The 72,089-nt window shown below is 41.8% G+C and overlaps 1 protein-coding gene across 1 annotated transcript; it reads right to left on the bottom strand.

The window, feature by feature from the left end:
• Window positions 1–31,790: 31,790 nt before the first annotated feature.
• On the bottom strand, window positions 31,791–71,083 carry GPATCH2L (G-patch domain containing 2 like). The gene is made up of 11 exons (XM_059473952.1): window positions 71,021–71,083; window positions 70,258–70,402; window positions 69,482–70,152; window positions 63,189–63,253; window positions 59,680–59,856; window positions 59,224–59,303; window positions 57,069–57,136; window positions 56,211–56,250; window positions 53,984–54,069; window positions 44,483–44,574; window positions 31,791–39,520 (listed from the first exon to the last, which is right to left on the bottom strand). Exons 3-11 carry the CDS (start codon window positions 70,138–70,140, stop codon window positions 39,348–39,350), a joined length of 1,440 nt encoding a protein of 479 aa, XP_059329935.1. The 5' UTR covers window positions 70,141–70,152; window positions 70,258–70,402; window positions 71,021–71,083; the 3' UTR covers window positions 31,791–39,347.
• Between the last annotated feature and the right edge of the window lie 1,006 nt (window positions 71,084–72,089).

The following is a 72,089-nucleotide window of genomic DNA, read 5'->3' as shown; positions in this document are numbered from 1 at the left end:
AATCAAACCTTCCAATGAATGTTTTTATGATTATTCATCAAAGCTGATAAAGATCCCATTCCAAAGGAAGGGAGGTAAAAGAGCCAGCCAGCAAAGGAAGGTAATCTACAACCAAAGAAGTTTCTCATCTAAATTCTCTCCTGTTTCATAGTGACAGTTGGCATAAAATATCACTGCTGTGACATGCAGAAGCCTTGGTGCCAAGTTTGTGGAATCATGAACAACAAAACCAGAAACAAGGCAGGAGAGGATCAGTCAGTCCTTTTGTGGCTGTGTCCAACCCATGCTGCTGTGGTTTCAAAGGAGTTCCCCCTTTGATTCTAACCATATCCTGGTTTTTCATTTTTTCTCATCTTCTGCTTTGGGAATCTTGGGAATGTCTTTTTACACACACCTCCTTCAGCCTGTGTGCTTTGTCCTACCCATCTCCTTTTTTCCTCATGCTTTCCATGCTTGATCCCAGTCTTTCAGTTTCTCTTTTTATTTTGGCCCACAAACAGCCCCCTTCCCCTGCATATCAACAGCAGTGGGAAGTAACCTAATTAATAGTTTCTTGATAGGCTACCCCACACATGCACACACCCATCCCCCCAGTATCCCGCTGGCAATTCAACAGCCCTCTCTCAAGAAAGGAAAATATTTCCATACTAATTAATAACAACATCGGGTAGTTCTGGGCGGAAGGATCTGGGATTCCCATCTGGGCCTGGATCTCTCGAGCTGAAGGAGCAACTGTACCTCAGAGCACATTTCCTTTTCCAAATCCTTGTGTTATTAACTGTTTACACTGTTCTCGGTATCAAACATCATTGCAACCTGGCTCCTGTGTATCGCTGCAACTGAGTTCAGGCTGAATTCCTTCAGCACTCAGGCTGTGCCTCTCATTTAGCACATGGCACTTGTTCAGAAACCTACAGCGCTTCCCTTCTCTCTTCTCCATCAGGATTCACACGAGCCAAGGACCTTTGCATGCTGTGCTTCTCACATGCATGCTGTGCATGCTGTGCATGCTACGGTAGTGTCTGTGGTAGTGGACACAGACACTACCGTATCCATTTAAAATGTCTTTGCTGCTTGACTTCCCCTGACACGCACTGCCCTGTCTCTGTTTCTGCCACAACCAATTGCAAAACAACAACAACAACAAAAATTCAAGCTCTGTTATTGAAGTATTCTGCAGAGGAGTAGTTGTCAGTGTTGACTGAGCTAGAGCACAGATGCTTTTCTCCATATGTAGTAGGACAGTCCCACTCCTGTCTTCACCCAGGAGAGGGGAAAGGTACTAAATGCTTCGCTAAGGACCATGCTCAGAGATGGGCTTCCAGAGAAGAGGTGAAGCATATGAGAATTTTGCTGTCCTGTCCCAGAATCACCAACAAGGAAGAGTTGTGCGTTCTGCCTCTAGAGGGGACCTGACACAACATGACTACTTGCTTCTTCTGCATCACAGACCAGAAAAAAAAAAAAAAGAAAGAAAATCAAAGTGTGAGAAACACTTGTGCTTCTGAAAAAAATGCAAAAGACAGATCTCTTCCCAGTAAGAAAAACAATACAGGTCCTTCACCATCTATCAGCTCCTTAAAGCTATGACAATCAGGCAAGAGTATTTCCTAGAAGCCCTGTATAGGCAGCTTTGTGTATTGAAGCACACAGTATTGAAGCAAGACTGCCATTCCCCATCACTTACACTGAAGGACAACAGGCTGTCTTCAGGGACTGCTGAAGAAGCAGAAACACCAGCAGCAGCTACAGAAAGGCTCACACTATGCAGGAAGATACCCACGAGAACAGGTCCTTCTCCTGTACAGAGTGACCTGGAAAAATACTTGGATAAAAGAAATGTACAAGGAGCACTTTTAAGAAACAGTAGGCCAATGAAAGGCATCTTCAAAACAGAGTAATAAGGAAGGAAGACTAAAACAAAGAAAATGAAGGTAAGTGAGGTGCCCCCAGTTATTCTGTCACAGCAGTGCTGCCTGCTCAGCCCTCACAGCATCACATCCTCCATGCATTCACTTCTCATGCCAGCCTTCTTCTGAAGAGCCTTTCATCCCCCAGCTGCTGTCCAAGCCTCAGTGCAGTGTCACTGTCCCCAGTGCCTGCTTGGCCACAGCATGGCCCAGTCTCCCCCATCTCCAGAAACAGCCCTCCTTGAACAGCAAAGCACAGGTGTCCATCCACAAGGCTGAAAGAAGGAAGGAACGAAGGAAGAAAGGATCCCTCTTAAAGAAGGGGGAAGAAGGATGGAGACAGAGGCAAATAGGAGGGAGAGTGAGAGGGGCCATAAATTCCCTTCTAATTCCAAATAATTCCGATTACACGGATGAGTAGTTTTCAATCAGAAAGATAATCTCAAAGATAGATGGCAGGATAATTGCTCGTCGGCGCGACGTAAATATTGTGTCGTTTCTATTAATCTCAGCGAATCGGGTGTCAGGGTTGTCACTCATTCATCAAAACAAATTAAAAAAAAACATATTAAAAAAAGAGAGAGATGCTGGAGGGAGGGGGATGTGTATCCAATAAGCAGCTGAAGGCGTGCAAGGTAATGAATGCTGCTTACAAGCTGTTTGCATTTTTTGCTTTATAAAAGCTAAAGGTAACTCAGGCAGTAGATCTTTATTAAACTCTTGGTAGGCACTGCAAGAGGCACTGCTGCACACAGAACTGAGCAATAGGGCTGCAGAATGGGACTGTGGTTGTGAAACAAGGGAGGGAAGGAAGTGGACAATACACCCTAGATAAGGGGCTGAATAGTCTGGGCATTAACAACAGGCAGGAGGTACTGCAGGGTCACCATGGTACCTGGAAGAAAGGACACAGATCACAGCACAAAACAAAGGCAGTGCCTCCGTTGCCAAGTACAGGAGCGGGCAGGGAATGGAGAGTGATGTGGAGAGGCCAGCTAGCAGGGACACAGTGCCTTGGTGCAATTTTGCCACACTGGCTGCAGGATGATAGCACATCACTGCCCCACTGCTGTATCAACCTGTCTGCCAGGTATTACACCCCCAGGCATTGTGCACCTCCTCTCCCTGCCCTTGCAAACCACATGGCCTTTGGCATCTTCCTCACAGCCCTTTGGTCCCCTGACTCTACTGTATTGGCTTAGTTCATTACTGCTGACCCAGCAGGACAGATGCCCCCCTGCACCCCCAAGCACTCTCCCCCTCTCCTGAAACAGTCACTTGCCTGGACAGTACCCTGGGTCTGGGACCTACAGGTAGGAGCTTGAGTCATGCACTGGTCAGTCACCAATGTTTCCCCACTGACTACACAGAAAATTCCTTGGGAAGACCCTCATTCCATCCTGACATCCATTTGCTGACATCCTGTTTCCTGAGAACACCATCTTCCCCAGTTCAGGAGCCCTAGACTCAGCTTCTGTTCAAGAGATTTTCTGTAGTGGGTGCTGGACTGAAACTACCACTCACATGACACAGCTGGCCCAGCTTTATTGGTGGAGATCAGGTAGGAACAAACAACCTCAAAGAAAAGGCTGCCCATACAACTTTCACCTTACACAAGGATAGAGTGGAAGAGTGGAAAACTTCTGCTTGACAATAACCTCCAGGCATGCCATCCTGTGCAGCAATCCACCAGAGCTGGTGAACTGATCAAGGCTAGATTAGCATTTGAGCGAATAACTTCCCCGGAAAATTCAGCCATGGGCAGGAGCAGTTCAGAACTGTGCAGGAAGGTTCTCTGAGCCAGGACTGTTTGAACCTGCTGCTCACTGCTCTGATGCAACAGGGAGGCCTTTCAATACATCACAGTCATCTGTAGTCACTGAAGTGGTGCTCTTCAAACAAATCACCTCACTTTGCTCTTGAACAAAACTGTTTCCTTGCCTAAAGTCTGGAGCAGTCAAAACTCAGCCTGAAGCTTGTGCTCTTGACGGGCGTATCCTAAGTACCTTGAGATGAAAGAAATGCAAAGTTATTAAGTTTTTAGAGCAGACTTAGTTTGCCAATAAGTCAGACAAGTTTTGCCCTCCTGTGCTCCAGGAAGAAGCTGGAAGGTTTTGGCTGTAAGTTAGCTGAGTGCTTTGCAAACACCCCCCTTACACAAGGGCCTGAACCAGTGCCCAGGGGCTGTCTTCACTAAACGGATTTGAAAAATGCTAATCTTTCATCCCTGGCCACATCACTGTTTCTGTTCATTTACTGCTGCTGTTTGCTAAGTGAACTTTTTTATTTAAAAACCTGTTTTATTGGTAGCTCCTGTTGAAATTTGGAAACAAATTCTCCATGAACATCCTCCTGCCAGGCTATGACAGAACTGGTCCCAGTGTAGGACAAATTCATTAGGATTGAGTGCTGTTCTCAGGGCACAGTCCTCTGGACAGAGGGAGCAGGGATACTTGTCCCAGCAGCACATTTAACCTGTCACTCCAGGCAGCAGTGCAATATCCGCTGGGGATTTCAGCTGCTTCTTGATCCTGCCTTATCTCCCCACATCCCCCGGCGTGCCCACCGCTTGGTGAAATGTCACTTCTCTCTCCCCTTCTTCCAAGATGGAAGTGAACTCGTGTGCCTGGCAGGGGTCTGACAGACATGAGCTGAAAGGCTGTCAAGGACCCACTGAAAAGCAGGCAAGCCACACTGTGTCAGATTTCGGGGTGTAACACTGCAGCCTTCTGTCTGCTCTTGGGCTAACTCTAAATGGAACCTTTGATAGGCAGCCAGGCAGCTGTCAGCACAGGGTCAGCCTCAGAAGCAGGAGGGTATGAGCACCTGGGAAGCATATGCCAGTGAGCAGAGAATAGCAGCAGTGTTGTAAGGCTCAGTACTGCAGGGAACCAGGAGCACCAGAACGAAGGGAGAGTCAAGCATTGGACAGTGAAATAGAGCAAGGGCATCCATCCATAAGTCCTGAGAAAACCTCAGTTCCACAATGACTTCTCAGGAGTGGATGTCCCTCAAAACCAGCCTCCTACTTTCTCCTCAGTTCTCATTTCCTTCTCCTAGAAATTACCCAAAGGAGACTCTTTAAGGGGAAAGACTGCAAAGGTAACTCTCTTCAAAAACCACCCAGTGTCATTTTTCACATCCCATCAGCCTCTGACTTCACTATGACTGGTGTCAGAGCATCTGAACATGACTTAATGCTCAAGAAGAATTTGCCATTTCTCTGTATGTCACACCTTTCCCAGCGAGTCCCTGAATGACTCTCTACAACAAAGGACTGAGCTCACCCATGAAGGATGTGAGGGAAGAGTAAATCCACATTGGAAGGAAACTCCCCGATTCCCTGATTCAATGGTCTGATCCCTATGTCCACAGAAATTTGAGTTAGAATTATGAGCTTAAAGAATTAAAACTGCATAAACTATACACAACACTATATAAATAATTAACTTACAGTACTAATTTAGTCAGTGCTCTCACTCCTGAACTAGAGTTGGTCCTTTGTTTAGTGGACTTCTTTAAAAGTACCTCTGCAACATCTTTGAGAGGTAACCAGCTGACAAACTCGACCTTCAGGTATCACTTTTTCAGAGGCATTCTTGGAAAGCTAACATCTCACAAATGAGAAAATGGATTAAACTGAAAAAGTTAGTATAGAATGAAAATATACTCTTCAGAATGTGTACAGCTCAAAAACTTAGTCACACCAGTGTCTGTGCTAGAGCTACTGAGGTATATTGTGTGTGACCTGGAAACTGAGACAAACAGGTGGTAGAAAAATGCAGAGGACAGATCCATTTAAATTAATCAAAATAAAAGTGGACCAAGAAGAACCTCAGAGTGACAAAGCTGGATAGAAAAAGCAGAAAACTGTTGGTGAAATCCAGCATCTGCCAAAAACAGGCAATGCTGACTGCCCTCAGAGAGCACTTCAATATGCCTGGAAGCTCCAAAGGAACACAGGAAACATAGAGAGTTAGATGGAAATGGCCTTTCACTCCACATTGGTGGCAAGGGGAAAAAAAAGAGCAGGGAAAAAATCCACCACTTATTCAGATACACCAGGAAGGAAATACTGAGTGATAACAGACAGGAATTTTTGTCCCTGTGTTCTGTGCAGTACAGTAGCACTGTCCCCAGTAGTATGCATGGGGAATCTCTCAGGGGAAACATTGCTGTTCTCAGTCCTGTTGGAGAACAGCAAAGTTTCTTCTGTTCTCTCATCTCTTCTCTGGAAGAGAGCAGAAACAAGAATGCAAAGCTGAGAGAGAAAAGTTTCTGGAGAATATAGAACATATGAAACCACATTAACTCATGGGACTTACCCCACCCAGTAGCAGTGAGTTAAGCAGCACAGTTTAGGCAGGATTAAAAATTGTATCAGACAGATATTTGAATTATAGTGTGATATATACAGGTTCTTCAGTCCTCCTCACTGACAGCAGCCAAAACTTGCAGCAAGAACATCATAGTAGTTTAGAACAATCTGCCTCTTCACATAAAATTATCATCATGACAGTCAGAGATTCAGATAAAACTCATGAGCTGGTAAACCTCTGAACATCAGTAACACTGCACCCAAGCCCACATCAGGGACTGGATGCCACCTGAGGGAATATTCTATAAACTTTATCGATAAATTGGGGGGGCAGCTCTTTGACTCAAGTGGTGATTTGTGTACTGACATTAGCTGTTTCTATATCTAAGTTCTTACAAAAAGAGATGAGAACATACAAAGCTGTCCTCTGACCTTGCCAATGTGCCACCAGCTGGACCCACCTTCTTGGAAAAAAGCCAAAAAACAAATCCAAAATTGGAGACTGAAGTCAACCTGTGACCAGCAGACAGAGGAAAACACCTTTCCCCCAAAGTGGACTCTTCTGAAGCATCAGCCAGGCTGGGAAACAGGACTCAGGAGCAGGGAGATAATTGGTGCAAATTGGCATGATAACTTCCATACCTGTACATGTCACCCCACCTAGCTTTATGTCAAGTGCTGGATGGCTCTTTCTGTGAAACTGCTCTGCACCTTCTCATATCTAGACCTCCCTCCTTTGTCTCTCCAGAGGAGGAGAAAGGTGTGGCAGGGTAAGTCTGCCACGTTACCCAGAGGCAGAACCACTGTACTGGCCACCAGAACCACTTGCAGAGGTCAGGCTGGAAAGCACTGCAGGGAAGAAAGAGCCATCAAAGGCAAAATTTATAAACTCCCCTTGTTACATTTCCCATCTCTGCCTCACCCTTCCATGACGTTTACAGACTGGCAACCCAATGCTGAAATCCCCCTCCTGCAGAGAGCATTTCCCACATTCTGTAGGAGCCCAGGATCAGCCAGTTTCAGCATCTAAACTGAGCAGCAATACTTCATTCAAAGTTTTTTGTAAATGTGGTTTTTGAGTCTGTCAGGATCAATGCTACCCTACAAAACAGTTTTAATATATATTCTATTTAATCTTCTCACTTCTTCCTGCTCTACAGCAGAAGCTGTCAAGACTGGTAAGGGGCATGGTACAACTAATCCCAAGGAAAGTTCATTTGCTTCCACTCAGCCTCTGTCAGCCTCTCCTGAGCACTACAAAGGCTATATAGAGATTTTATCACTGCTGTGAGCACCTCTGGGAGCATCCATGACACTGCTCACAGGAAAGCCAACACACAGATATGCAGAGCACTCAAGGCACCCAGCCATCAGAGAGAGACATGCAGAATTGTTCTTCAAGGGGTGAATTTTCAGAGTCCTTTCACATCACCTACCTAACTGACCCAATCTGCCACCTGCAGCTGGTGGGAGATGTAGGAGCATGTTTACGATGTGTCCCTGCTGAACAGGAAAGTCAGGGACATAAGGGAGAACATCCTGCAGCAATGGCTCAAAGCAGTCTAGGCTGACAATGAGGCAGATTCTCCAACATAAAGGGTGAAAACTAACCTCCAAGATCTATACTGTTCTCTTTTCTCTCTCAAATGATAAATGGACAAAACACAGAGAATGATACTCTAATGCCACAACAAAATCCTGGGACTGCCAGGCCTGAGTTTGGCTCCACACAAATAGCTCCCTGCTATTTATCTCATTACTTCCCTGCTCCTCTGCTTCTCCACCAAAGGTTACCCTGGGTACAATATTGACTAGGAAGCCATGCTTGCACACCTCCCTGGAGATGCTGGGAGGGGAGCACTGGAGAAGGCCAGAACAAGTTGGTTAAAGTGCACTTGACCATTGATCTCACTCATTTTCTTCCTCATCATTCAGCTCCTGCATTGTAGCAAAATCCTTCTGCTCCTACTTCTGCCTCCCATTCAGATCCCTTCTGACTCTGTGATTAGGCACTTTCCCCTTGGACACCCTACAGGTGTGGCTGTTTTTATAAAGGACATGGGTCCCCTGATGCAGAGCAGACTCAGTTGGGTGCACACAGTGTTTCTGAGCACTCTCCCACTGGCTCAGTCATCAGCACTCAGACACAGTCTACAGGCCATAACCAAACTTCTGGGAGGTTTTCCATTGTCTTCCTCAAATAATGAGGCCTTTCTCTCTCCATGGAGCACAGACTCAGATTTCCTCCAATGGACAGCAACTTACCAGCTTCCAGACACCAAATAAATACTCTGACATAGCTGCATCATCTTCTGCTACCATGGTTTTTTTGGTTTCTCATGTCCACACACCATGTTCAATGTGGTTTTCTTTTAATTCCGTGTGTCCTGGCAGCAGGGACCTTTCTTTTCTTTTGCTTCTAATTTCAAATCCCTTAGCATCTCCACACTGTAGGCATTGGTTACAATGCTCCAAATGTAGTATCCTTTAATTTAGTATCCTGCACATTTAATTAATGGTCACCTTACCACCTCTCCTGTGTACCTAATCAAAAGGATTAATCATACCAGCTTGAATGGTGATTCCTGTCCCACCTCACTGACCAGCCAGCTTTGCAATGGCAAAGACCAGCTCTTTCTATCTCAAGCTTATATAATTCTATACAACCATCATCATACTTGGATCAGTTTTAAGTCCCTATTCCTCCTCCTATCTGGAGAACACCCACATATTGCTAATGAGGTTTCATATAGTTGAATCAAATGCTTCACCAGTGATCAGATTCCTGTAAAGTATTAGTAAATGAAAGCATGAATAAGCAACAACACCTGAAAGCCAAGAGCACTTTCCCAATGTAGTTTGCTCTCCATGCTATCTTTGCAGATGCTATTACCTCCCCCCAAGGTGTTCCACATTATTCCTATTTCTTTTACACTTCAGTTTACAAGGAGATACCTCCACTACAAGTCCTAAATCTTTCTACCACCTTATCAGTGATCCCTATACCCTATCTAACCTCTCTTGAACCCATTTGTCTTGTGGATGTTCTCTTACTGGGGGTGAAAATAAAAAGGTTTTCAAAGTATGTAAATTACAAAAGGCAGAGCACAAATAACACTGAATAATTACAGGATGAGGATGGTCACCCCACAAACAGGGACAGAGACAAGACAGAGGTGTTCAAGTCCTTTTTTGCTTGTCTTCAGCACTGATGATGGGCTAAGGGAGACACAGTGCCCTGAGTTGGAGAACCATGACTGTGAGAACAATCAACGTCCAGCTGACCTTGACCTTGTGTGGGATCTGCTGTTCTAGCTGTATCCCTGTAAGTCTATGGGGCCTGACAGGATTCATTGAGAATACTCAAACAGCAGCTTGATGCCATTGCAGAGCCTCTCTCAATGATTTTTGAATGATCTTGGGAATCTTCCAGTTGACTGGAAGCTGGCTAACATCATAGCAATTTTTAAGTAGGGCAAAGAGGATGATGGTGGAAACTACAGGTCTGACAGTCTCACTGCAGTGACTGGTAAAATTATGGAGAATATTATTCTGGAAAGTGCTGAAAACCACCTGAAATACAATGCAGTCATTGGTCACAGCCAGCATGGCTTCATGAGAGGAAAGTCCTGCTTGCCAGATCTGATTTCCTTTTATGAAGAGGCAACCTACCTAGTTGATCAAGGGAAGCCACTCCATGTAATGTTTTTGGATTTCAGTAAAGTTTTAGATACTGTCTCTCACAGTATCCTCCTGGACAAAATGTCTAGCACACAGCTGGATAAACAAGTGACAAGACGGGTAAACAACTGGTTCATGGGTGAACCATAAAGGGTTATGGCAAATGAGATGACATCAGACTGGTGACTGGTCACTAGTGGGGTTTCACAGGGCTTCATCCTTGGTCCAGTTCTTTGACATCTTCAGAATGCTGAAGGTACAGGACTGGGAGGAACTGTTGACTCCCTTGAAGGTAGAGGCTCTGCAAAGAGACCTTGAAATTGATGGAGATGGGCAATCATCAGCCACACAAAGTTTAACAGAGACAAATGCCAGGTTCTGCACCTGGGACAGGGCCACCCTGGATGTAAGTACAGACTGGAGAATGAGCTGCTGAAAAGCAGTGCTGCAGAAAGGGACCAGGGGCCCTGGTTGATGGCAAGTAGAACCTGAGCCAGCAGTGCCCTGGCAGCCAGGAGGGCCAGCCCTGCCCTGGGGTGCATCAGGCACAGCATCAGCAGCCAGGCAAGGGAGGAGATTGTCCTGCTCTGCTCTGCACTGGGGCAGCCTCACCTCCAGGGCTGGGGGCAGTTCTGGGTGCCACAATATAAGAAGGATACAAAGCTATTAGAGAGTGTCCAAAGGAGGGCCATGAAGATGGTGAATGGAAAATCTGTGCTGGCTGTGAGCTGACCAAGGAAAAAGCAGCTGGAAGTAGCTGACTTTACACACTATGGGTTTCTCTCTGACCTATAATTTCCTTCTGATCCATTTTCAAGAGGTCCAAAATTCAATAAATTAGGGTCAATCGCCCTCATGTGTGTCCTTGGGAAAATCATGTAGTTAGTCCCCTCAGAATGTATTTTGGGCACACAAAGGAGAAGAAGGTGATTAGGAACAGTCAGAGTAGATATTCCAAGCATAAATCATGCCTGACCAACCTGATTCTCTCCTATGATAAAATGATAGCACTTGTGGACAAGGGGAGAGGCATGGAAGGCATTTACCTTGACTTCAGCAAAACATTCAGCACTGTTTCCCAGAAGGCCTCAAGACTGACAGTAAACCATTATGAGTGGACTATCAGATGAATTAAAAACAGGTTGGATGATGCAGCTCAGAGGGCCATGTTTATACCCTACCTGTAGGCCAGTAACAAGATACATGCAGGAGACCTGTCCTGTTTAACATCTGTATCCATGACCTAGAGGACACAACAAAGCACACTCTTATCAAACTTGCACTTGACACCAAACTGGGGAGACCACCTGATATGCTTAAGGCAGGGTTGCCATCCAAAATGCCCTAGAGAGGCTGCAGGGCTAACATGAACCTTACAAAATTCAGCAAGGACAAATGCAAAAACCCTATAACTTGGAAGAAATAATCCACTGTGACAGTGCATACTAGGGTCTGCCTGCCTGGGTAGCAGCTCTGCTGAAGAGAACCTGGGGGCCTGATGGGTCTTAAACTGAATATGAGCCATCAGTGCACCCTGGCAGCAAAAACAGCCCTGCATGGTACTCACAGGACCATGGCCACACAGGTCCCAGGGATGTGGTTATTCCACTTCTCCTGGCACTTGCCAGACTCCATCTAGAATATGTTGTCTAGATTAGATACCCCATTACAAGAGAAAGATTGATAAAATGGTCCAAGAAATGGAGGGTGAGCGAGGGGATCAGCAGTTCAGAGCATTTGCCCTGTGATGAGAGACTGAGAGACCCAGGTTTGTTGAGCCTGGAGAAAGCTTTCAATAAGCACCTTATCAAGAACACAGGCTCTTTACAGTGGGTCCTGCACTGGCAGTACATAACAAATACAAATGGAAACAGGAGAGGTTTAAACTGAACAGAAGAAAAAGCTTTTCCAGCATGAGGTCAACCAAGCATTGAAATGAGCTGCACAGACAGGCTGTACAACATTAATTTTTGTAGGCTTTCATGATCTAACTCCATAAAGACCTGAGCAACCAAGTCTGAATTTCAGTGTTGATCCTGCCTTAAGCAAGGGACTGTATCAGAAATGTCCTGAAATCTCTTCTAATCTGAATTATTTTGTAATTCAATGATTCTACAAACAGATTGCAGAAGACATTAATTTGTTGCAGAGGTGTTTCTGGAGTAGGAGCAGGTAAGGAAGCAACATGACCTGCCTGCTACTTCCCACCACCTCTGCAATTACTGCCTCTGGACACCAGCTCTTCTCATGGCACCCATGAATAGATGGGCCAGGACCAGAGAGGAAAACAGCTGAGCTGCTCTGAGATGATGACCTGACCCTGGCCACTCCCAAACCCATCAAACTACAGCCAGCTTTTCTAGTTCCAGTGAGGGACTGGCCCATCTTCATCAGAGGCACCACTGACCACTCTGCCAGCAACAGCAGTGGTCTGAATGCAGCATGCTGTACAAGTATCAACTTCCCCATAAAATAAAAATCTTTCAGAAGAAAACTCCTAAAAGGCTATTTGTACCAAGAAATATGCGAAGCTATTTCCATGAGGGCAAAGTAAACTGGGCCTCGGCCAGAGCTGCATCAGAAAGAAGTTTGAACAGTTTATTTCTTACCTTCACATCTTTAAAAAAATGTTATTTCCCAGCAACACACACACAGACCTGTCTCCTTATAAAACCAGATATTGTGGTAGAAAGAATATCCTTGTCTAGGCCAAGATAGTTGGAGAGATGGCAGAAGCCTGTAACTACTAATTCTCTCTAAAACCCAAAGAACACAAGATGGCTCAAGCCATCTTTTTTTTATATATTCAAGACATGAGGAAATATCTTTTGAAAGTAAAACTTTCAATTGGAACAACTCAGAGAACTTCCAAGAACTCACCAGTGATGTCACTTAATGCCTTTGTAAAAACAAAACCAAAAAAAACACCCAAGATGAAACATGACTGAAGTAATGATGATAGGGAAAATCCTGTATTTTGAAAAGGATGAAGGGGATTGTGTCAGAGAATTCTAGATCAGTTAAACTTGATCTCAACCTGGACAAACAACGAAACAGTTAACCCAGAATTATACTGGGAAAAATAAAATCAGAGGCTAAAAATATAGTGAAAAGTAGGTCTTGCTAGGCTGTTAGAACTGGAGAGAGAGGCTTTCTTTTTTTTGTTGGTTGGGTTTTTCCCCACCTTTTTTTTTTTTTTTTTACCATTAATGCAGGCCTGGTAGGCAAAGACAGCTGTGCTAATGCAGAATACCTGGATATCTACAGCAAGGCTACAGCCATGGCCACTTCAGGTGTAACTTCAATGCATTATGCAGGTCCTAACATATTCCTGGCCCAAAAGCCACCCTGTTCAGTGCATGCACCAAGCTCAGCCCCAACTGTCCTCTGTACATAGGAAGGCAGTAGTGGCAGTGGCACTGCAGGGGAAAGCCCTGGACGTGCTGCTTTCACTCAGCCTGCTCAGTGCACTTTGCTCTGCACATCCTGGAGCCTGACAGGCTCTGGGCTGGGCTGCAGGAGACAGCAGCAGAGCACTCAGTCAAAGACTGACAGGCAAGAATGGCAGGGCAATCTATGTTCCCATGGAAGGAAAGGATTGAGCTGGAGGTTTCTGGTTATGGGCAGGCTGCAGCCCCTGTCTCGGAGAAACAAGTGTCATGACAGACTTGGAGCAATGTGACACAGAACAGGAACGTGGGCAGGATACAAAAATATGCCTTGGTCTGGGACAAGGAAGACACTCGGCTGAGTTTTCAGGAACCTCATGAGGAGAGGAACATGTAGGACCAGATTCTTTGTCTCAAACTTCCTTCTGTGACACCTCAAGTAATGAATGCAAGCAACCTATAGGGGTATGTAATCCATGGATTAAAAACAGGCTCCCCATTTGACATTCAAGAGCAGTTGCCAACAGTAGGATGACATTACACACAGGAGCAGAGGTCTGCACTGACCCATTGCAATTCCAGCTCATTGTTGGTATTGGTACTACTACAAATAGATGGGGTGGGTTAAAACATGGAAAAGAGGCTGCTCTCAATGACAAGACTCACATCATTCTCTATAACCCAGCAATGCACAATCCAGGGTAAAATACAAAGGTGGAGGGACAGATGCCACAGGGGGCTATCACAGAGATAAATTTGGGGCTCCCAAGCACAGCATGAGCTCTCATGTAACCCTAGGATCTACAACATGGGAAAGATTAAAAGCACTATGAAACATCTTGCTTACCTCAATGAGGCAGTTGCTAGAGCTCTTGTCCCCCATGGTGCAAGCTTTTTGTCCCCTTGACTAGTCAAGACTGAGAGAATGTGCTTGCCATGGTAAAGCACCTGAGAGCACAGTGCCAGTCTTGTAGAAAGAACTGTAAAGAGATAGAGAGCCAAAAGGCTGAAGCTGCTGGATTCGGTTCAGAATGAAATACTGCCATAGTGCCTCCTAATGGCAGGGGGAATTATGCATCAGCCAAAGGAGAAGAGAACTAACTCAACTTTTCTGTGGCTTCCACCTGTTTATATGAGATAAGTTACAACATAGAATAGTCTTCAGACACTGCTTACCAACCCTTGCAGATGTCCTGGAAGAAATTCTGTTGCAGGACTCTATTTTCACCTGATGAGAATACAATATCTTGGACTGCTGAAAGACAAACTGTGTGCATCTGAGAACATATTAAAAGCCAGCTATCAACAGAGGACCTGCAACAGGACTCTAGAGATATGGAACAGATCACACAAGATTAGTAGAGACATGACTGGATCACAACTGTATCTGAGGTTTCCAATACTTCAGGTCCCCAAAAGACCCCTCATCACTAGCCTTCAGTAATCAAAGGACATGCAGATCCTGTCTCAGAAAATTAAATGAAAGCTGTTTCATAAAACAAATTTAATTTTTACTTGAAGTCATCACAAATTGTCTGTGATGCAAGTCCTCTTTGAAAGGTAGGCAAGAGACAAAGTAGCTTTGAGTGCTCTAGTACCACTCCATAAAACACTGAAAGTCTTAGCCTGCAGTAACTGATCACTAGCTCTCTGTTGCAACAGTTCCCATCCTATTTCCCCATATTCCCTTTTGTCAGGAGGTATTGTCTATTCAGTCCTTGTTGGGATGTTTTCTGGAGCACTGTGATCAGCTCTGAACCAAAATTGCCAACCCTTGTGGACCATTTTTTCCTTCCTACTATCAGAATGAGATTTTATCTTGATGTTCAGAGCTTGGAGACCCAGAGGTCAGAGGCTACCACACGATCCACTGAGCCACCCAGTCCCTAGATCACAATGTTAACAAATCACCATTTATCTTTGTTACTGCAGCAAGTGTCCAAGGCAAAACGGTGCCAAAGATCATATCTGTTGGGATAACCTATTGATTTGTGTCATATTCTGCCCAATCCCTATTTTATTCTTGCTCAGGCAGAGGTCAAGACAGGTTAAAAATAACTCCTTCAGTCTGAAGCACAGGATTGAGGAATTTAAAGCCAGGCTGTTCTTCCCAAGGGTGGGGGTTCAAAAATCACCAAGACAAGCAACTGAATCAGAAATCTACAGCAGTTGTGAGCAAGACCTTGTAGTCAGGGAACACAAGCCATGGCAAAAAGTTTTGCAGCTTTAACTATGAGGGGTTTTTTCTGTGAGAGGGAATAAATCAATCATCTTAGTTCATTCAAGCAACTAAGCATTACAAAACTTTACGTGATGTACATACACAGTAAATGCTTTGAAATACCAGTGCAGATTAATGCAGATGCAGTTACAGCATCCACATCTCCTAGCCAAAGTATACTGACCAACATCAGCATAAATCACTGTCCTTATCTGACAGTATGTTAAAATTTTGACCTTTATTACAGGCGTAAAAAAAAAAATGAAAAATATCAGAGTTGAAGCAGTTACTGCTCTTCCTAGCACTAATGTTCATGTGCTGGTTTTGTCAGAGAACTCTCTAGGTAGATGCAAATTTTTATTTAGATTATTTTATCCCATTTCAAAACCTTAGAGTTAAATTGCCAACACTTCAGAGATATTTTCCCTTCCATTAACATTATGCCCTCCAGAAAATGAAATTTTAAACTAATACACATTTACCCTTCTCTTTCATTAAAGAAACATTATGTACATGCAAAGCAAAACAACATTTCTTTATCTAATCTACATGATCTCCTGAAAATTTTGCCCAGTAACACAAAAGAGGATCTTACCTTTACTCTGGCTTCATATTCCCACTTTCATATATAGATTAGATGATTAAGAAAGGAACAGAGTTTATTACTGCATGTTCTAAAAACAGAATTTCTGACACTTGTACTAAAGCTCAGCCAACTTTAAGGGGCCTAACAGGTGGAAAAGTATTTTTTCTTCTCTCCACAGAGAGACTTATATCTGAGTATCATTCACTTAATGGCCACAGTACTACAGGCCTCAGAAGTCCTTCCTCCACAAAAGAAAGGAAATTAAACCAATCTATGCTACCAGGTGATAAAAATATGGACTCTGAATGACAGAGACAGAAGATAAAACCTCCCACCAACGACCAGTACCTTGCCTGTAGAAGAAGATGGGGGTATCAACTCTGCAACAGGTGTCAGAAAATTCACTCACTTTCCCAATCAAATAAAAAAAAAAAAATTGCTTCCATTTCTATATCGTCCTTGGAATCTGAAGAGACAGTATATTTGAGGAATACACATTAGCCATAGCACTCTGGATAAGGATCAGTTAAGGACTTCATTGCCTTTGCACAAAAGTAACATGGAAAGTGTGCAGCACCTCCATGGGAAATAAACAAAACAGAAACTCCAGTTCTACCAGGACAGCTTCTCAGATGGGATGAGAAAAATCTCTGTATAAAGTAGTTTACTGAAATAGAGCAGTACAACCACCCTAATGTTGTAGCAAAAGCAAAGGAAAAATCAGGAGGGGCTGAAGTTTTCCTGGCCTTGCAGACTGGCACAGGGGAGGCAGGCTGGCTCACTGCACGCAGCATCCTGCAGCTTTGGCAGAGGAGAAGGGCACGTGAGAGCAAGCAGGGGGTACTGGGGCAAAATTTGACAGCACTGAAACAACTGAAAAACATGAATATGTTCATCTCTGCCTTGTCACAAAACTGACCTGCCCCATGGTTAGGCAGGCCCAGAGATGACTGACCTTGCTGAGTATCACAGATAGGTTTCCCTCTGTAACAACCAACAGCTTGGTGGAAGAGCCAAGAGGCAGTTTAAGCCTCAGCAATATCATTACTTGTATGATGCATGCTTCAAAGCCATCTCTTCCCTTTCTATATTCTTTCACCGGCCATTTCTGGAACAGCAGGGCAGAGCCCCACTCTGGACTGCAAGAGTCATCCAGCTGGGGCTGCTCATTTACAGGTTAAAGAGGAGACCACCAGCACAGGCAGGAGGAAGAGCAGACAGGGGCAGGAAGCAGCAGAGACTTAGCAAAGCCCTCTCCTCTCTGCTCGCTCTCTAGTGGTTCTGCAGGCGATTACTCCAGAGCATCCAGCCATACCAAAATCAATAAACAATTTATTCGCAGCCCAGGGAATTTTGCCACACTTAATAAAAGTCTCCAGTCACAGTTATGGCTTCATTTCACCTTAACGTCTTCTTTAACTGTCCCTTCTTTTCAAGATCAATTAGAGGCACGTGCAAAGAGAAAAACAAACAAAAACCAGAACCACACACACACAAACAAACCAAAAAACAGGGAAAAAACTAAAAAGCAAGGTCAAATTGAGCAGCCCTGCTTCTCTTCACCACTTTCCCGAGGCAAACATAGAAATTCAGGGACTGACATGTAACACATTGGGACACTTTGTTTACACATGCTCCTTGCAGCCTCTGGTCCTGGGCACAGATCAGCAAGACAGCAGTCTTATTTAGGAGAGCTAGAGTATTTGGTAAGACACTTGAGTCTACAAAAGACATCTGTGTTCCCTGCAATTTCAATGGAAATTTAGCACCTCTGAAAAATTCCAAATACAAAGGGTGAAACTCTACCTATCCTCAAAAGGGACACAGATCAGACACCTTTGAGTAGCTCTTCATCTTGTGCTAGGATGATCCAGTCTCACTGTCCCAGTCATGATTTGGCTTTTGATGAGACATCCAGAAGCCTGCCACTGAATCATCTTCTTTACTCCAGTGATTTGCAAGAGGAAAGGGGTAATGAACAAGGGTAACTTCCATTAATAGCAATTGGGGAAAAAATAGCTTTTGATCTCTCCTTGACTTTCTGAATTGAGGTGCTAACATTGCTTTGATGTTGTGTATTCACTTTCAAAGTATTAAAAAAGCTGTCTGTGTTTTCTTGGTAACTTGTTTGAAAAAAACCTATCTCTGCACCTGGGATATCTGCACTTGAATAAGACATAAAACAGTCTGGGAGGGCCTGGCCCATTTGCCAGACTTTCAGTCCTTATAAAGCTTCTTGAGTTCAAATGCTTCCTCAGATAGAACCCAAAGTCTCTGCCCTAGCTAAGCTGAGCCCATCACCCACCATAGCTGTTGCAGACAAGAACAGCTGAAACAGCCCTTTTCATTGTTTCACAACTTTTCAGACCCAGAGTGGGATTCAACAGCTTCATGCCCTTGATGCCAGCACTGCCTTTAGGTCCTTAACCAGAAATATACAGCAGAAACTGGCTGAAATCATTACAACTCATCAATTCTTCCCACTACTGCAGGAATCAGCAAGAGAAGATTTGCTTTGCCTTCACGCCATCAGACACAAGAAGGAATCACCTGAGAGCAGCCCTGGCAAAGCAACAGCTGGGGTGACCGACCTCTTCAGGGAAGACACTGCTGAGCTGCTGCCACTCAATAGCACAGGCCCAGAAAATACTATTCCCACAGCTAACAGTTTGGCCTCTAACACTGCACTTAGAAAGAGGCACCTTTTCATTGAAAGCAGTTGTGAAATGCAAATAATGGAGACTGCAGAAAACAGAAGGGCACTTATCACCATGGCACTGTCACCAGCAAAGCACCTTCCCAGCTCAGGCCTCAAACCTGAGAAGGATCTATACTGAGCCTGCGTCTCCTCTTGTGCCTCCTTCACCAGAAAGAAAGAACACAAAGAAGGAAGCCTGGGGACAGGCACACACCATTCTCTAGCTGGCTCCCACTGCATTGGTAGGGCATACACAGAATTAAATGCATGCACACAGTCAGCAGGGCAGTCTGGCTTTCAAAATTAAAAAATACAAAGAAGGTTGACAATAGGTTAAGATATAAGGTACAAAAAATTGCTCAGCTTTCAACCCAAACCATATTTCTCCATTAACATCTCCAAAATGTGAGTTCCAGCTAGATCTCTATTTAAAACACATCTACCTCTTATCTTGGTTCTTCTTCCTGCCTGCACATACCTTCATACATGTATCTTCCCTGATGACTTCCATTGTGCTTTAGCTAGCATCCTGAGATGCCCTGGCTCTAGTCCCGAAGGTTAAAGAAAACTAATTCAGCAATCAAGAGTTCAGCAGCATCTCTTTTTTGCCATTTCATTTCCCACCGATGTCATAACAGATCATGTATCATCCTGCCCTTCCTCACCTTTACCACTTGTGGCCTACACCCACATCCTTCTCTGCTTGGACAGTATGTTCTCTAAACAGTAAATGCTCCTATTCAAAGTCTGTAGAGCCTTGGAGGAAGACGGACTTCAATATTGACCAAAACCTTCTAGGGACTATAGGAGTACAGAAAGAAAGGAAAGACTGAGTTTACACAGATCCCACAGGTTACAGCAGTAGCTCAGGGCACGTTGGTCCTCAGATTCTTTGAAGTACTGCTTTTTCCAGAAGACTACCTGGTCAATTTTCTTTATACAACCCTTTTTGGAGGAGTTTAGAACTCTTTGTCCACCACTGACATGATACCGTGCAGATTTTTCAGCACCCTCACACTAAAATAACCTAAGTTTGGATCAGATGGAGTGAAGTATTTCAAAGAAGGTTATGCAAACCTGCACCTGTTATAGCCTCATAATTTGAAGCCTCTCAGGGAACATTGAGATCACCAATATATTAAAGCACACATCAGAAACTAATAGGGTGTTAAATATTTCCAATTGAGAAGAGCCTACATGTCTGGGAGGAGACATCTCCAGTAAAAAAACTGTGTGCTGCTGCACCACAAGCCTTTGGCAAGACAATTTTCTTACATGCATTATTTTACAGATTGTTCAAGGCTAAAGAAAATCTGTCTTTGTTACTTAAATGCAAAATAGTGACATAGAGCTCAGTGATACCCTGCAACAGAGAATTGGTCATCACCTTGTGCCGCGGTGCTGCTGTCTGTGTCAGTGGGTACACAGCAAGAAGCCCTGGAAACTGGGACCGTCAACAGAATGCAGTCACCAGCTACTTGTTTGTTGGTTTGGTTGGGAGTGTTCGGAGGAAGAGAAGGGGTCTAGACAGAATAGACATGGAGACCAAATAATGAATTCCCTAAGTTAGTCACTGCATGGAGTCACTAAAAACTTGAAACAAAAGAATTCAGTCAGAGTGTCACTGGGACAAAGGGACCAGAGGGATGAGATGCCATAAACAATCCACTGGTAGGAATCAGAAGAGAACCTTCTCCTCCACAAACATGTTACTACTCATTTATTGCACAGCAAGTTGATATCTACCTGGAAGTTTATACCTAACTGGAAAGCACCAGTTAGAAGCAAGGCAATCTCCCAGGCTGTGACAAAGCAAGCTTTCTAATATCCATAATGCCACCAAGAAAACAGAAGGAGCACAGCATTTCCAGAACTACTCAAGATTCTCACCTGCCCATGAAACCCAGTTTTTGCAAGCACAAGTAAGCTGATGAGTGTTTTTGTTTTCCCTTAATGTCCAAACACTTGGCTATATCCAGCCAAGGTCAGGAGGTGACCATGAGCAATAACAGCTTCTTAACTGCTTTCAGGGACCTGATCCTATGGGGATTAAAAAAAAAAAAAAACAAAAAAAAAACCAAACCAACAAACAAAAACAAACACCTCAAAAAAGAAAAAAAAAACCTCACAAAAAAAGCGCCTACTTCTGCAGCTGTACAACGAGACCTATCATGTGAGAAGCACTCTTTTCGCCTTTTTTTTTAAATAAGGAAACTGCCCATATAGAGGTTTTGTCCCCTTGTATAGCCTGAGAATTTCCATATTCAACAGAAAATCTTTCTCAATGCTGAGCCCTGATGCAACCAAGAGCCCTTATCTAGGGATGGAAATGGAGACCTAGTAGGATGTATAAATGGAGCTAGATCATGTAGCCAAAGTGAATGATATCCAGTTCATAATAACATGTCATAAAGCTGTCCCAGAATATGGGGAAGTGGACCAAATGGTTTCCCAAAGGGAGACGCATGTTAGAGCCAAAATGGTAAAACCTATAAACTGAGTCTAAGCACTGCATTGCATTCCCTGGGTACAAAAGGGAAATAAAGGGGCTACCTGACAAGTAGGTCAGTTTTCCCTGATCCCCCTACAGCAGGCAAAGCTATGATTTTATACAGGAAAAACTGAGCACTAGCAGGGTCTGGAATAGAATGGGTCACAACTCTTCTCCCTGCCAAGACGACAGTCCTAAGGGTCCACCAAAGCACCATATTTGCTTGTCTTACTCTTTCAAGGATCACTTCAGCTGTAGCATTTCATTGGACCCTCCCTTCTAACTGGGATTGCCTCCAATAGCTTTAATTAAGAAGAAATAGTATTTAATACAGGAATACCCTTATGTTAAAGCCTTTTCAGAGATGCATGAAGCGCTCCAGGATGCCAAGAGCCCTGACAAATATACAGTCCCTTGGGACAAGGTCTTTTGTGCTTTTTATGGGCTGAAGCAGTCTCCAAAGGTAGAACTGATGACCAGCAATACATGTTATTGCAGCATCTGAAAATAAGGCCATCCCGCTCTTTAAATCAACCTGCTTTATGCTTTCCTAGATGGAAAAATATAGTCACATGTTATGCTCTTTCCTTAAACTCAGACCCTCCAAGCCCCAAGAGCAGACAGTAATTGCACCTCTGCATCTGAGAATTAGTCAGCACAGCTCATTTCTGCCTCAGAATGGCAATTGCATTGCCTGGATTGCCTCACTACAAGCACAAGAGGGCTGGAGAGTCAGATGATCTCTTCAGCTGTGGAAGAATATAACCACTACACCTGTGTGCACCCAGGCACACAGAGTCAAACAGCGCTGAAGCAGTGACACTGCTGCCCCAGACCTGGGAGATGGAAGAAAACAGAGACCTTTCTGGATTTGAGTGCACACCCCAATCAATCAGACATATTTCAGGCATTTGTTGTTTGTGGGGTAGTTTTTTGGGCTTGGATGTTTGGTTGTTATTGGGTTTTTTCACCATTTATTAAATGGCAGTTCTTTCCCCTCTGGCTTCACAGAGTACTTCCAGACCCCAGAATTCTTCAACACTCCCATCTGACAAATTTTCATCTACCTAACCTGCTAAGAAGAACAAAACATTTGTGTTCAACAGGACAGATGGATTTGTAAAGTTGGTACAGGGCAAGCTGAGAGATGTTTGCTGATATGACAGAGAACTTGACGGTGGGCTCAAGTGACAAAAACATGAGAGACTCCTGCATTGCCCAGTATGTCTCTCATTCGGTCTCAGACAATGTTGTCATCTTCTTTCAAGAGTTCCATACCTTCTTGGTGATTTCTCATGGACATCTCCTCACAGCACTAACTCCTTCTTCCTCACAGCACAGCCAACAAACTGCCGCTCTCTCCTCACCCAGCTAACCCACCCTTTTGTAGCACTCTTCTTCTTATTGAACTCAGCTGTGGCCTATTAAGGGCAGGCCTGTTCCTAATCTTTGGTGATTAGTACAGCTGCAACTCCTCGGGTGTGAGACTACCTTTTGCACTATCTTTATTTTCTTACATTCTATCCCTCCACAAGACAAGTGTGTTACTCCTGTGAAATCCTCACTTGGACATTGTGTCCTTCCTTGGTGACTCGAACACTTAGCAAGCATCCCCTTTAGCAAAGCCTAAGCCTCCCTTTCACGAGTGGCAGGCTGCTGTAGAAGGCCACTTTACCAAGCAGTAACACCTGCTGGAAAAAAAATTCCTGTAAGCAGATTCCTTGTGACTGAAGCAGCAACCTTGACCAGTCACTTCAGAGCCCTGTTACATCCATAATGATACTGTCTCCACCTTTCCCTTCCCCCCAGCATGAAAGATGAGTGGTTGTGTGGAACGAGTCCCCGAGCTGTGATGGGAATCCGTCTCGCTTGGCTGCAAAAAATATATATATCCTGGTATGGCTGTGATGAATCCTTTCATTATTCATCTGCAATTGCCCTGCTACTGCTGCTGTTCTGTTCTCACTCTCTCTCTTTCTTTTATAAATAAAAATGGAAACAGATTAATGACAAATATTGACAGAGATTGCTTTTAAAGAGCCACACCTGAATGTGGGCTATGGGGGAGAAGCAGTGGCAGAGCAGCATCAGAGGGATGGGAAAACCAGGAAAGACTAAGTAAGAGATAGGAAAAGGTAAAGATGCTCACTCCAATTGGGCTAGGTGAGTACTGATTGGAGCAAGGTATCCTTCTGGTGATGTGGACCTCAATTTGCTCCAACAAATGAGCTCTGGATTAAACAGAGCTGTGCATCCAAAATATCTGAAGTAACTAGAAGCAGTCAGTTGTGCTGTCCAAGATACTCTGGAGCAAAGTTTGCAGAGACTAGAGCAAAATATTCAGAGGACAAAACCACAAAACATAGAGGGGCAGTTACACACAGATCACCTGGTGATCAATAAACCAGTGTTTGTCCCACTCCACTCCAGGTGACCAGTGACCATCAAGGCTCTAGTTGGCACAACTGCCAAAGCTACCTGGATTTTAGGAATGTGACTCAGATGGACCAAACAAATCTGTAACCAGTCAGGTCACAGGCTGACAGTGAGTGAATGCATCCAATGGAGGCAAACCTGGCCTCATGCTACCTCCCCTGTCTATTCCCACTGTGCAAAGAAACATGGTATGTGTTATAATCAAGTAGCACTCCAACAATAAAAATTGTTTATTCCTATTTAACATTTCATCCCCCTATTGAAGAAAGCAGGAGAGGAGTGGCAGAGATGGTATCTAATCCTAGAGCCAGAAAAATCATCTCACTTTGGCTTTACCTCTCATCTTAAAATAACCTGTTGTAGCCACTCTGAGCAGATGGGCTGCAGGAGACAGAGCTCAAAGTCCTGGCCTCTTGTAACCAAACTATACCTCTTCCTTGTAGATCCTGCTACATTTTTTCTTATCACACAAACACATGAAAGTCCTGACTTACAAAATGGCCAATTCTGCTTGTTATGCCACACACTGCTGCAGCATCATAGGGAAGGGCAGAGAGCTTCAGCCATTGCACTTGCCTTAGCATTTAGCCCAGATGTTGCATCTTAAACCTCCTAGGTGCTGTGTCAAACCCACAGATTGGAATAAGTCTGCTGTCCCACTCAGAGGGCTGATGCCACTCTGGTGTCCTATACACCTAGTGATGCCCTTCAAATCAGCTGAGGGTTCAGAGATGACAGTATTTTTTTCTCCATTCTTCTCTCTGCTTTTAGTGTCTTCCTCATCCTCCACAGACAGCTTGAGTTTTGTTACTACTTCTCTATATATTTCTATCCCTATGGTAATCTCCAGTGATTGCAGTCTCCCCCTCTTAGATCCCATGCTTCCTAACTCAAGCACCATCTATCTCCCCAAAGATACCATGTCTGCCAAAATCCCCTTCTACCAAACCATTTCCAAGGCTATGTCCCCTTCCTGCCATTGGTTACACTTCCTATGCAGCTCCTTATTCCCATCAAAGTGTTTGGCCTCACATATGAGAGCAGAGATGTGCACGGACTCATTGCTGCTCCTTGCCAGCCTCCCACTTAACTAAACCCATTTTCATCCTTCCCTGAGAACTGCTCCTGCTCTTTTGGTGCCAAGCCACTCTCCCACCCTCCTGTCCTCCTCAGAGCACACTGCTCCTTGGACTCCTTTCAGCAGCAGCTAATTCAAGACATTACAGCACAGAAGCCTGTGCCAACATCCAGTACATAAACAAAGATGAGATACATGAGAGGAGAGAACACACTGTCAGCATTTAATAACAAACACTAATTGCAAACAGGGGGATGTACTTCTCCATTCCTGTTCTCTCAGCAGCCTAAAGCAATCTCAGCCAAGGGACATGCCCATTCACAAAGAAGGATCCATTAATCACTAAATGACTCAGTAGCTGACTGACTGCCACCAGCCTGCTTGGTGTCTCACTGATCCACTGAATGGAGTGGAGTTGGAGTTTTATTCCACCTCATTAGTGTAGGCACACAGAAATATAAGGCCTCTAGCCATGCAATTTCCAAAGCCTTTCAGGTCTGCTACAGATCTGCCCTATAATCCTCGCAAAATTTTAACTTCTCTCTGTGCCTCCCATTTCCTGAGAAAATTGCCTTATATCAGATCTCAAAACATTGTCTTGTATCAGATACCAATACAGCACTGTTGTGGGCCTCAACATTTCAGTATTTTTACTGAAAGCTGCTGCAAACAATAGATTGCATTTTTAACAAAATTTTCTTTTACCAGAAAAGCTGGTTCTCATCACAAGCAACATGGCGTAGAGAGACCAAGTATTTTCAATAATTTTGCCCCATCATTCATTGTGCTTCATAGATAAATCAGATCCCAAAAGAGAAGACAGCAGACCCTTTCAGCCATAATCCCTATTTAGGAAGCATATGCAGTTATGTCACAGGAAATGTCTCTTCCCTCCTCAGCTAAAGAGCGTGTCAAAACCCTTAAGGAGCACCTGGGAGAAGAGGTATATGCAGTTTATGGCCATGTGACTTTAGCACCCCCTCAAAGTCCCTCTTGCAGCCTTGCACTGTGTGGATTTCCTCAGAGCTGCTGAATCCCTGGAGACCATGGGGTGGTTGGCACAGATCTGTAAACAACTGAGCCAAAGTTAAAACCTTAGTGCTTGCCAGTTGTCTGAGTTTCCTCATTCAAACCATTATTCCCAGGACTTTCTCCCAGCCCAGCCCATCCAAGCCCCCAGTCCCCGTCCTGCCATCATGCCCTGGGCTGCCTCTAGCACTCCTTGTGCACATCAATCAAGCCAAATCAACTGAATAAAACAGCAGAAACCAAGTCAATTTTTGCAGTTGAAGTGGTTTATGTGACTCAGAGGAGTCAAAGGAGGGAAAGGCAAAGAGCAGGAGCTTACAGCCAAGCATGAAGAAACAATGCAGTGGAGATGGAAGGACAAATGTTTTCCTTCCATCAGTCATAAACCCTTTACCCCACTTCATGGCCTTGCATCCTGTATTTCCAACAAAAAAATTCCTAACATTTCAGTCAACTGCAGACTTTTTAGAGTGCTTTAGGATGTGCTTGGATGAAAAACTAGTGCAGAAATAGAATGTCAACACCCTTCCAAATTTTTACATGCTTTAGGGTTTCAGCTCCCACAGACACTCAAGGAGATGTAGGAAACCCTTTGAGTGCAACTGAACTCACTGTATCCTGATGTGTCCAGCTGCACATACATCACACATGCTACTCTAGTCCTCATGGTACTTCTCCGCTGATTTTAAGCTACACAGCCCTTCAGAACTCAAAGTCTGTCTCTTCAGTACCCTCCCCTCCTCAAGCTCTGGGGCCAGTAGTTACAGCTTTCCCATATATTTACTTAGGGCAAACTTATGAGAGAGTTTCAGCTGTCGTTGTGCCTTGAAAACTTCATTAGCTTTGATGATACTTTATAAATGCACACCCTGCATTAACCTACATGATGTTTTAGCCTTAACAACACTGAGCAGATTTGAAACCTGTAGAAAGACAGAAGATCTGGAGTTTACTGACCTTCACACTCCATTACAAAGTCCACTTTTCACTCAAGCTTATGTTTAATGAGATGACATGAAGGGCTTAAGTAATGGGGTATAGTATTCACATGGATATAAACTATCCAAGCAAAGGCCTACTCCTGCCTGTCTCTTCTTCCTCCTTTATCTTGCCCCTTGTGTCTCACAGCTTTGCCCCTTTGCCCTTGTTCTGACTCCTTCCTGATCCTCCCACCAGGTGACAATTTGAATTTTAAAGCCATTTACATTCCAAAATGTGCATAATCAGATTTTTATCCTGTACTTTTCTGATGTGACTTTTTTATTATGACATCAAGTACTGACCCATAATAAGGATGTAAATGCCCACTTTAATGTCTATTAGCAGTATCTGCAGATGCATATAAAATTATAGTATCATCACATAACTACATATTAACCTCTTGAGCTCCATGACAAACTCTCCAGGGAACACTGCATTCCAATTTTCAATTACCAGCAGTAGTTCAGTGACAAGCAGTAGAAGTTGTACTCATCCATATCCTAAACACTTGAGGTACTTGCAGAATGACAGAGTAGATATATTCTAAATAGACCAGCTCTGATTCTTCCAGTTGTCAGTTATTTGTAACAAGCTTTTGGGTTCTTCCCAGGGACAAATACACAGTTACATTTAAGTATACATACACATGGGATGTAACTCACCTGAAATAAATTTGTGGTTTTCAGCAGTTGTTTCTGAGTCATATGGTAGCGCACCATCATCACTTTATCCACAGCGATTAGCAGAGAGAAGATAAGGTGTGCAGCAACTTACCATGTGTCATCTTTTATGCTTCTGTTGAGCAAACAGTGCACTTTCCTCACAAAATGCCCACTTAGCACAGGTGTGAGGTGCAATGTGGGAGCAAGGAACTATGTGGACTGCAGTACTTAGCTGCAATTGTGATTTTCTTATCCTTGCAGTAATCTGTCCAGTCCCAAAATAGTATTAATAGAAATTCAAACATTTTGATTTTCATCTTTCAGCTTAATGGAATCTCTTTAAATAAGAAAATGGGTATTCAGCTTGCAAACAGAACCTGCTAACCCACATCTAACAAATGAACACAAAAAAAGCTTGTAGAGGGAGGTTGTTTGTCTTTGTCTTTTTGGTTTTTTTCAAGGTGCACTAATTTCTCTACAAGATGTAAACCAAGAGTCCACGGAGAGAACAGAACAAGACTTAGGATAATAAAGACAATAGTTAGTATCATTTTCTCTTTGTAACCTTTTCCTTTTTTCTAATACAGCTCAGTCAGATGATTGATTCTGGTTCCAAGGGCATTCCTCCCAAAATATACACTAAGACATCTTTTAAAACTTTGCTGAATTGGGCATTAGAAGGCAGCCTATCATTTGTTAAACAATAGTGAGGTTTACTTCACTAGACAATCATTACTCTGTAGTTTAGAGAAAATAATCAAGAGGACAATACTGAAATATCTCTGCCAGACATGAGTTAAAATTCATGTCATCCTATGATGTTCAGGTAAAAGTATATGAAGTGTGATTGTTCCATAGCAAGTTTTCACCTACATATTCTCTTTCTTGAGATGTAGTAGACAAGTTACTTCACAGCAGATTCTCTACAATATTATGCATTTGGGGCTGATCTTTCAGTTCCTTTGAAGTCCAGGAATCATAGTATTTCCAGAGACAAAACATATTTGGGGAAGTTAAAATACCTTTATAAGGAAACTCCAATACAAAGTGAATGCATACCAAGTCCTAGCTCAAAAATAAATAAAATATATACACACAGATATACATACATCTGGTTACAGATAAAAATACTCAAAAAGGTAGAAATCTCTTTTCTGCCATCCTAAGTTGTCCCTTGGTCCATACCCTTTACAGTAATGCTAAATCAAATTATTACAGAGTTTATTTTTGAGACTTTTTATACAGAGCCATAGAAGGCATGCCTCCAGAGAGGTGAAGAGCAAGAACTGAAGGAGATGAGCACAAATGAGTCAGACCCAATGACAAAAAGGACAAAGCAGGATGCTGTCTGGGTTCTCATGATGAAAGCAACTGACCATCAGCCCTGGAGAGATGCCTGCCTGCTACCATCTCCTTCTTAGCTGAGAAGCCATAGAAAGACTTCAGCAATAAGGACAGTGCTCCTCACCTCATCAGTAATTGTGGCTGGATGTGAAGAATCTCTGAGCACTTACAGGTGATAAGGAAGTTTGTAAGAAATGTGATTTGAACCCACAAAAGGGTACAAAGTCAGTCCCTGCAAATTGCCACTGTCTGTGTATCTCATCTTAGGCCCTTCAAATTACAAAAAAAAAAAAAAAAAAAAAGAAAAGAAAAGGGTTTTGCTTCAGTCTCAAATTCCTCACTTAGGCAATAAGGGTGACAGTAACATCCAAATGCTCAGCACACAAAATCATTAACAGTCTAAGCTGTCATAGCAGGAGATACCCTGAAGATACTAACAAATATCTTTCCTCTTCAGAGTGGAGTCTGGATGCTGTGCAGTAAATAAAGCTTGAAGTCAGCCTAAGTAAGGGGGAGAAAAAAAAAATCCAAGCCAGCAGCTGTTCATTCAGAGAGTCTCAACTGTCCTACCCTAAGGGCCCCGTGTGAAGGGGGCAGATGGACAGACTGAGACACACAACCCTCAAACCTATCATGCAAGTAAGTGCCTGATTGCATTGCACTGCACATGCAGAAGGGCACTGATTACAGCAACATGGGCCACTCAAATTGCAGCTTTGTCATCAGAGCACAAATGTTCTGGTTTATTTGTTACTTGAGGGGTGGGTGGGGGTGCTGCAGAAGATTCTTATTTAAATGTCTAAATACATATGTAAGCAGATGAAGCCCATGGTTTAGAGTCATGCAGCCTTATCAGTGTGGGGACAAGGGTGAAATGTCACCTTCCCCAGGCAGCTCCTGCATTGTTTGAGTGCAGAACAACAGCCACACCTCATGGCCCCCTCTCCCCACCCAGGAATCAAACCCTGCATGTGTAATTCCCTCCTTCCTATCTCCACAGTATCTGAAAGGAGCAGTAAGGGACAAAAGATTCAGGAAAGCTCCCCTTGCTGTTCACTGGATGACCAAGAAAGAAAACACAGGACTTCTTTCACTCACCATACAACATTCAGTAGCAGGAGTGTCTGGCTCAAAATGGGAACGTGTGTTTCCCCATGGAGGAGGGCTAGGTGAGTCCAAGCATTTGCAAATTATTTTGTGAAGCAGGATGAAGAGCCCTAAGGCAACACTGGCGAACCTCTCAGGAAGCTGGTGTCAAAATTACAAGGGAAACATCAGTGTCAGTGCTGGCATTAGTTTATCAGAACCACTGGTCTGCCATCACTGCACCTGCAGGCAGTCTGTGAGTGATGATACTTCTCAGAGGAAGATTTCTCCAATCTTTAGGTACAATTCTCCAATCTCCAGTACAATTTTTAAAGTGTGTTTTGAAAACTCTGTGTGCAACATCTGCCCTATTGCAGCAACTCCTAAGATCTGCTCACATTCTCATAATTAGACACCTCTCTGACACTCCCCCACCAAAAATGAATTAAATTAATATAGTTTACCACTTTGAAAACCTATACTATATTTCATTAAAAAAAGAATGTATGTATCTGTTCTTACTGGGAAATTACTCTATGCCAGTAGAGAACAAAATTTGTACCCCAGATTGGAAATACCCTTTTATTTATATGTGAGAAGTTCTCCTTTAGAACATAGCAAGTCTACTTGCATTCATCTGTAGTTTCAGTTGATTTTTATGAGCTGAAAAAGCACAAAGAAAGGTTTCATGGCTTAAAAATATCAAAATTGATGAATGCCATCATAGCCCTGTTATCAAACTTACCACCAGTTATTGAAACTGAACTGAGAAAATTCTCAGCCCTGGGATGTAAAATTAAGCACATGTAAAAAAGCACCATTCAGTTTTTCCTTTTTAAATAGAAATTAATCCAATTATCAGATAAAATGCTTAATTACTAAAATTTAAAAATTCCAAAATTGCAAGTAGGTGTAAGATTGAAACAGCTAATTTTTAGACATCTGAAATTTTTGACATTACCAGTAGTTTGCCAAATCTAAGTCCTTCCCATAAGACAATCTATTGCTCCTTGTTCCAACTACTTATACCTAAAAAAAAAATCAGCATATTTCACAGGGAACATTTCACAATTCTCACAGGTGCAGCTTGTAGATGAGAGAGGAAAATAACCACTTTTAAAAACGGGACAACCCTCTACTGCCAATATGGTGTTAAAAGCTTGAAGCCATTTCCAAAGGATCTTGATCTTTTTGTTTAAAAACATTTAGTCCACTTGGGATCTAATTTTTACAGTTTATTCACTGGAACAGTTAAGGTAAAGGGATTCCTATGTTGCTCCTACCACAAATATGCATAGCTATTAATACTGGGACACAGGCATAGGCAAAAGAAAATTAGAAGTCCTCTGTTCATTTGATCTTTGAAGTCGTGTTATCATGGTAAAAAAGAATGATGCCAATCTATCTTAAAAGGATGTTGGTGTTGGCAAAATGAATTGATATCCATTAAACTATCAACTGAAACTGACCTGCTCATTTAAATGACATCCCATTTGGAACTGGGCAGATCTGAAGCAGTGCCTTAGAAATGAAAGGCTATTTAAGAAACTCTGGAATTGTTTCAAATTCCAAACAGGGAGCATCTCACTTGTCTAGAGACAATGTCCTGACAAACTTGGAAACAAAATCATTACAAAAAACCTCCAAAGAATGGACATGATAAATTACCTCAAATCCTTCACTCAGGTTTGCAATTCAAAGCAAGAAAAGCACAGTAACTCCCTATAGACCTTCAGATTACAGTTTATACTTTATACTTACGGAAACGGTCAAGGAAGCATGCAGATTAATGGAGAGCCCAATACTGTAAATCTAGGCAAATGTCAGCAAAACCCCTCTTCCCCCATCTCAACTCAGTTCCTTTATATCAGATAAAACACTTCTTTCATATATTGATTTATTTCCAGTTTCTATAATCAGAACAGAGATTCTGCAAGAGCCTCATTCAGAGAATACACATCTTATTTAAAGCAGAGGAATACAAGCAGGAATCTTTCTTATTTACATGTTACCCTTAAAATAAAGTCCCAAGAACCCAGAGTCCAACCCCTATCAAACAGCTAAATCTTATGACCTCATAAAATATGTGGGACATGCACAAGGCAGCTCTTCACAGACTCTGAGTAGACCTTTTTGTGAGCTATCTCTAGGAGAGCCCTCTTTGACAGCAGGAGGAAGCTGAAATGCAACTGATGGTAGCTTTGGCTCACTATCTGGTGTTGTCAAAACCTGAGGGAAAATTCAAGGACTTCAGCAGTGCCCAAGGACTCTGGTCAGACCAGAACAGTCTCAGATCATGGGCCTCTTAGAAATGCCTCCAGAAATGAAATCTCACATGCACCAATCTAGGCAGCCTAGGTTTAGCTCCGAGTTAATTTATATGCCACCTGCAAGAAAAAAGATGCTTTATTACTTAGAATTTCCAATGCCATAAAGGTTTTCTACCACACAGGCATGACACCTTTGATTTTCTTCTGATAAAACTAAACAGACTGAGCTCTTAAGTATTGCAAACTATAAATACGATTGGTACAAAATTGCACTAAAATACTGCTAAAAGAAATGCAATAGATTTTTGAATGAAAAAAATAATTCTTACTTTCTAGGACCTTGTACACTGAAAAGCGGTGGTAAGAATTTTAGGTTCAACTGCCTGAATACCACCTCCTACAGTAGTGTTACAGCAGCGTTTGGGCAGCAAAGACTGGCAGCATATTTGGGTATATGAGTATAGGAAGCCTGAATAGCAATATCAGAACACTCTATGAGAAGTACCACAAGTGACTCTTAACAGTTACTCTGTAACTCTGAAGAATACTTTAAGTATAGACACTAGAACTGAATGCATATGGATGTGGAATACTGGGGATTTTGATGCAGGAACACAATTAAAGGTTAAATGACAAGTTTTACAGTATGAAGCTTAGGAAAAATGATTTATATGGGTTAGTGGATTACATAGGACTTGTTGACTGGGCATACAAATACATGTCAAAAAAGCATCATTGAAAAGAAAGAACAAAATTTTTCACCCTTGCTGAAAAAAAAGCATGGTAAGAAGCAATGTCAGGATGTTGATATTAGGAAAAAAATATTCCAAGAGAAGATGCTATTTACTTATAAAGACAGTAATTAATAAGAAAACTGACTACAAAAAAAGATATGCTAATCCTTACTTGATGTTTTCATCATCAGGATGTGTCCTTGTAAAAATATATTTAAATCCCATTGCAGGATAAACACAATAAACAAAAGTTCAAAAATGTTTTCTCCAGCCTCAAAAAAAATTTGTACATCTTTTTTGAGGCAGGACACTGGGCTAAGAGAACACTTAAAAAAAGTATCCCTATATTACTGCTTTATCTTTACAGTACCCCCCAGGTAGGCAAACCAGGTCACTGTGAGAGACAGACTACCAAGACAAGCAGACCTTTGGTCTGACACAGTACAGCATTTTTCAGGCTGTTCATCCCAATTCCTTCAGAGTTTATAAGGACAAGAGGGCAGCTTTGCACAACCCTGATCATCCTAATACTGGCATCTCTGCTTTAGGACATTGAATACTCTAGCTCATAACATCCAGGACTCAGCAATACTTTTCTTGATTATTGTCTGCAAGTATATGTATTTTGCATCTTTCTCTGATATAACAGGCTGTACCAGTCCATTTTCCAGTTTTACCAATTCTTGAAGCTGGTACAAGAATTCTTTTGACATAGCAAGCCAGTGAGCACACCTTTTCAGCTTGCTGGACTCACAGTGACAGCCATGCTTGCATGGGAAGGCATTCTCACCACATTAAAGTTGAGAACAATGTTGAAAGTTCCTTCTGTCTCTACAATGTAAATCTGTACTAGATGTCAAATGACTGAGGCCCAGCCACACATGGGTCTGCAGGCACTGCTGCCAGTTTAGTTGACCTGCCTGTGGCACTGTGGCACTTGCCTGTGGCACTATTCACTCACTTAAAAAGAGATGCTTTGGTACAATTAAGCCATTATGTCCTCTGTGCTGAGTTCAAGCCTTGTACTGAGTAAAGTTAATGGCCTAAGATAATCTTTTACCTCCTGTATAGCAAGTGTCCCCTTATGCTTCATGCCTTAAGAAGCATTACTGTAAAGAATTTTTCCTCCACTTGATGGTACAAAAGGATGTCGCAATCACAAAACACAAACTGGAACAGAATACAGGAAACAAAAACACAAAAATGAAGTAAAACAATGAGAACATAAGTTCATCTTCCTTTGATGGTTTCCTAACAGACCATTAAAATACATTTTCTGAACAAATGTAGTATCCTTCACTTTTCCTTTACTGAAAAATTCTCTGGTTACAAACTGTTCCTCAAGACAACAAAGCAAAGTTCCTATCCACTTAACATAATTTCTTTTCCATATCTAGGCACACATACTTTTTGTATGTATCTAGGCACACATGGTTTTTGTAGCATCTTCCTTCTTCAGTACAGAAGGGGTTACAATAAAAGAGGCACTCCATCATGTTTCTTGTTGCCCTTCCTACAATTTCCCTTCTCATCCTCTGCCCACTAAGCAGATCTCTACAACATCCAGAATATAACAGCAAGAGCATCTACAGTTTGAAGGACAGCACTAACCTACTCAATGTCATTATTCAAGAATGATGCTGGCAAGACACACCTCTGCATACCACAATCACAAAGCTAATCTATCATCCAGTAGCACTAGTCCCAGCCTCTAACAAGTTTCTCTCCAGCTCCTGTTTTGCTGCTTTCTCCACTTGTTACTGTACCTTAAAATCATAAATCCATCATGACAGAAACTACATTCTTTTAGTTCAGTCTTCTCCAGGACTTAGCAAGCTTGGCATTAATCCTGACTAGAGTTCACTGAACTACCGGAATATGCAAAGAACAACTAGGAAATGTGCTTCTCTCAGTTTTTGATTTCTCTTTCTGTCCATCTTCTCCCTATAAACAGAAGTGTGTCATTTTAAGATTGGTCACTGCCATCTGTGAAAAACCTGTTGCAATTGCACGAGGTCCCCAGAGACAAGAAGGGGTATGTATCATCAGCTTCACCATCAACCACCACATCACTCACCAGACCTGTTAGATTGGGCTTGATGATCCCTTGGGTCCCTTCCAACTCAGGATATTCTATGATTCTATCATTTAAAGGACTTTAATTGCCTTTCAGTAGCACCCAGTATGATCTCCTCTACAATTTTTCCAGGTACTGGGGCTAGACTAGCAGGTCTGTGTTCCTTGGGTCTCACTTCATGCCCTTCTTGTAAACTAGAATAACACTGCGTAGATTTCAGTCAGGATAAACCTTTCCCAGATTCCCAAAGATAGACCTTTCCCAGACTTCAGTAGGGATTGAGAGAGGTCACGCTACAACAACCACTAGCTCCTTCAGTACTTTGGGATGAATCCCACCTGGCTTTATAGACTTACAAACATTCAGCTGGTCCCTTACAATCTCCATGTGCACAAAGTCACTATTCCCACAGTAACGATCCTCCAAATCAGAAGACAGAGCAGCCCAAGGTCTGTCAGTATTATAATGAGACCAAGGCAAAAAAAAGTACTGAATGCCCCCCACCTTTTCTTCACTCCAATTTGTCAGGTGATCATTCACAACAAATATCAGTCCAATGTTTTCCTTAGACCTCCTCTTGCTATTTATGTACTTCAAAAACCCTTGCTTGTCTAACACAACAATTCTGGCCAGTTTCAACTCTAATTAAGTTTTGGTCTTTAATATCTTCTCCCTGCATATGTGAACTACAGCTCTGTAATTTTTCTGTGAAGCCTGACCTTGCTTCCAGAGATCATAGAATCCTTCTCTTCCTGAGATTCAAGAGGAGTTCCCTGTTAAGCTGGTCTTCTGCATGGCGTGTTTGACTTTGAACACAGAGATCACCTGCTCTTGTGCTTTTAAAAGGTGATTCCTAAAAAACTGACCAGACTCAAGGAACAGCACACTAGTAACTAGCTCACTGAGTTGCCTAAAGTCAGCTCTGTTGACATTCAGGGTAGGAACCTTGCTGACCATTTTTCTCATTACATCAAAGATTTTAAAACGACCCATTTCACGATCCTGTGGCAAAGGCAGCCACCTACCATCATATCTCTCAAAAATCCTTCTTCATTAATAAATAACAGGTTTAGGATGGGATCTTTCCTAGTTGGCTGAGTACTTGTGACTATAAATTATCTTCAACATACTTCAGGAATTTCCCAGTCTTGCTTGTCACTGTAGTATGGTATTCCCAGGTCCTGTCTGCAAAGTTGAAGTGTCCCATAATGACAAGGAGGAAGACAACTAGAGAAAAGACAAAACTGAAAAAAGACTGGGACGTCCTGGTGCACAAAAAGTGAAATATGAGTGAGCTGAGTATCTTTGGAGCAATAATCACATACTGGACCATCTTGGCAGAAGCACAGCAACTAAAGCAAGGCATGTTATTACTCCTTTCTACTCAAGTAATCCACATGGGAAGCAGTATCCTTCACACTGAGTACTGTGTGAGCAGAGTGAGTTCTAAGAAATCTGCCTTAGATGAAAAAAAAGAGGCAAATCAATAGACTTATTTTATTAATCTAATAATGCTGTAGGTACTAAAATATGTATCAAGTTACTGAAGTCTGAAGATATATTTTGATAAATACCCTAGAGTAACAAGATACACGATCCATTTAGGTTGCTTACCACTCAGGAGAATTTGGTTGAGAATCTGACTTATTTGTAAATGGATTCTAACCTTGAAATAGAAAAGACAGGGCAGCTGCAATAATTGGAGTCTCCTGGAACTTCCAGAAAGTTGCCATGGCAGGAAGTATGGCTTGTCAAGACACTGCCACAGTTGCTCTTCAGTACTGCCACGGGTACAATCTGCCTTTAAAGACAAGAAATACCTCCTAGGAGCTTACAACCTAAGTAAGGGCTTAATCAGATAACAGTGCTACTGACCTCAATAGGAAAATATGATAAATTCTCTTTCCCTGCACCCAGAGAAAAATCACATGAAGCATTGCAACCCACCCCTCACCACCACAATGAGATGAAAGCTCTTGATTCCCTAACACCTTTCTTGAAAAAGCTTTTAAGTCATCCTGACATCACAGAAGAGAAAAAAACTATTTGGACAATACTTAGAATGTAGCAAGATATATCACAACTGATTTTTAAAAGGAATACAATGGCTAAAATTGTATGTAAATAAAATAAATTGTATTTATTGCATAAAGCTGAATGGTCAGTAATCTGAGTAAATCTCTTGAACCTCTAAGAGAGGTTGTGGAGGATACTCCACAAGATCAAAACCAGTCAATTTCACAAATGCTCTTTCAGGGAACCATTCATTATCATTAGAGCAGCATGCAGCTTAGATTACAAGGCTTCAAATCCTAAATTTTATCTGCAAGTTGTCAGGAGAACATTATCACCTTTCCCATTCACTGTATTCATGAGTACTAGATAGTCAAACTACTACTCTTTAGTTTTACCTTCTCTTCAGATGTTTTAGATTACAGGCCCTCCAGTGCTGAAACTTCCTGTGTTACCCCTTAGGCATCGTTGTTCAAAATAGCTACAAATAAGAAAAAGCCATGACAACTTTAAAACTTCCTTTATAAACTATTACAGCTTGTCCTGTAATCCAAATGGACTTCTGTATTCCATCATTAAGGTAAAAAGGGTTTCCCCATTCTAATTACTTCTTAAATGTACCACGCAAATAAAAAAAAAATTAAAAAAAAAAAGAAAGAAAAAAAGGAGTTTTGAGAAGGATTTATAGTGACAGATCTGTCAGTTTGCTTGTGCTGCAAAATATAAATCCAATTTGGATGTCTCCCCAGGAATAAGTAGGTATTAGGGGATCAGACACAGTGTGCATGTAGTATAACTAACTATATCTGTCAATCATGATTTACAGTCATTCAGTTTGTTTTGTGTGTATTATGACCATTTCCCATTTTAACACACAGCTAATATAAATCACTGCTTCATATTCACCCAATCAAATCTGTCCCTCAGTCATTTGATTCATAAGAGAACAGAACACTGCAAAATCAGTAAAATCACACAAATTTTGCTGTCTGCTTAAGAGTGCTAGATGAACTGCCACAATCAAAACAGATTTTACAAGTTTAAACAGTCCTGTCTGAAAGCTCCACACAAGGAAAGCAAAAAGTTCTATTCATACAAACAGGACTTAAAGGACTTAAGAAGCTGTGAGGCCACCTGTTCCTTGGTACATGCTATACAAGTACATATTCTGAAAACATAGTTGAAGACAAGCTCCAGAGTTATTACACAGAGAGAAGAAATCCCTGTCCATATATTCTGCAACACAGGAGGTAACAGCAGACCGAGTAGACATTCTGTGAAGAGAATCTCTTTAGTGTACACTGCAGTGTAATGTGCAATTATCAGCAGGTGGAGACACCTCCAGTAGGTGTAGCAGACAATGCTTTTGAAGGAAGAGGAAGCATGATACAGAAGGAGTCTGATCTATACCTATAATGCTCTGAACTCAGGTGACACTTTAAATGGCTTTTTTCTTCAATGGCATGTTGACTTCAACAAGCATCCTTTAGAAACACTAACAGACATTTTTTAAATTATATACTGAGATATGGATGTTTTGTATAATCTTCTACCACACTGCAACAATATTCAAGGCTCTGGGTTTCCATCCAGGACACCAGCTTGCACATTTAGTCCAAGTAGCTCTCCCAAATCCTTATCCAGTAGGAGGTTTAGGAATGAACATGCAATATGCAATAAAGACTGAAGACATTCAGAACGAGGGAGAAGGAAAAGGTTGAATGGACAATGCTGCCAGCGTGTTAATGGCAATTTCTACAAAGACAAGCACCATATTTGCTTTGCCAGAAGCAACATGATTTGAGTCTGTTAGCACATGGCCAGAAAACATTCTGCTAATACAGGATTCAGGTTCCATGTTTCAATGTGTTAGCACTCCCTCCTCATTCCCCAGCCAAGAAATCCTTCTGGTCTGGAAGCAAGCAGAGGGAGACTCCTGCCTCCATGAATGGCAGTGGGACTTTCACCCTGAAAATGCCAAGTACACAAACAAGCAACATGTCCAGAGGGTGAATAAGGATCTGAAAACCCAAAAGAAAACCTGTACATGACCCATACATATGAGTTGGAATCAGGGAAAGAGATGAATTCATAATAAATACAGTGATAGCAGGAAAATTTCTAAAAGCCACTGCAGTCCCAACACTGATTACCTTTTCTTAAACATAGATTCACAAACATGATTTAGGTGTGTGAGGCACACAGACCAGCCTGGATGATGGCACGCACCACGCACCAATACTGAAGATACCACACAGCCAAACAAGATGTTTGGTGCAGACAAACACCAGAATCAAACACTTCCAAAGTCGAGCAAGCCTTTACAGTTGCAGTGCTTCCCTTTTAGCTGTATCCAGGGCTCTTCTCTGGTGGCATTTTAAAAAAGTTACTGGAGGCAGCAATAGTAGATTTCTCAGCTGCTGGTGTTTTCCCAGTCCACTCAGAGTTCTGGCATCTCAAGGATGGTGCTGCTGGTAGCTCTGATTCTGCTGCATCCATGTGGACAGATAAAGTTGCTGAAATATAAAATTGCAGGAAAGGGGAACAGAGGAAGACAGTAAGAAAGGGCAATAAAAAATGTTAGAACAACTAACTTCATGGCAAACTCCTCATATATATAATTTCATTTATGAGGATATTATTTATTGAATTTCTAAAAGTTCTTCATCCAAATTCCTCTGAAACAGAGGCTCTTGATAGCATTAACAATTTTGCTCTAACGATTCACACATTCAAAACTCTAAGTTCACAGTCCACTAACTAGTTCCCTTAGTCAGAGTTCCTGTTGAAAACCAAAAGTTTTAGCTCTCTCATATTTAATGTGAATCAATTCACAATCATTCATCTTAAAATAACTTAAGACTCCTTGCAAAGACTCAATTAACTCTCTACTTGAGACTTTCAAAGTCTCTGAAGCTGTGGTAAATTTCAGGTTGCTGAGCTCATCTAAAGAGGAAAACATACTTCTCTTCACCCAGTAAGGGCAGTACCATGAACCTACACATATATCCAAAATGGTAAATCAGCGTACTATGACAAGAAACTACTTGCCAAACTAGGTTGAAATTCATTCTCATTTTCTCAATACAACCACTGCTTCAAAATGGGACAGGCTATAATAGCCAGAGAGATTTGCAGATCCATAGCTCAACCCAACAGTCACCCAAATTTCCAGAAGGAGTGCCAAAAACCTAGAGATATGAGAGTTTACTCCATTTCTCAGTATCCTGAGATACTGAACCAAGTCAATCCTCACAAGCAGAACAGCGCCGGGTAAAGAAGAGTAATTGCCATAGGAGTCTTTGGAGCAAACAGAATTTTTTAAACAAGTAACTACTTCAATACAAAATGCATTTCTTCATTGTAGTCTCACAACAGATAACAGTTGTTTGTGTGTTTTAATTACAAGTGGCATCTGCTGCTCTGTAGTGGATGAAGGATAAAGAGGCCACAGCAAGCCTCAACTAGAGGAAAGATTGCTTTGAAGTTTAAATAAAAAGTCAGTTCAATGCTTGAGGTTCCACATTCAGTAGATCTGGAACCCCAACAATGCTGCTTCTGTAAATCCAAAACAGTGAGTCATTCCCATACAGCTACAACACAGCTGACAAAAGTACCTTGCAATTTTAGATCTAGCCCATCATCTTCCTCCATCTGAAGGTCATATGAAATGTGAAAAAAACCCCAACAACTGTCAGTCCTTAAACTCACAATCACACTATGTGCCCCTTGCTAGCAGCCTCCACACTCAGGCTCTCCATCTTTCCTCATAAAAAGAGAAAAAGAAAAGACTGAAACTGGCTTATTGTTTCTGGGTATGGCAAAGAGTGAATAATTAGCAAGAAATAGAAGAAGGAAAATTCACCAAATTGCTACTATTCATCAGACTGCTCTCTGATAAGCAGTTTCACAGGCTGCTGTCACCTTTTTTACAAGCTAGTGTGAATATATGCCAAAGCAGACAAAAATCTATTTATGTAGATTTTTACCCTAGACTCACTGTAATAGCTGATTAGGATGCCAGTTACCATGTGCACTGCTACATACATACACAGAGGATTAAACCATATAAACACTAAAAACAACAGTGTAAAGACTGTTAGTTGTTCACCATTTATGACACAACCATCTGTACTTGTGGCCTATTCTGACAAAACAAAGACAGACGTGACAATCTTCATCAGATTCCTTTCAAACCAGAGAATAACTTCCATGAGAATAATATTTTATGCAGTATTTCTCAGACAAGCTCTACTGTGCCACTGGGGATATTATTCCAAATCGACTGTACTGCAGTGGAAATTAACTAAACACAAGGACACTATCCATGCCTTCCAAGTCTCAGATCACTGAAAGGTCAAAGGACCTTTACCACCACAAATCATCTTTCTCCCTAGGCACTGGCTATTGGTCACTGAGTTGGATGAAATTCTGGTCTAATCCAGTACAGTCAACCTTAACTTCCTCCAGATTTCCTTATTCTACTGCCAGATTTTTGCTCTTATCAGGTAAAGGCCTCATGCTTTAGGGCTCACACTGTTCAATTGTGTCGTGTGGAAAACATTAATTTTCAGTCTCTCTAAATATTTGCATAAGTTTGCCCAACTTAATTTTGATAAAAGTCATTTCCTAAAGTGCAAGTTAATTCTGAATTTTCTACCCACGTTTTGTTGTTCTCAACAGCTCAGTTATGGTATTTAGGCCAGTTAGCCTCAAAGAGCAGGATTAATACCAGAACTTTAATACTATAGCAATACAACAGAGACCCAAGGCACTTCTACAGTAATGTAGTTTTTTGATGTTCATGCAAGGGTCTCTGGGAAAAGATACTTTACCAGAACTCATAAATACTCACAGTCTTGAAAGTACGTGAGAAGACATGGAATAAATTTAGTTGCTTGGTTCCCAAATAAATATTATCTCTAGCTGCCTTTTCTCATTCCTGCACTGAGGAGGGAAACAGCATCGACATCTCATCTGCCTTTTATTAGCATCTTCTGATTTCAGCCAAATTCAACTCAAAACTTTCTGTGGATGGTGGGGGGGTGAGGCGACAGCGGAAGATTTGTAGCTGCATGTTTAAGAAAGAAGCTAAATTCATCACAATGACAGGGGATAGTGTTGGCAGAGATTTGAGCTATTTATTCTTTTAGGAAAATCCTATAAAGAATGACACGAGGAAGCCTCTATCTGCAGTCTTGTTCATCACACTGGTGAGGAGTCCGATAACAGATGTATGCAGTAGCGTGATTTAGTGCCGGGAGCTGGCCCCTGATGTGTATTAATACAGCGGCAAAGCGGAACGAGCCCCTCTTCATCACTCATCTCTATAAAAGAGGTGGAATCTGAGATGGCCCGATGTTCGGCACAGCAAGCCCATTTGTTCTGCTGACTGATGAAGCCAGCTCAGGCTGTGTCCTTCACCTCCACGGGGCACTCAGGTTGCAAAAAAGGAGATCACTGAAGCAGGACCTGGTCAACAAGTGAGACGAGAGCAGTTGGACTCAGTGAAGGAGCTATTTAAAGGTGAAGAAATCCAGCACTCTGTGTCTGCATGACAGGCACGGGCCCGTATTCTGATTTACCAGTGCTCCACCTTTAGCAGAAGTAAAATGCCACAAACATAAAAAGCCTCAGAAGTGAAAAAAATGAGACTGCCCTGACTCCTCAGGCACTCCTCATGTGAACCCCAGTATACGACATTTACATGGGGGTGAGTAGATACGTGGCAAGGGAGAAAAATCTTTATCTTATCAGTATCCAACAAACGTAAGAGTGTCCAACTAATTCTACATTATGGCAGAATGATACTATGTATCTTTTTAGACATTAGTAATTCCATAACAAAATCTCCTTTGACAGAAATAAGACCAGATTCCAGAAGTTTCCAAGTTATTTGTCCAGGTTGTGCTTCAGCTGTAGTTATGAATCTGTAGTAGAACATCATTTAGGACACAACTTCAGTTACCCAATCACAAAAATTTCTTTCTACAAGTCAGTATTGCAGCAAACCCTTCCCATAGCTGTTCACTTGGCTGAGGATATTTCTAAACAGGATCTCAGGAAGGGATCTTTGCCATTTCTGACCATTAAGGACTTTGCAGACCTTGTCTCTTGATGATCAGCCTAAGCATGCTGCCCACACTCTACTAACTACACTTCTTCCTTATTTTGTAGTACATAACAATCCTCTCTCCCTCATCCATAGTAAGAAAGCTTTCCAAGCCCCTGTGCTATTTCCAGAGCTAAGTTCCACTTCAGATGCACTCTCAACTCTTCAAAAACTGTTCACTATACAATTTGCCTAATCAGGTAAGTACAACTTAAACAGTACTTTGAAACATGTAGGCATAGAAACAGAAGCTCTCTGAATAATAAATAAATGGACAGGTAACAGGGGACAGTGAGACATTAGCATTCATATCACAAAAATCTAGTATTCCAGCACTAAGATTCTGTGGTTTCAGATACTATCCCTTTTACTACAGAAGTTCAAACATCTCAAAATGGAATACTCAAAGGCCAGGAAAGAATAACCTAAATAAATAATCAATAATAGATGAGACTTTTGCTGAAAAACAGATTAATAATGTTCTTTTCTCTTTATTTTTTTAGTAAAGAACCTTTCCAACAGTTTGCAATCCAGATCAGTGGCCTGGAGAGAAAGCTCAGCTTTCTTCCCTACTTCATTATTCTGTCTATCCACCAGCCCAAGGAAGAAACACAAACTTCCCTCTATTAATCATCAGTTCATTTGGTCTTCCCCACTGTTTTTACACCTCTATTTTTTCCATCATCTTACCCACTACCTTGTTACTGGATTACAAGAGTTATTAATAAACTAGTTGGAAGAACATGTATCAGAGGATAGTCGCAAGATAGGGTAAGGTCAAAGGACAGAAAGGAACATGCTAAAACCCATTGTGTTCACCAGATTAAAGCTTTTTCATATTCTGATGACTAATCAATGACTTTTCAGAAATCTGCCACATGAAAATAGACCAGTATTTTAAGGACTACATCCCCATAACAAGAAAAAACTATTTTCATCCAAAAGAATAAGACAACCCCCAAGGAGTAAGTGGTTTCACCCAATGATTACACAAAAATTGCCAGATTTTTGCTCCTGTGAAATTGTCTACAAATACCCTGATAAAGGACATCAGAGACACCAGCTAATGCCAGCCCAATACTCTGTGCATACTGATCAACTGCCTATTATGAACTCCATATTTTAGGACAATGGAAATAACACCTTACGAAGAAGCAGATTACTATTCACTGTAAGGTAAAGCACTGCAAATTAACTTACCACTGCTACACTGCCAAAAAATTGTTCAGTAGGCAGCTTTTGATGCTATGCAAAAACACAATATGCCCTCTCAACACACTTGATTAGTTTCAAACCAAAGTAATGCTACCTTTGCCTGTGGTGCTTCGCTAAAAAGGGGCATGGCTATAAAAATGCTGGAGGTTACCTGATGTTGGGCTAGACATGGAGGCTGCAGCTGGCTTTCGTTTCCTCTTGATGTCCCTTGAACATGGTGGTCCCAGATGGACATTTGCTTGCCTATGGAGAAAATAAAACAAATTAAACTCAGTTCCCATATCATATTTCTGTAAGACTGACCAGTCACCTCCAGCTCCTACCTTCCCTTCAGCTTCTTAACTAGTAAGTATCACAACCCAAAAGTTTCTCAGGGAGTTTTGCTCACATTCTTTGTCAATATAAATTATGCCCCCATTTCCTTTAAGAGCTCACACATAAACTTCTCAGAAGAATAATTATTCCTTAGCCTTTAAAGCCTTCAACCTTTTGGTTCTGTATTAATTCCAAACTAACTCCTTGCATATATAAAGACGTAACCAAGCAGTGATGTGATATGTGTCCTACCATCACTTCTATGGAACAATAACAAATGTCTGCAAGATTGCTCTTTATGTAAACTGTGTAATATTTGCTCCTTAGTCAGAAATTATTTTGCAATCTATTTGGTACTGTAGAGTCATCTTAGAATGTACATATAATGCCAAATGTCCACACAAGTTGTTTCCATTACAGTAGTAAGTTCATAAAGTTAGGAACACAAAGCTGTCTCATGTGTTTTTAAAATCATTATTTCCTTATTAAAGCGCTGTGCAAACAGCTGAATCTGACTTATGGCAGCCTTGCTGCACCCCTAAACTGGCTCAAACGTTTAATCTGTTCTGTTAACATCAACTGTTAAGTCTGAAGCCTACTGACGGCCATTTCAGTTTAATCATTTGCCAATTAAGAAGTAGCTATTTGCCAATTAAGAATAAATCTGTATGGGTGGAACTGACTTGAGCTGAGAACTCCTCCAAGTCACGTACCTGCAGGAAGCAGAGAAATTTAATTCAGAAATAACAGCCTTTGCAGCAGACTTAGAGAACTTCCTCAAATACTATCCATAATGGATATAAAGGCATAATTTAACAATGACATTGGGTTCAAATCCCTTCTTTGTCCAGTACAACAGACTTCCTTTGGCAAGTTCCTTGGCCACTCTTATCATGAGATCTGATGTGCAAAATGCAGAACTACAGTGCAAATAAAATCAGTTAAAGACTATGAGGAGCTTACATGATGTAAAATTCGTAACCCTACAAGTTTTGATGACTAAGTGCTGAAAAACTTCAGTGTCCTCAAAGCTTGTTACTTTGACTTTAAAAAAAATCCTGAAAGTTTAACAAACACTTTTATCACATACTAAAGCCTTTGAAATATAAAAAAAAAGGACAAACTTAACGGGTTTTATTTTCATGACAAAAATCTATTAAAAAAACCAAACCCACATATTTACAATATGTATCATTTTAGATGCTGCATTTATGCAAAACCAAATTGTGCTTTTGTATCTTTACAGAACAGTGCAGGGACCACAAGGAAATTCCTATACTAGTCCAGTTTATAAATTGTTTGAATGCTGCCTGATCTATCTATTTACCTGAAAAAAAAAGGTGCAACCACAAAAAAAAAAAAAAAGATAACACCTACTGTTCCATCTTCTCAACTAAAATTCAAAAGTTCTACAAGAAGTCTGTAAGATCTGTCCTCTAAATCTGACATTGAAGAACAGCTTCAAAAATTTTAAAATAGCGCTACGTTTCACAGCCAGCTAATTTTTCAAATATGGAAGCACATATGAATACAACCAGACAAAGTCTCCTGAATGTACTCTCAGTAAACTCACCAAGACCAAGGGCTGGGTCCTTCACTTTGGCCACAACAACCCCATTCATCACTGCAGGCTGGGGGAAGGGTGGTTGGAAAATGGCCCAGAGGAAAAGAGCCTGGGGGTGCTGATCAACAGTGGCTGAACATGAGCCAGTGTGTGCCCAGTGGCATCACTGCTTGGATCAAGAATATTGTGGCCAGTTGAACCTGGGAAGGGGTCATTCCCCTGTACTTGGTGAGGTCGCACCTCAAGTCCTGTGTTCAGTTCTGGGCCCCTCACTACAAAGGACACTGAGGTGCTGGAGCGTGTCCAGAGAAGGGCAATGGAGCTGGGGAAGGGTCCAGAGCACAAGCCCTGTGAGGAGCAGCTGAGGAAGCTGGGATTGTTTAGCCCGGAGGAAAGAAAGCTCAGGGAAGATCATATTGCTCTCTACAACTACCTAATAGGAGGGTGTAGCCAGGTGGGGGTCAATCTCTTCTCCCAGTCAACTGGCAGAAGAATGAGAAGACAAAGTCTCGTGCTGCACCAGGGGAGGTTCAGGTTGGATATCAGGAGGACTTTCTCCAAGGAAAGGGCTGTCAAACATTGGAATGAGCTGCCTAGGGAGGTGGTTAAAGAAACCTTCCCTGGAGGTAAAAAAGCTTTCAAAAATAGTGGCTCATCTACAGAATGCACATTCAAATCTCATGTCTGTACACCAAAGTGACTTACCTCTAAGTAACTCAGTGAATGCTAAAAACTGCTTTTGTACATGACTATAATAGTGGCTATAGAGTGTTTTAACATAGCTTTTAACCATGTATTCTGAAACATCTAAACACACATAGCCTGAAGAAAAGATTCCGTTTTTTATTTTGCATCAGTGACACAGCATTAGATTACTAACTGCAAGACTATTATATAATTGTACGTAATAATCCAAATAATTTTAAATAATGTAACAACAAAAATAAATTTTAAATGTTCCCTTTTTAATTTTTTGAACTTATACCAACATTAACCAGTTGATCCTAGGAGGAGTATGTACTATCATTTCCAAGAGACTTTATGCAATTTTTCCCAGCTCACAAATGCTACAGCTAGATTTTGCTCTCTGCTACATATTTTAACATCTACCCTTACCTGATGATTACACAAGGGGTAAAAAAAAGAAAAATGAAAACAGAAGAATCTTAAAATCCCTTCTTTAGTGCACATAAAGACAAATCATACTTCAGCAGAAGATTACTAGCAAGAAGGCTCTATCTAGTAGCTGTATCTAGTAAGATACAAAGGCTCAGAGGTCATAAATTGTCTCTATAACATGTTTTTCTTCCAGGTTTATCCCATACTGATCACCCACACTTCAGTTAGTAAATCAGGAACCTATTGATTATTCACTGGCTCTGACTGACCCAGTGGTAAAAGTGTCATTTCAAGAGGCTGGTGCACTTTACAGGCACCATAAATCTGCAGGGAATCTCCAGGTAGTAAGTACCTTGGGAGAGAGAAGAGCAGAAGATTGCATTCAGGGATGCTAGTCCTCATTAAGGCCTGGACAGAAAGGATGTCTGAGGTATAACTTATGAAATATGGAGATTTTTGGTAGATAGCACACTTTTCAATGTAAATTTCTAATCACTAGCTTGCATGAAGGTCTACATCAGTGAAGTAACAGAATTCATGCATCTCAGTTTAAAAGCGGACTCCTATAGACTGCTACAAACACCACCACTAGGAAAATCAAGTCATGGATATGCACAGCACCCACCATAGCAGTGATAGGCTGAACTATAAGACATGAAAATATCACAAATTGCAATGATGAATTAATTCTCCTTCCAAAGCTGAATTTTAACAACTCTTCTGAACAATTAAAAATTACTCTAAAGCAGACTAGAACAGTAAAGGCTGACAGAAAATGCATATTTGTGCATTGTCACAGCCTTCTGTGAAGAAGTTTGAGACCAGAATTTTGTGAGATGAAAGATTTGGGCCTAAATCTACAAAGTAAAACAGAAGTTACACTGTCCTTACTAGTCTTCACTCTCTTCTGCTAGGCATCCATGCTTTCTTCAATTCTGCATAAACAGTAATGAAAAAATAATTCCCTGGTTTCTTTTGGACTATGACAGATTTATCATAAGAAAAAAACAAAGTTGCAGTGCTTAGTCACAGATGGATCTGCCAGGTGACCAGAGACTAACATGAAAATGTAGTTTACAATCTAGAGATAACAGAAATTCTAACGCTGGAAGAGAAAAAGGAGAACACACTTAGAGAAACAAATCAGGATCAAAAATGTGGCTGTTTTGTTGGCTGCAATATATTCAACTCACACAGCAGTCACTGCCAGGAGTTAGTGAATGAAAAATTACACATATATAGGAAAAATGGCTTTCAACAATATGAAAAGTCTATAGTGTCTTTTTGACAGTGATAATATTTTTTGTAATGACAAACTAAAGGAATTATTCAGGAAATACTTTTTGTCTTTTGTTTTTAACATAGCACTTATGGTACTCAAATCTGCATGCAGATTATGCTGGAGAAAAAACAGGCTTTGTTATGCAGAAAGATTAAATTCATGGTAGTCTCTAATGTGTCAGAAGTAATGCTTCCTTTCATTTTTTTTCCACATACTTATTCTATGACTTTATTTACATGATTTTTAATGATCAGTGCTTGCATACACAGGATTCCCATCTCACTTCTGCAGTTTGAGATGACCATGCGTGGGAGCTTGTCACTATTTCACATCTACCACAGTATTTCAACAGAAAATTAGGATTGGCAATATAATCTGTGGGAGACAATACAGAGCAGAAGCAGATACCATAGCACAAAGAATCTTACAAGACAGCATCAGGACCCTGAAAACTTCACCATCTGTGAAATCTAAATTGTAGCATGAAATCCACTCTTTGAAACTTCAGGATAAAAACCAGCTCAATCTTGCTACAAAGGTCTCTGAAAAGGCCATACAGCGGTAAATATCACAACCTGCGGCCTTCTTGCAGGCAAGAGGCACACTGCAGACTTGGGGGTGTATGCCTCTCACTGTCATCTCACATCATCCAGCTTGTCTGCTTACACTCTTTATTCTAACCCTATCCTCAGAAGAAGCAAGGCATTATACAGTGAGAGGCAGTCATTAGTCTACTACTAGAAAAACAAGGGATGTTATTATCCTCATGTTAAAGTGAATGTTAATAGAGACTGCCTTTTAACAAAGATACTGCTACTAAATCTCCACACAACCCAGCTGTTGCTGTTGTGATGCTTTATTCAGAGCAAACACAAGCCAAATGAAAGGCTCTTTCTCTAAGCCCTGAGGTGTTACCTGAGGCTGTTGATGGTGGCTTCACAAAATTAATAGTAAAAGCAGACTTCTTCCTCCTCTTTGACTACAGAGCCAGCTGGGCACCAGTCTAATCTGCACATAACATGTGTAAATCAATACAAGTCACTCATCCTATCTGCATGCAAACCTCCCACATGCACAAGTGGTTCTTGCTATCACATCCCAGTGTAGATATTCCTGATGCACAGCAGTCTCCTATGCCCTGCAGAGCCTCATGGGAAGGCTTCTAGAGCACATTTGCAGATTCCAAAATCTCTAATAGGTCAACTTACTTCTTCAATCATCCAAATATCATAGATCTTCAACAGCAGCAGTCTGTTCCCCAAGTAAGCATTATAATGATGTGGCAATTTCATTCCTAAAAGTCTGCATGTGGCAAATGCAAGTGAATGCATTTTCTTCTTGTTTTCCATGTAAGCACTCTAAGCAGAGATGTGATCCCATATATTATATTCCCTATTTTCACACTGAATCACACTGTAACTGTGCCAGAAAGACTCCTACTGTTTGCCAGATCTGCTGAGTACATAGATTTGAAATAGCAAATAAAACAAAAAAATTCTGAAGCCAAGGGGAATTTATTTTTCACTCCAGAGAATTAGGATTCATCCAAATGGGAATATTAGGCCCCAGTCAACTGCATGTGACACTAGGTTGATAGCTGCTGTTCATTGCATGCCTGTCAGAAGAATTCAGTTATATTCCCAACTGCAATATTAGCCAGGCTTTAGCAAAGGAAGACATGAAAATCCTCCAGCTAAATGGAAAATGAGTAAAAAAACAGGGAGAAGGGTTGCCTAGAATGAACTGGATACTGTTTTGCTCAAGTGGGAAAAGTACGAAATTGTGGACATCTGTTCACTCTGGCTGCCTCAGAAAAGGCCTGACCTTGCAGGCAATCCCTGTATTTCCACATGCTCAGGGGTAAGAAGCAGAAATATCAAGATCTCTGGGTACACATACAAAAGTGACAGAACAATATTTGTTTTCACAAGAGTATTTCTAGAGCCAGAACTAGAATTTGAGACATTCAAGTCTGTTCAATTTAACAGCACCACTAAATCCAGAGTATGGAGCCACGGGCAGTAAATGAGGAGATCACGCATGCCTTTACATCTTTATCCCATGTTCCAGGCAAGATGACAGACTTGCTTCTAAATCAAATTAAACTCTAGATTTACAGTTAGTATTAACAGAGTATATGCAAAGCATTTCTTTATATGTGCTGTTCAAAGGTCTAATACAATTCTTCAAGTCTCCACCTTCAACATCTGCCTGCCATCCAAGGTCCACTTTTCCTATGACCTCCAGTGGGAACATTTAATTGCTTTTTTTCACTCATAATCCTATTTTCAAGGCTAGGCAAATAATAAATGGCATTAGGGACAATTTATCTTCTACCTTTCTCTCTTATTCTGCCTGCTATTCAAATTAAAGGGAACATCGGTTCTAGGCTCTTCTGAAACTCTTATCCTGCCTCAAAGGAATAGCATTCCATCAACCAACAACCTACAATATCTTCTCAGCTACAGAATATTGAATAACCAACATCTAATAAAATATTCAGCTTCAGCCTATACAAAATCCTCTTAAGTAGAAGAAGCTCAACAACAAAATTCTGCTCAGACCGCTCCTCCCAGAGAGGGAAACGAGCAGAGGGGAAAGAGGGAAGGATCCCTTGAGTTGCCTGTGTAAGTCTCTACTTGCTTGCTTTTAGCAGTCTGCATCATGAAGTCGAAACCTTAACAGACAAGACATGATTAGCAAACGTTTTGTGCTCTTAAAGGAGAGTAATTATAGGCATGTGAAAAAAGAAGAGATCCCTGAGGTACTCTTCCTTGCATGCCTCCCGAGAGGCAGCCGGGCCATTAAAAATTCCATGATGAAGAGGAAAAACAGTCTGGGAACAGCCAGGAGGCAATACAGCAAATTAATACACCAGCCATCCCTTGGGAAGACTGCAAGAAAGCAGAAAACTCTCCTTGCTTCACAAAATAAAATTATACCACTAATGATAACAGTCACCACACACACAAAACTGCTTCTAATGATGGGTGTGAAATTCCCAGTGCTGTGCGTACACTTTGAATGAAAGCTCTTCTCATCACAGACATAAATCAAGATAGGTAGTGTATGATTTATACTGCCTTTCAAATAAGACTTCCCAAGGAACCTTCCACATGGGCTTGTCAGTGTCAAGGAGGAGGTTCCTTCACAATCCACAGCTGCACTCAGTATTCTGGCCTTCAGCTCTGCTTAAAGAAAAATACTGGGTTACCAGTCTTCCAGATAAACTGCACCAAAATCTACTAGTGAGACAAAGAAAACAGCTCCATAGCAGAGAAAAGACTCCATTCTAAATATACTCCACTGGACACACTCTGTCATAGCAAAAACCAAGCAGTGAAAGGAGATTTTGCATGGCACAGCAGGCATCAGGTTGAAGAGACTGGATGGCCACAACATCAAGACCATTTCTTTTCCAATATGTTTCATATTATTTGAGAGAATTTGCTTCCCACACACACGCACATCCCATTCTAACAAGTTTCAGAGCAGAATTTCTCCAGGATGAGGTGTAAGCTGTTAGAAGCTTCCTGAAGAACAAACTACTGAAATTGATCCCAAACATGGCAAAAGCAGATGTTAACTGGGGCAATAGCTTACCAGAGCTTAGAGAGATCAGCTGAACCTCCTGTAAGAAAATGGACTACTAACATGTATGTTTGGCATGTAAAGCTAAAGAAGAACTACTATTAAGATGTTTCTCTGAAGGAACAATCTCCTTCTGTGCCCTTAGCAGCATCTTTACATAAAGTAAGTTCCTTGTACCAAAGCGTTCAATCCTTGCCACATACGTGGGGCCACAAAACACATTCATTCTTTTCACATTTCTTTCTCCTATAAAGGTTCTTGAGTACATCTCACACTAAAATAGGAACTACTTTCTCAAATTCCAGGCATTTAAAAACATGATTGCATCTGGGATGGCACAATTTCTCTGTCAACTCAGTAACAATTCATCAGTGATTATGTTTGTCAGGACACCAGCCATCTGTTCATTAAAGGAGGGAACCAAGCATATATATTAACGGGTTACCTAGGCTATACACTCAGAAAAACCTAGCAAACACAATCCCTCAAGGTTTAGAAATCCCTTAAAAAGAGCTTGGCTTTGGAAAGGGCCTTCACTGACCATCACAGAGGTAGAAATTTTGCCCAGTTTGAATTTGCAAGCAGGATTTGTCCAGCTCACCTTTCTGAAAGACAAACTTCTATAAAGCACCAATTAAAACACTGGAGACAAAAGAAAGGCTATCCTAGCTGAAAATTAAGAGACCATTCAATCTTCTTGCTTCCCAGGCAGAAAACATCCCCAGAGTGGGGCAAAAGCACAGAAAGGAATCAATTTGCTGATGCACAATCTTCTGAATTCCTTTCATTCTCATCCAGTTGAACATTTAAGAGCTGATTTCTTCCTCCCTCCCCTTTTCCAGCTTTAACATGCTGGCTACAGCAGCATGAGGTCATGGTGCGACATCGCAGAATTCCCTGCAGAAGCCAGTGGAAGAGAGGCTTTGCTGGGTGGGTGCCAAGCTTCTGTTCAGACACATACAACCTTAGTACATTTTTCATGCTCTATTTGCTAATTAACAAGGGAAAGAAAGCCATGAAGCTGAAAGTCCAGACATTTCTTTCAGATTGGGCCCCTGGTACAAGTACATAAGCAGAATTGTGTCCAAAGCAAGGCCTTCTCTACTTGCACAGGAAAAAGAGCTCAAGGGCACCTTACCTTTAGACAGTCACCTGCAGCACAAAACCAGGAGTCACCTCTAAGGCCAACACTTGAATTTAATTTAAGATTAGTCAGCAGAAGGTGCCTGAACAGTATATTAACCCAAACCATGCAGACTCAAATAATCTGGCCAAACCAGATCTAAATTTCAGCTATTGCTACAGAGAGGTATCAAGCTTTAGAGGTCACCTCAGGTGAGTTCTTAATCTGCTCAGAGGGTCTATTTTAGACACCTAAGATAGCAAAATGCTTCAGCATGTCACCTACACCAGTTTGTCAGCATTTTCCCTCTCATCTTGTTCCAATTTTAATAGTGGGCAATGATACTATGTCCATTTGTACCTATATAACAGACTTACAGCAACTCATTGCACATTTCAAAAGACATTGCAGTTATTTCTAAAGGAACAGTATGTTCTGCCTGTCTGTCATACACTGTTTCATATACTGTAAGCACTTGGTTCATTGAAATTCTCAAGTAAAGTGCATTGCTACATTTTGTGCTAAGTTTGGACCTGGACTTCCCAGGGAAAAGTGTATTAAGTTAAAGGTCCATTCCTGTTCAGATCACACAGTACTACCGAAGACGTCCAGGAGAGGGAAGTGAGACAACCCCAAGAAAGCAGAGTAAGGGAGTTACCTGGCAGTGCAGTGTGCTGGTGAGCATCTTCGGTGGGAAGCATCAGCAAGCACATCCAGAGAGTAGAGAGGAGATAATGGATTGAACTGGAAAGTCAAGAGATTTTATTTAAGCAAAGCATTAAAAGAAATAAGTGTCCAGATAAAGCTCCTCAGATCTGTTCTGTTCACAAAGTATAAGGAGACTTTCAGCTGTCCACATAGTAGAAGGAGACCTTTCTGGCACCTCAACAGGTAAGACTAGATGAGAACAGACTCACAGTTCAGACAAAAGGCTAGCACAAAGAGTGAAACAGCAAATCTCATAACCACCTTCTCACAACAGACAGCCTCAGCACACTCCTCTTCCAGCTTGCATTATTAAAAATGCTGGTTGATTAAGAGCATAAGTGCTCTATTGCTGCACACCGTGAGAAAAAAAATCTGCTTCTCTTTCAGACAGCCTCTTGTCTGCCTTCACATTGCAGAGAAAAAAGTCACTGTTATGAATTGTGCAAGCACAGAGCAGTTCCTGTATCCCCAGGGGTTGTGTGTATCACTGAAACAGACCTCTAGAAGACTCAGGTCCACCAGGTTAAGCTCACAATGAGCACCCAATTCATTCCATGGCAAGTGAGTTGCTTGTTCACTCTCCTCCAACCTCACAAGCTGTTTTTGTAAACTGCTTAAAACAAATTTTTGAAACAATGCATGGTCAGGCTACTCTAAGCTACTCCATTAGACATACACTAGACAAACCTTGAGGGCATCAAACCTGTGCAGGACAGCTTGTACAAAATGCAGTGGTCAGGATTTTTAATGGTCAGGACAGAAATGGAATAATCTGGTCAATCAATGCATGGAACAAACTTTACTCAACATGTAAACAGAAGCTTTAGACTGGTAGTCTCTCTGAGGTACCTGCTTTATATTTCCATTTATTATTTCCTCTTTATTTATAATTCACACCTCAAGCACAAAATTAATTTCCATCTGCTTTGAAAAGTGCTACACCAATCTCCAGAACAGTTTTCTTGTATTACTAGCATTACTGATGCATTTTTAATTAAGGAAAAAGGAACAATCCACACCTATAGCTGGACTCCCCATACAAGCTGTCTGCAACTTCAGAACTCAGTACTAGGCCTTTACCCCCCACCTTCCTGAGAAAGAAGATGAACCACAAAGCTGCTGCTAACAGGGAGCTCCTCCTGAAGTGGGACTGCTTGTTTACTGTCAGCAACACTGCAACTGCACAGCAGGGAGAATCACCAGGAACCCTCTGTTACTGGAATGGCTCATTCAAGTTCATTTAAGAAAAACAAAAGTTACTTTTGGTCATTTTAAAACTTATGTAGTTACTCTTATCTTTAGATAAGAGTATAATTACAACAATATGAAAGCAATCTGTAAAACGTTCTCACTAATGGAAAACATGCAATTGCACAAAGGTTTGAAAATTATTTCTTGCCATATATGCATTTTTAGTCACCTGAAAGGGAAAAAAATCAGTCCTACTGCTCACCAACCATAAAACAACTCATATAGGAATAGAAAGGAGTGTGCATGGCCAAGAGCACTGCTACAATATGACTGCTCAAATGGAAGAATGTTTTTTTTGCTCTTTGTTATCAAGAACCTGAGCTTTTATATCTTAAAAGTAAAAAAAAATCTCCTACCACTGAAGCTGAGAAAGACTTACTGGAGAATATCAAAGTGCACACACAAGAGTTTCAGTTACAAGAATGCCTATTTCTCTTGCTTATCACCTCTTACATTTTCCTGCTATTTAACTACATTTTACAGCTATTTAACTACAAAATTTAAGCTCACCATTTTTTCCCTTCTCTGTGGACGAGACTCTCAGGTAGAAGCCTGAGCCAAACAAGACAAAACAAAGCATTTAAAAAGAGAATAAGGTTCCAATTCTTATGGAATTTTGAGAGGCCTAAGCTCCTCCTGTCAAGAGGCATCTTCCCTCCCACTCACTGCCAGAAAGGATGGCAAACACTAACCTGAAACAGGGAGATAATTAAAAGTATAAACTGGGCCATTCAGTTTAAATAGTCAATACAACGCCCAGGAAATGGGTTGTGTTCAAAGTCCAAAAAGTTAACAAAATGAGAAGGGACAGGACTGCCTTACCTCAAGTACACAGGCCACAGTGTGTGAGAAATCAGAAGCCAGCACTGTGTCCTTCCTAGAGAGAAGGGAACCAAGAAAATAAAGGAAAAGCAGAGTGTCCTTACCTGGTTGCGGTCTCTCTTCCCCATGGATGGTAACCAAAAACTGGAAGGAGGCAGAGTTTCAAGGACAGGTGGGCACAATGCCAAGGAATGAACATGGAGGGGAAAAGGGATTTGGGAGGGTTTGGGATAAGAAAAGAAGGGGAAAGGAAGAACAAAGATGGAGAGAGAAGGAAAAAGATTAAACATCATCAGGAGTCATATTAAAAACAATGAATTTCATATCCAAGGAAGAAAATAAGGTATTAACAGCTGGTGAAGGCTGGACCCACTGCACTACAGTCAAGACGTGCCATCCTTACCTACCCATTCCCCAGAACAGCATTAGGGAGATGCTAAAGGATAAACACCAAGACTATTTCCACCGCTGACTACAATTTAAATGCACTAATTGTGGAAGGAGACATAACACCAAAGAAAGAAGAAGTAATTTCACAGCTGCCTTGTCAGCATCATTTCTGCAGTCTGGGTATGCACCCATAGTACAGCTCCACAAAGAAGCATTTAAAAAAATGAACACATGGGGCTCAGTCTTCTCTTAATGTCCAAAAGATCCGCAATTACTGCAATGGCACACTATAAGGGAGGATAAAAAAAAAAGCTGACTGTAAAAACGAGCATTTGAGTAGCATCCACACACTGGGGCAGCCTTATATAAACATATACATATAACAAAGGGGAAGTCAGCAATTACAAGTAAGAAAACAGAGCAACTATCAGTAGAATACTGTCTCCCATTCCACAGGTTATGCTTAATTGTCCACCCAGCTCTTCATGTTCTTCACCCCCTGAAAGGGAAGAGGATCCTGTAGCTCTTCTTCCCTTCCCAAAGTTCTATACAACAACAGTTAAGAGCCTTACTCTTTCTGGCGTGGATCACTAACAATGTGACTTAGCCTCTCGGTGCCCAGAGTGCTCATGGAGGTCTCCTGAAACACAAAGACAGGCAAAAGGTTGCAAACCCTCACACAGTGAGCAGAAAATAGCTTGCTGCTGCCAGCAAAAACAGATATTACTCCCCTGGGTCACATCCTTTCCTTACCAGCCCACTCTCAGCTAAACATGTTTACTCCTTCCTTTTAGAACTTCACCTGAGATGATTTAACTAATTAGAATAGCAGAAAATAATTCAATTTTATTTATGAGACTTGTTTTTTCATTTTTAGTGAAGATATTTGCTTGCAGAGAGGCACACCACAAACTGAACTAGAGCAAAGTATGCAGCAAAAGGATGCATGAGAGTGGGGGAGACGGCTGGGAAATGCTTCTTTCCATGTTACTGGGGTCAGTTGGGCTAGAAACAGGCTGAGATAGGACACTACAACATTCTATTAACAGTGGACATTCACCAACCAGCAATTAATAAATTAAGGAGTAAAAGCAGAATGCTTTTACCATTTCTGAAAACAGCAGTTCAGCAGCAGGACCTCCAGCAACGGAAGAAAGGCAGGTCCTAGGAGAAAGGACTTGCTGTGGGAGCTTGTTGCTTCCTGCAAGATGCTGCGCTGTGTATATGCTCGACGCTGGCATACACGTACATGCACAGCCTGAAGCACCAGCTGTTCACATCTGCATAGCAACTGCCTCCAAGAAAGAAGTATGCTTTTCAGCAAGGGGCTGAAGATGAGGGCAAAAGTCGTCCCCAGGTAAGGTTTGTTTGGCCAGGTATATAGGCAAAACACACTCAAAGTTTGGGGGCAGCTGTAGCAGCAGGGGTGAAAGATGGGCTATTTGCTACAGCAGGAAAATTATTAACTTAAAGTGCTATAATGTTTAAATTTACAGTTTATTACTGTGTAAATTACAAGCTGTACTTTTGGTAATTAGCAGCTCGCTGCCGGGGAGCTCTGAATGAAACTCATTATTTATGATTACAATTTCGAGAGAGATGGGGAAGGGGGAGCAGTGACCTCCATTGCAAATGACAAAGATCCCTTTAAGGTGATGAAGATGAATTAAACAAATAAATATTATCCTTCTCATTTGGATCATTAGAGGTGTGCCGCCAGGCCCAGTCACTTGCAGGTGGCCTCGGGAACCCTGCGTAAAGTCAGTTTCTTGCCAGCTGAGGATTCAGATTTTGAATGCCGGTTACAATTAAGCAAGGTGAGTGGAAGAAAGAAGGGGCAGACAAGGATCTTTCAAGTATGACTGAACAGAAGGCAGCTGTCGCACCCCTCTAGACTCCAGGCCCCCCTAACACACCTTGTTAGCAGACTACAGCAGCCAGCTCAGAACTTATGCCAATGTTCTCAAAAGCACAGAGCACACCACAATAAAAAGAAAAGCCAAACACAGCCAACACCTTCCTTTTCAGAACCATCTTTTATAACAAACAGCAGTGCTCAATATTCCATGATGCAGACCCAACCAGGTGTACCCCTCTCTTTTAGACAGACATCCGCAAAGTAGGCAGACATCTGCAAAGTATTGTTTGTTCTATTAGAAGAAGGACTGATATGTTGTTTGGTGTATGCCCTAGTATATTAAAACTACTCAACAGCTTTGGGCAGCTTTGTCTGCATTTACTGCATATACCTTTTTACTCTCCTCTCTTCCCACTAAAATGCAACTGCTGAAACCACCTTCCTTTGCTGCCATTCATATCAGTCTTCTTCCCTATATAAAATTTGGCCTTCCTTCACGTTTGAGGCACCTCTCTGCCCTTGTAGTCTCAGATGAGCATGCACAAGTCTCATACCATCATCATTTTCCCCTACATTCTGTCTAAATCTTCTTGATATTTATGCTCCCTGACATTTTTCTTCAGGCCTCCTCTCATACCGCTTTCAGTGTTGATCAGCTGCCTTTGCCACTCCAAATGTGCCTTAAAATCCACTTAGTCACTCAATCATATTCTGACAGTCAAAGCAGTTAAACAAATCAAACAACACATGAAACAAAAAATTTACAGGACCACATTCTGCAGAAAACAATTTACATAGTATCTTAGAATAGTACTTCAGGGCTGACCAGAATTTGAAATACAAAATGATCACCTTTCAAAAGGTCATACCTTGCCAACCAGCCTCCTCCGACCTTTACGGAGGCAACGGGCAGCAGCTCCTGGAAGGCGATTCAGGCGAGCATGAAATCCTGAAAACCAAATGCAGAAAAATTGAGCAATGAACATAGAAGATTCTTCCTGACAAAGCCACCAGGAAAACTCCTTAGTTCAGTAATCAAATCAGATCCTCTGTCTCTTGTTTTTCAGTTTTGAAGATGTAGATATGCCAATTTATTCACAAATCAAATAAAGTCCTTACATTTAAGAAAAGGAAGACTGCCAATGGGCAGCTGGTACAACTATTTCAGTAAACTCGCCAATTGTGCAGCTTTTTCTTAACTGGATTTAAAAAAAAAAAAAAAAAAAATCAGATCACCAATACCAGCTTAAATGCAACACCTACGAAAAGAATCTACTCTTGCCATCACATCACAAGTTCTCAAATACAATTCCTTTGGACCTCACCTCTCTGAGCTGGCTGTGAGGGCAAAAGGAAGGTGGAAACAGAGAGCTTGTCCAGGCCTGAGTCAATCCTCTCCACTTCAGATCGGTGATCCGCTCCCCACTTGGGAAGAAGGTTCGAGACAGTGAATCCTGGAACACACTCTCCTTCATAAAACCAATCACTTTGCTCATCATCTCCTAAAGAAACAGGATGGAATTAGCCACAAATAACATCAAGTGCCCTGGGACAGTTCCTCAAAATACTACGAGTAGGCATATCTGAATGTGAAACAGTTGAAGTCTCATTAAGAATTCATTCTTGGAGAGCCTTATATTTGTATTCTGCTTCAATGATCCTCAGTAACTACGGGGCCTCACTAAACACTTCAAACTATCCAACTCATCAGTCTCCAGAACTTCCCTATAGAACAAAGCCTCTTTATAGACCTGCCTAGGGCAGGTTTAGCACTCTGTACCAACTGCATCTCATCAACCTTAGTTCAATGTTGTGTGATGTCTTATGCAGAACTCTTTCTCTGAAGTAATTACTGCAACACTGGTAGAGGCCAATCATTTGGCGCATGCTATAGGCTGTCACAGGAGAAATTTCACAAGAGAAGACCAGGCTCACAGAGTAAGCAAAAGAAACATACTGATGAGAAAGACCCCTAGTCTCCTAAGACAGCAGCTAAGACAAAAACACGTAATTATCAGAAATGGTCACTCTGAGTGTAAGTACTAACCATGCTGTGAGTTGCTCTCAATCAACTTCTTAGAATCTCTAAGAACTACAAACCCTTTGGAAAACTAAGGCAGCAGCAACAGAAGTCATGACCGAAGTCTCCATGGAGCCGGGCTGCTGTAGTTAATGCCGTTGCAATCTAAAACTGAACTGCATCAGACACTGTTCATAGCAAATGTGGCCAGAAATTCCCTGAGACCAGTAGCACATGAGCAGCGTATGAAAAAAAAGCAGAAGGAGAGCAAAGAACCTGACACATGTAGCATTTCAGTGGCCCAACTCACAAATAGTCCCATGTAATTCCTATGTCCTTCATCTTGCCTTAAAAAGCTAACACACCTACCTTAGGGAAAATTCTCATTTGCCTACCACTAAGCCTCAACTCAAGCACCCCCACTAACTCTCCTCTCCTCACTGACTTACATTATTCCTGACCGAAGTCCATTACGCCTACTCACACATCTGGCTGGGAAAAAAAAAGTAAAAAAGAAAGAAAAAAAGAAAAAAAAGAATACAAGAAAGTAAAAAAAACTCATCCTAATAAGAATGCTGCAATCTTGCACATAACAGAAGAAGCAACACACAAAACCAACCCTGATCAGCAACAGGGAGGACAGCCAGAACACTTTATCCCAAAGATCTGACATTGTTTTTTCTGCCATGCACCAAGTTGACCTACCAGTTTTATCTTAAAGTATAAAAATCCCATCTCCACTTCACAGCAAATTAAAACTAAGTAATGTTGAATAGTTCTCCTAAGAGATCTTAATTTGTGCAAAACTACTCCTAGAAATTTGGGCATAGTGCCCTGTCTACCTCAAACCACTGTTTCCACAAGACAAACTTTAACCATCAGCATCATATGCTAATATTCAGTCATTTTTACTGTGAGAGATCCCAATGCATGTAACAAATATAAAACCAAAAAACCCACCTTACAATCAAATTATGAACTAGAATCATTCTCTGCTCATAGAAGTGCGCTGGTATGTGCAGTTGAAAAGATGATTTATTTAATTAGCAACAGCACAAATTTTACATGATGCAACTTCAAAATAAGGAGGGAAAAACCCTGCATTTATTTAAGAATGCTGCCAGATTAGGTTTCCCATTATTCAGCCTGTAATTGTGCTGGAAAACTATTTATAAGGTGATGATCTGTGACAAAAAAAATTTTGTGCTCTCTCCATCTTACTGACATGGAAAGCTGTTGGTTTTTTATTTACTTTATGACTAAGAATTGTTAAGAAAAAAAAGGAAAAGGAGATATTTTTTATTTAGTCTGAAAGTGCAACAATATTTTTAACTTTTTTAATGTAACTGTAATCTAAAACATCTTGGCCAGAAAGCTATCACAGTATCAACTCTTTGAACAGAGAGAGACCTGATGGCAAAGATGCCAAACCTCTTCTCTTACCTAGACAGGGAAGGCTGTAATTGGATTTTATTAATTCATCTAAGTCATATTTCTACATGTTCCTGTATATTGAGCACCCTACTTCCAGCAGCAGCCAAAAGTTAATGTCTACAACAGGGTACAAAATCAGGGCAAGTATATAGGGCAAGCATATAGACAAGTATATATATACACTATCCAGTCTCCATCAATCTTGTCTCAGGTGATGAAGTAAAACACTTCAGTCACCACTCTGCTTTGTCATCTAATATACAAGTGCTCACTAATTTCAGCTCCCCCTGAACAATTATCAACAAAAAGAGAGGGCAAAAGATTCTACTCTTCTCTTGCCTTTGAAGAACCAGAGTCTAGAAACAGTTATTTTTCAGCAACAGTTAAAGCTGGCATTTGAAATCCCTACTCTTAAGCAAAGTATTATACTCCCCTAAGAATACAGACTGGTCCTACAGCCTAAAATACCATCAGAAACCACATAAGCATGTTTGCTATCATTGTGTTGCTTCACACAGGTACCCGGGCCATTAACAAGCTAGTGGAAGCAGTATATCCTATTGAGCGACTGGTGCTACTTCCTTTAGCACTCATATATTCCCAGAGGAGACCTCATCCAAATCTTAGCTTGTGAAATGTGACAGAATCAGAGTGCACAGAATTGCAGGTCTCTAGGGTCACATTCCACGTGCTCCAAATGTAATAGTCCTCAATGCCAGTGCTTCTACTACAACCTATTTCACACTGCTGCCCTATCCCCCATCAACTGAACACTGTGCTGTGATTGATAAATAAAACCAGATTGCACTTCACACTCAAAATTCCTAAGATACTATTTCTACAACAGACATTGAAAATACAACATTCAACTAATGCCCACAAGAGCAAGGAAAGAACACATATTTAAAGAAATGAGAACTATCACATATCACCATCATCTTCTCAGCATAGTCTATTAGGTAACTTGTCAGCTTTAAGTAATTTTTTTTCCCATCTTCTCTTCCTGCCCATAGAAAAAACAACTAAGATTTCAGGCACTAATGGTATGTAGACAACCATTAAAACACCTACAGAAACAAATCATAAGCTGTGCTTTTTCATTATGAAGAGCTCTCAAATTCCTCTTGCATGTCTGTGCCTTTCCACAACAATAGCTTCTTATATTGCAAATATTATGGATCTGATACACAAAGTATTTCATCAGAGAAAGTGTAGTGTTAAGAAAATCAAACATTTGTAGCCCTCATCTCATTGGTTAACTTCTAGCTGCTCCCTGCCACTGGCTCTGTCTCCCTTCAACCATAGATCTTTCTTTGCACTTGTAAAGAAAGTAAGGAACTCCCTAGCAGCACATGAGGAAAATCACAGGACACCTGTTACCTTGGCGGCCTTCATCATTGGTAAAGAGGCCAGTATCACTGCTGCTGCAAACACTGCTGGTTTCACTGGAACAAAAACAGAGAAAAAAAACATGGTTACAGTTGCAACAGGCACAATACAAAAACCACTCTACTACATCTTACTAGCTTCTCCAAGACCAAAATGTTTTACATGTCTCACAAAAATTGAATTTCAGACACATGACTGGCTCTAGAACAGAACTGCATTCTTTCTGTTAAAACATATCAATGCTGCATCACTTGAAAAAGAGTAGAATCCTGTATCTAGTTTAGTTCTAAGTTATCAAGAAGTAATTAATAAAATGGCATTTGCCTCAGGTACTAGAATTAAGAACCTAACTATGGCATCATGTGGAATACTCACCAAGAAATTAAGTGCAGTTAAAAACACTGTCCTTGGGTCACTTAACTGAAAACCCTCCTAAGTTTTCTATTTCAGATTCCTTTTCCTCAAAAATGTTACACTATCACACAGCCTCCTCCCCCACCAACTTGTATTTTATGTGGAGTAAGAGCAGCTGCGACATTTACAAATCTCCAGCTAAATACCTTAGCACAGCATGACTTGATCCTGCTTGGATCAACCTTGATCAACACAACCTTGTCATAGCATTTTGCATTGCTTTGCATTTCCTGAAGCAGTTAGAGAAGATTTAATTCTTGAACAAAAGAATAGAGCTAGAAATTAAAATGTAGAAAGCTATTAATTGACTGCAAAGCTAGACAAATATTTGTAGCAGAAGTACCTGCTCATGTCAGAGCCAAGCATCTGAAAGCTTTAATGCTGACTGGAACTCATTCCTCGGACACTTCAGGCAGTACTTCCTCTGATTTAGCTGAGAGATACCAGGACAAGCAGAAACTACTTACTGCCTCCTCCCTGAGCACTAAAACCTTAGATGTGAACACCAGGTGTAAGTCAGCACTAGAATCAGTCTCCAATCAGGGAATGCTCTTTGAAAGTATCTCTGGATGCCACTCTTCCAGGGAAACTGGATCATACTAGAGATCATACCAGAAACCCCTGATTTACAAGGCTGAATAATGAGGGACCACAAAATACGTCACTCCAAAGAACTGCAGGCACAGAATAAAACTCTATTTTGAGAGCATATTGTTGGTCTTAGGAAACACACTCTAAAGTATAGTCAAGTCAACTCATCATGCTGGACATCTAAAATTCTGTATCTTCATCAATTTATAAAGGCCATTTATACTTAAAAGATGAACAATCTATACAGCATGCTCACCTTACAGCATGGAAGTTAATATCAAATTCCAAATTAATCCATTACAAAGCCAAGCCATGCATTCATCCTCCCACATATACACCACAGCAATTAAGGCCAAGGACTGAGAACCACGAATTAATTGTTTCATCCCAAGCTCTCCTACCACCTGACTGTATGACCCTGGGCCAATCCCTTAGAGTGCCTGCTTTCCCTTTTGATAGCTTGGATAAACAATCTTCACAAGCTGCAGATGTGAGGACCGAGTGACTGCTTCATAAGGTTTCTAGCATCCTCAGAGGAAAGGTGCCTGAGAAAGGAAAAAGCACTGACAAGCATCCAGGTCATATTAACTCTACTTTATAAGCATCGTGTTGCACTGAGAGCTCTTTAGTTCCTAACAGATAAGCATCACTGCCAGTGCTTTACACGAACAAACTTTTAGGGATTTCACCCTCTTCACTACCCCTTTTACACTGCAGGGCTGAACATGAACTAGACTCCTATGCAGGCCTTTCTGTAGGTCCAGTAAGTACTGATTAATGACCTCCACTTGCAAAGGAGGCTACTTACCTTAACCATGAAATAATGAATGCTATTGATCCGACAAGCTACTGCTATAGAGGGTTATTGATCACCCAATCTTTGGTTAAAATGGTCCTCATTTAGCAATTTCACTGTCGCAAACACCTGAAGCAAAGCATGCTTATAATTAAATAGTTTGGGGGAGTTAAACTGAGAGGTGATGGACAGAGATCTCAGGTTTCCCCCATTTATTCTTTTGCCTGAGCTATTGTTTGTGTCAGGAGGGATATTGATTTTCTATAAAAATAAGAAAACAAGAGGCACCGAGGGGCTGCAGAAGGTCAGGCTGGGCTGGAAAAGGAGGGGAAGCGGAACACTCTGTCTTTGTCACTTGCCTTCCAAGATAGGAATTTTTTTTTTTTTTTTTTTTTTTTTATGGAGAGACTGGCCTCCAATTCATCAGCTTAGCCAGACTCATGAATGCAACTGCAGACTGTCATCAAAGCAGCTCCCTTCCAAAGGGTAAAGCAATATAACTGCACATTCAGGATGAGCAATGGTCACATTCTCAGGCCAGAACATTGTACTGGTTTTGGCTGGCACAGAGTTAAATTTTTCTCATAGCAGCACTTTGGTTCTATGTTTTGGATTTGTGATCAGTGTTGATAACACAGGGATGTTTTAGTTATTGCTGAGCAGTGCTTACACAGTGCCAAGGCTTTCTCACACTGCCCTGCCAGTGAGCAGACTGGGAGTGCACAAGAAGCTGGGAGGTACACAGGCTGGACAACTGACCCTGGCTGACCACACTGATATCCTACATCATCTAATGTCATGCTTAGCAATAAAAGCTGGGAAAAAGAAGAATGAAGCCAGGGACATTTGGAGTTGTGGTGTTTGTCTTCCCAAATAATGTTACAAATGATGGAGTTCTGCATTCTTGGAGATGGCTGAACACCTGCCTGCTGATAGGAAATAGTGAATTCCTTCTTTTGCTTTGCTTGCACACTGTAGCTTTTGCTTTAAGTAATAAATCAACTTTACCTAAAGCTGAAGAGTTTTTTCACTTTTAGTCTTCCATTTTTCTCCCTCATCCCTGTAGGGGAGTGAGCAGGTGGCTTTATGGAGCTGAGCTGCCTATCCAGGTTAAACCACAACCAATACATCAGCATTAAGCCAGTGAAATCTCACAGCATTGGTGGGTCAGTAGAATCCCAAGTTGAAAAAGTCACTTGAAAAAGTCACAGAGTTTTGGTTCTTGAAAACAGATGAGACCAACTGCATACTTTTTCCCAAGTAAACACACTACTCAAAGTGATTTTTAGACAGCTCTTGTACTATGGTTTGTTCTGCCCTCAAACCAAACCCAGAACATTCTGGAAGCACTCAGTTTAGATCAAAAAGAGAAAAAACTTCAGCACTCAATATATAATTTGCCTTTCTTTTATTATGGCTGCAGGGAATCTCAAAACATTTAGGGACAGAAAGGCATATTACTTCTAACAGTCTTAGCAGCTAATTGTCACCTTTACACAAATGACTGCTTAAACTAAAACTTGTTTCCTTTGTTGTTTCCACAGTTATTTATAGATTAGGCATTGGGTAACGTCATTACCCAATTCAGAACCACCATAATTTCCTTACTGTGTTCCTGCACATCCATCCTTCTCTGAATTTATGTTCATCTCTTGCTGTGTTTGGCAAAAGATTTCATTATATGTACACTTGGATCACAATACTGCAGCTCATCTTCCTCCAGGAAAGGACTGGGCATAGTCCTACAAGCAGACTAGAAAAAAACCCTTTTCCTTGTTAAGAACCCATATCCAAGACTTTTTCAGCAAATGGGAGTTCATCAACTGAATAAACAGGTATTTGACCTGACTTAGGATAGAAAGCCTTGTAGAAAGCAGAGAAAATACAGGATATTTCAGCATTTACAGATTCATTCCTAAACCAAAAAATTGTCAGTGTAGGGGAGGAAAAATGAGATTAAAAAAACACCCATTCTGAATACAGAACTTAGTTTGCCTGAAAACCCACTTAGTTTTGTCACATTACATATTGTTAGAGGAGTGAACAGTAGTGGAACCAGTTCAGTATGAAAGTTTTGTAAATCACCAGATCACCACAGATTGCTTACAAGTCCCACAAGCAGCATCAGTCACCTTTCATCCCATCAGCTTGTGATGACAACCACACCATTTGCTCTCCCAGGCATCCAATTTTCTTCTCCTTTCCTCAGGATATGCCCTTGTCATACATCTGTGAAAAGTACTTCCCTTACTGTACCAGAAAAAACAGCTAGAGCACAGTGGGAGTGAGGCAGACACAGCCAGTTTCACAGCAAAGGGCTACATTTAGAGCAGCAGAGACCAAAGCATGATCCTTCACTGCTGTGAGGGATACTCTGCAGTGAAGAGGGCTGTATATATTACTCCCTCCAACTGTGGCCCTCCCTAGTGAGTCACAGCACAGATCACACATGTGGTGTTGGAGAGGTTAAATATTCCAAGCACTAGCTTTCCAGAGAGAATCCCAAGGATTTGGCAGCAGATGGTAAGTGTCATTTGATGCATATACTTGCACAATAATTAGTCTGAGAGCAAGGGACAACTGAGACAGAACAAAGCCATCTCCCAGCATGGTCCTCAAGTAACAGTCTGGACATAGCTGACATAGCTCTTTATTTACTCTTTCCAAGGCTGGCACAAATAAAGGCTGGATGAAAGCCTGCTGGTTTAAGTTCAAGTCTGACATGATGGAACAGACTCTGACTGGTGTTTAAAAAATCAACTCAAGGAACACTGTCCATCACTGCCACATCTAGTAAGGGTATCTCTCAGTCCATCACCACTGACATGCACTATTCAGGAGCTACTTAGCACACTTCTTTTCCTGGACTACTAGCAAACAGCTCTAAGAAGATAAAACTACTCTAACAACTAGCAACAAAAGGTTTACATCCACAAGTTTCTTGTAAAACCCCATCTCACACCCACTTTTTAGGAACAACAGCCACTCTTAAAAGAAAAAAGTGACCACTCTGCAAGAGCGATATGCTACAAATCACAGTAAAAATGCAATAGTGGTTCCCAGACCACAGTGAGGACTTACTATAACCTAAGATTTTCACAGGGTCCCAGAAAACAGCACTGAGAAGTCTGCAATTCCAGCTATTATCCACAAAGCCATAATAATGAAGTGCCATCTATCCACTCTGACAAACTGCAGGAGCTAGACTGTCACAACACTTAATTGAACCTCAACATATGAACAATCATACTGTATCAAAGAGTTAGACTTTCCAAATCCACTCTTCTCTGATAGCGACTACTACAGTGCTTGAGAAAAGAACATGACAACATGACAAACACAGACTTCTCTGTACGTTCCTGTAGCTTTTAGAAGTCAGCAGCTTAAGGACTTCCTGAGTGGCATCTTTCATCTGGGCTGTAATGTTTAACAGCCCCTGATATGCCTAATGCTCCACATCTCCCTTTTGAACGTATTTAAATTTTGACCTCTAAAATGTCCTGCAGTAGAGCGTTCCAGACCTCATGTTTCATGAAAAAGAATGCTTTTTGTTTGTTTTAAATGTCTCCTCAATGTCTGCTGTTCTTACACAATGATAATTAGAAAATCAGTGATCACATGTGCTTTTTGTATGCCATTCATTAAGAAATTTCCTCCATTTAATTCTCAGCAGCTGCCTCTTTTCTAACCTGAAAAATCTCTTCTGACAGAAGCAGTTTTATGATCCTAAACCTTAGACAGAGAGCATAAAAGTCACAGTTGGAGAAAAAAATTCCCAAGGGCAACACAAATTTAGACCACGACATTTACATGATTTATTTTAATCCCTTGTATGTGATTCTGCCACAAATTCATCAAAGTTCTCCAAAACTGGACACCAAGACATCAGACTCCACTGATGCACAGTGTTTAACCTGTAAGTAACATAAGTTGCCCTCAACTTCTTCATCCTCTCACCACATTCTCCCCATAGCTAGGCTTTAACAATCAGATCAAGAGCAGAAATGTAGAACTGCAAGGAAGGTTAGACTGAGGTTCACACAGCACCTGCACAGAGGGCCAGCAGTAATGATGGGAGATCTGATCTGTAATCTACCACTACTTAAATGCTGAAAATAAGAAACTGAGATCAGCTCGTACCAATCATGCAACACAAGTGCCATTTGGGGGTTTACTCCCAGAACCACTGGCCACAAGCACGTTGCAAGGCCACTGACATTTCAGAGGACTCTTTGTGTAACAGGAGCCAGAAACCTATCAGCTTGCCAACTTCTCAAGGAAGCATTCTGGGTCATCATACAATACTGACAGGAAAGACTCTGAACAAATCTACATTTTAGAAGCAGCTGAGATATTTCTCATCCTCACAAAAAGAGCAGCATTGATTAATTTTAAGAACTTCAAAAAGCAAGGCACAGCATTTACAAGCAGCTGCAAGCAAGGCAGCCATCTGACTAGCACAGGGAAGAAACTGAGATCTCACCATTCCGACATGTTTTCATCTGAACCCTGTTTCTGATCATCGGCTTCACACTCCATCCGCTCCTTCCTTCCCCCGTTGCTGAGAAAGGGCCTGTTCTCTCCTGACTCGCAAAGGCCATGACTGGATGATGTCCAAGGGGCATTCTCTTTCCAGCGTGAAAGACGCTGTTTCTTGGCAGACTTGAACCTGCAGCCCCTCTCATAGTTCCACTCTGACACCCTGAGCTTTTGCTGAAGACTGGCAGCTACCTCTGATGTCACACGTTTGACTTTCCGTCGGCGCCTGAGAGGTCGGCAGGGCGCATTCTCTGTAAAGGAGTCTGACTCATGCCACAAGTGCTGCTTGCTCCTCAGGGTGGCACTAAGAGCTGGATGCCGTTTGACCACTGCCATGTCATCAGAGTCACTGAAATTAGCTGTCAGCACCTCACGGCAATCCTTGACAGCTTCGTCCAAGCTCGACTCTGAGGCCTCGCTGTAGCAGCAGGCATGTTCTGCCTGATGTGTGAAGTCTGACCGTCGCTTACGACCCCTTCTCTTGCGAAGCTGACGCCGCTGCTGCCGTGGGCTTAGCGCCATCTCTTCCCATAGCTCATCCAGTTTGTTCTGCTCTGAAGTCTGCTCTAAAGCGGAGGCCAAATCATGCACCAGTTCATCCATTGGCAATGCCTACTAAAAATTACAATAATTAGCACCAAAGATAAATACTGTTACCAACACATCTCTGGACTGTAGTATGCTATACCCTTTGTAACATTAAAGGAGTTGGACACTTACTTCGAAGTTACCTGGGAGGACCCAATGCAGGACAACTGCCACTTCTTGGCAGGGTTAAATCCTTTCTGCAAGGATTAAATCCCTCTTCTAGTCATGGTGGCACAGATGTCTCTCTACTGCAGCAGTTGGGTTGAGTGCTCTGTATCTGAAAAGGCCTTAAGGTTCATCTTTTGTGTTGAAGCAGCATGCTTAATTACACATCCCAAAGGGTAAGGAAGCCGGCAACTAGTTTTTGCTACCGGCATCAGTAAAGCAACAGAGAAGGATCAGCCTGCTTGACAAACAGATTGAGTCTTCCAAAAAGTACACAAGCAGCAAAGCTGGGAGTAAAACACGTAGTTTGCAAGCCAGCACCACTTCAGCTGTAAAGCAAGGCGCACGGGACGCTGGGCTCCTTAGAACAGGGTGTATGAGACCAAGCCCCAACTCCTACTGCCAGAAAATACCACCCCTACACCTCAGGGCTGTCAGCGTGCCAATCCTAAAGTCCTGGCCAAATCCTTCATCTCACAACACCCCTCTCCCTATGCATTCTCTTCCCACCGGGCTCAGAAACACCCGCACCTCCAGCCCGGTGAACTACCCACTGCCGCAGGCCGCCTCCCTTATTCCTCAGCGACCCGGCCGCACTGGCTCCCTTCTCTACGGAGACGCCGCTGCTTCTGCCCGATACTCCCCAGCTTCACCGGGAAAGGCCGGGAAAACTGCCCCCACCGCCCTGGACGCGCAGCCTCCTGCCGGACCTGCCCGCGACCCCGCTCACCGGCCAGTGCCCCGCTCCGCCAGCCCCTCGTCAGCGCCGCTTCCGGCCTCCCCGGGCCACTTCCTCCGCCCGCCCCGCCCGCGGGCGGGGCCGCCGCCGAGCCCGGACGGCCCGGCCGGGCCAGCGCCGCCCCGCCGCCCGGCCCGCCCCCGAGCGCGGCCCGCTGCCGGCGTCCGTGCTCCTCTGTGCGCTGACGCCTGGCTGGTGCCGCCCGTGGAGCCATTGCAGAGCCGTCACCTGCCAGCGGGCGCCCTTGCCTATACGTAACCTTTAGCTGCTTGGTTATCGTATTTTATTTGTAATGGACAGTAAATAAACTTGGTACTCAAACACCTCCGTTTCGTTGCTGCCACGCTAGTTGTGTGCATCCTAAATTAAACTTCACAGTGCTGCTCCCCTCTCCTTAAGGCTTGCATCTCTTTTCCCATCGTGCCAGCTTACACATCACCAGCAGCCATCAGAATAAAGCTAGGTGTGAACCTGCCACCATCCAGTTTTGAATAACATTCCGTTTATTTCTCAGCTTTCATGATGCTTCTTCAGCGGTTTGGAGTGGATTTTTTTTCATCGTCGTTTTGTTTTGGTTTATTTTCGGGAATTTTTTTTCTGGATTTTTTTGTTTGGGTGGTTTTTGGAGTTTGTTGGTTTTGTTTGTTTGTTTGTTTGTTTGGGGGTTTTGTTCGTTTGTTTTTGTTTGGTTTTGGATGGAGGTTGAGAGTGGGGTTTTGTTTGGTTTTGGTTTTTCTGATTGGTTTTGGGGTTTTTTTCCCCAGAAGGGTGTTTGGGGTTTTCTTAACTGACATAGCTGCACTCACATTCAAGCCAATACTGGCTCGTTTTTCATGTAATGTTTTACAGTGCAGCATATTGAAAGTTTTGCCAGAGTCCATATCTATATTATGTTTGAGTTATTCTCTTCACTAATTTTGTAAATTAAATCAAAATAAAGTAATCAGATTTATTTAGATGTGATTTATTCTCTGGAAATATATACTACTGCCTATTGCTCACAGATCTCTTTATCTTTTGTATTCTTACTTTCCCCCCCTTTTCTGTTTATTCCATCACG

This window comes from Ammospiza nelsoni, chromosome 6 (genome assembly GCF_027579445.1).
Source record: "Ammospiza nelsoni isolate bAmmNel1 chromosome 6, bAmmNel1.pri, whole genome shotgun sequence".
Lineage (NCBI taxonomy): Eukaryota > Metazoa > Chordata > Aves > Passeriformes > Passerellidae > Ammospiza > Ammospiza nelsoni.
This window is presented reverse-complemented; position numbering and strand designations above follow the sequence as displayed.

What these genes read in the sequence shown, in the direction of transcription:
- GPATCH2L (XM_059473952.1), bottom strand. Translation starts at nt 70,140, where the DNA reads ATGGATGAACTGGTGCATGATTTGGCCTCCGCTTTAGAGCAGACTTCA. An exon ending in GATGAAAACATGTCGGAATG is followed by an intron (nt 63,254 to 69,481) that starts GTGAGATCTCAG and finishes TTTTTGTTCCAG; the next exon opens with TGAAACCAGCAGTGTTTGCA. An exon ending in CTCACAGCCAGCTCAGAGAG is followed by an intron (nt 59,304 to 59,679) that starts GTGAGGTCCAAA and finishes TTTGGTTTTCAG; the next exon opens with GATTTCATGCTCGCCTGAAT.